The 70,853-nt window shown below is 42.9% G+C and overlaps 5 protein-coding genes and 1 long non-coding RNA gene across 9 annotated transcripts in view; 3 read left to right on the top strand and 3 right to left on the bottom strand.

The window, feature by feature from the left end:
* Positions 1-2,514: 2,514 nt before the first annotated feature.
* On the top strand, positions 2,515-23,350 carry LOC112226570 (B-cell lymphoma 3 protein homolog). Its single transcript, XM_024390977.2, has 9 exons — positions 2,515-3,636; positions 4,116-4,266; positions 14,476-14,584; positions 20,408-20,609; positions 21,183-21,271; positions 21,434-21,511; positions 21,773-21,940; positions 22,306-22,411; positions 22,495-23,350. Exons 1-9 carry the CDS (start codon positions 2,985-2,987, stop codon positions 22,941-22,943), a joined length of 2,004 nt encoding a protein of 667 aa, XP_024246745.2. The 5' UTR covers positions 2,515-2,984; the 3' UTR covers positions 22,944-23,350.
* A 58-nt stretch (positions 23,351-23,408) lies between these two features.
* Positions 23,409-27,284, bottom strand: LOC112226577 (mitochondrial import receptor subunit TOM40 homolog). 2 transcript variants are annotated; one of them, XM_024390991.2, is made up of 10 exons: positions 27,129-27,284; positions 26,405-26,607; positions 25,909-25,976; positions 25,597-25,689; positions 25,390-25,491; positions 25,174-25,279; positions 24,802-24,924; positions 24,618-24,694; positions 24,253-24,355; positions 23,409-24,119 (listed from the first exon to the last, which is right to left on the bottom strand). In XM_024390991.2, the coding sequence occupies exons 2-10, from the start codon at positions 26,604-26,606 to the stop codon at positions 23,980-23,982; spliced, it is 1,014 nt and encodes a 337-aa protein (XP_024246759.1). In that variant the 5' UTR covers position 26,607; positions 27,129-27,284; the 3' UTR covers positions 23,409-23,979. The 2 variants fall into 2 exon arrangements, with proteins under 2 accessions (XP_024246759.1, XP_024246766.1); XM_024390998.2 differs by lacking the exon at positions 27,129-27,284 and adding an exon at positions 26,910-27,101.
* A 1,394-nt stretch (positions 27,285-28,678) lies between these two features.
* Positions 28,679-43,699, bottom strand: LOC112226584 (probable ATP-dependent RNA helicase ddx6). 3 transcript variants are annotated; one of them, XM_024391020.2, is made up of 13 exons: positions 43,581-43,699; positions 41,184-42,222; positions 40,985-41,089; positions 40,737-40,866; positions 39,991-40,137; positions 35,323-35,417; positions 33,623-33,745; positions 33,325-33,453; positions 31,733-31,849; positions 31,545-31,608; positions 31,347-31,448; positions 30,995-31,206; positions 28,679-30,719 (listed from the first exon to the last, which is right to left on the bottom strand). In XM_024391020.2, exons 2-12 carry the CDS (start codon positions 41,421-41,423, stop codon positions 30,998-31,000), a joined length of 1,461 nt encoding a protein of 486 aa, XP_024246788.2. In that variant the 5' UTR covers positions 41,424-42,222; positions 43,581-43,699; the 3' UTR covers positions 28,679-30,719; positions 30,995-30,997. The 3 variants fall into 3 exon arrangements, with proteins under 3 accessions (XP_024246788.2, XP_024246779.2, XP_042165128.1); XM_024391011.2 differs by lacking the exon at positions 43,581-43,699 and adding an exon at positions 43,118-43,570; XM_042309194.1 differs by lacking the exons at positions 28,679-30,719; positions 43,581-43,699 and adding an exon at positions 43,118-43,571 and having other exon boundaries at positions 30,994-31,206.
* A 20,823-nt stretch (positions 43,700-64,522) lies between these two features.
* Positions 64,523-66,306, bottom strand: LOC112226597 (apolipoprotein A-I). The gene is made up of 4 exons (XM_024391033.2): positions 66,245-66,306; positions 66,082-66,135; positions 65,727-65,877; positions 64,523-65,368 (listed from the first exon to the last, which is right to left on the bottom strand). The coding sequence occupies exons 2-4, from the start codon at positions 66,119-66,121 to the stop codon at positions 64,792-64,794; spliced, it is 768 nt and encodes a 255-aa protein (XP_024246801.1). The 5' UTR covers positions 66,122-66,135; positions 66,245-66,306; the 3' UTR covers positions 64,523-64,791.
* A 2,544-nt stretch (positions 66,307-68,850) lies between these two features.
* The window catches only part of LOC112226604 (apolipoprotein A-IV-like), a 2,012-nt gene continuing 9 nt past the window's right edge, over positions 68,851-70,853 (top strand). Inside the window, exons 1-4 of the mRNA XM_024391045.2 lie at positions 68,851-68,950; positions 69,055-69,110; positions 69,732-69,882; positions 70,000-70,853. The exon at positions 70,000-70,853 is cut by the window's right edge and continues 9 nt beyond it. Of these exons, the coding sequence (XP_024246813.1) occupies positions 69,071-69,110; positions 69,732-69,882; positions 70,000-70,576 (768 nt within the window). The 5' untranslated portion in view covers positions 68,851-68,950; positions 69,055-69,070 and the 3' untranslated portion in view covers positions 70,577-70,853. The remainder of the gene's footprint in view (positions 68,951-69,054; positions 69,111-69,731; positions 69,883-69,999) is intronic.
* Positions 69,117-69,528, top strand: LOC121841380. Its single transcript, XR_006080380.1, has 2 exons — positions 69,117-69,275; positions 69,352-69,528. It is a non-coding gene; the product is annotated as an uncharacterized LOC121841380 (long non-coding RNA).

Raw genomic sequence — 70,853 nt, forward strand, 5'->3', positions numbered from 1 at the left:
TGGCAGTGTGGTAATGGTATGGGGAATCCTGGCGCACGTTAGGTCCATTGATACAATTGAGCAACTTTTGAATGACACAGCATATCTGAACATTGTTGTTGAACATGGCTACAGAGGGGTCCAACCCGGTATTAGATGGGTGTACCTAATAAACTGGCCACTGAGTGTATATCTAATGACACTAGGTGGCCATGGCTCCCTTTTATGGCTTCATAATTAATTGAATTCACATCGAAATCGCAATACTGACCTGTGCAATATCCATATAGCAAGAGATCCATATATCATGCAATATTTTGAAACACCAATAAGCTGTGTGTTTGTCGTCTCTCTACCTCTCCTCATGGCTGCTACTCGCTGTTAGATTCACTATAAGTTTGCAAGCTGTTCTGTAAGGTGTAATGCAGTCAACAGATTGTTCCAAACAAGAACAATGTTGTTTTCCACTTTGCTTCTTAATATAAATGATTCTATTTCAAATGGTTCATCCAAGTGTTTTGATCTATATCACAAGTCAAATTGCAATCGCAATAGGGTTTAAAAAAAATTGCTATTCAGTTTTTTGAGCACATTGTGCAGCCCTGCCTCCTTTCACTCTCTCAGGGTGTTCCATCTTGTCTGTCCATTCACTTCTACACCACCACAAAACCATCCTGACAAGGCCCTGTTCTTAACAGAATGCTGCACTTTTCTGCATTTTGACAAGCTTAGTGTAAAGACATAAAATAAGGGTAGAAGTCGCTCATACAGTCATGAAGAGGTGGGTGCTGTATGAGTGTACGGTTGGCCAGGGTAGCTCAAACAGATTAAGATTAGGATCACTTTATTGGTCAATTGCACACAAGGTCCAACCAAAATTTGACATCTGCTTTTAACCCAACCCAACCCAACGACACACATACACACACAGGCTTTTCTTGGAGAGGTGCTCGGGACCGACACACTGGGCACCCAGGGAACTGTTAATGTGCCTTGCTCAAGGGCACAATGTCAAGTAATGGCATCTAGGATTTGATAAGAGCAACCCTCTGGTTTCAGTTCACTTCCCACCAGATTTTTCCCATCGGATCCGGAATTCCAACTGGCAACCCTCCGGTTGCTGGTTCACCTCTCTAACCGCTAGGCTACCTGCCTCCAACAGTTCATGGTGATGACCATCCCACCACATCCCACACAGTACACCTTGACTATCTACTGTATCCAGCAGCTGCACAACGTGTCAGCACAGATTCAGCAGGATGTTTCAGGGACTTTAGACACAAAGCTTGATTTTCCGTTGGCGGTTCCACACTTCGATACATCTGAGGAAAGTCCCAAATTGACCCTGGTAACTAAAGAATCAGCTGGGGGCGGGCACCGACAAGGTTGGCTGAGAAGTGTGTGTGTGTATTGCGGGGAGGTGTGGTGTTTGATGGAGTGAGATGTGCAATAACACAGAGGCCCAGATCAGAAGGCTATTTAAGATTAGGATCCCTTTATTGGTCAATTGTACATAAGGTCACACTGAAATTTGACCTCTGCTTTATCTCAACCCCTCCAAAAGACACACATACATATACAGTTTGGAGGAGGGGGCTGCCACATTGTGCGCCCGTGGAGGAGGAGTTGTGGGGGGTTAAGTGCCTTGCTTAAGGGCACAATGCCTTGACCATCAGATTTCCCCTGTCTGACCCGGGATTTGAACTGGCAAACCTCCGGGTGGCTCACCGCCCAGAAGGTTATTTTCTCCAATGATAGAGGTCAGATGGTCAGACAGAGAGTCCTCCAGTCAATGCTCTATCCAGTTACTGCTACAGGATATGAGTTTATCCCCAATAGGCCTATCAACTGTGGGGAGATCCCACTGAATTGGTAAACCCTGGGAAACTACAGTGGAATGACACTGACAACACCATATGATCAACCGATTAGATCACAGGTGTCAAACTCATTCCATGGAGGGCCGAGTGGCTGAGGGTTTTCTCTCTATTGTACTTGATTGTTGGATCAAGGACACTATTTAGTAAGGAACTGCCAACACCTGGTTGTCTATTGCTTAATTTAAAGGAAAAAACTGCAGACACTAGACCCCCCATGAAATGAGTTTGAGACCCCTAGATTAGATCACATGCAAACCATTTTTCCTCACAACTTCCTGGTGCCAAAATGCTCTCTATGCAGAATTCGAGCATTGCGTGCCATTTTGCCATCTCTAGCAGCGTTTGTGCTAGTCCTAAATTAAAATCAGAAAAAACATTTGGCATCGTTGACATACTAGATTAATCCATAGCCTAAACCGGGGTAAAACAGGAATTCTAACATTTAAGTGAATTAAATCAATCATATAAGCCTTAATTAACATTGAACACTTCAGTTACGTAGGCTACACTAAACCTTTAATATCTTAAAGGTGTTGGTTAAAAAAAAGTAGACCGTCAGAACGCATTGTTTCAGTTTGCAAACAGGAAGGTAAAGAGTTAATTCTTATACGAAAGGGAAAGCCCCAGTTTCGCGGATTTGGTTAAGTGAATGAGAGAGAGAGAGAGAGAGAGAGAGAGAGAGAGAGTTTACGGACTAGTTGATTCGTTGCAATAAAAGGAACATAATAGCCTAATGATTTTCTTCAATTGCCCACTACCTGCAGTTATATTGCAGGTGTGTTGCCGTCAGGTTATTTAAAAGTCTTATATTTATCATTCTGAACATTTACTATAAGTCAGTTGTGTGATTTAATTAATTGAAGAAACTTAAATTAGTATCAGTTTACACTAATTTTCTCAAAATTAACATTTATGGATTTGGAGAATAGCCTCGAGCCATTCTTGTATTGGCTTGGCAAATTACATTATTAAACTCCCAAATCAAAACAACATTTGGATATTTTCGTGGAGAAGGAGACTGTGCCTAGGCTATAGAAAACATAAATTGAATTGACATTTGAATCACTGCTATGTTTTGAGACGACAAACACCCGAGGCTGATTCCAGGATACTTGATCCGTGTTCATGCCGAGGACCATGACCATGAACGGTCACCAGACTCAAACCACAGTGCCGCTGGATCTGAGCACCACAACGAGGGAGCGTGGGAGCGGAGCCGACAGGACTCCCACCAGCAAAGGTCGCTCCGCCAGAGTAAGAATGCAGTATCCCGCTGCCCCCCTCACGGAGGATGACGGTCCAAACGGAAATCCCAGACACACTGTGGAGCCGCTGGAGCATCGTTGTGGAGTATCGTTGATAAAACCTCCTGTGAAAACGGGAAACCCGGCTTTTCTGGAGAAAAAACACTCACCAGCTGCAACTTCTCACACGCCATTCACTCCGAACCCTGGTGAGAGCAGCAAAACAGACACACGAACACAGAACATATCTTCCTCTTGGCTTCCTTTTAGGAAACGTCCATTTCCTTCTGAATGGGAGACGCCGGAACAGTCACGTACCCCACCCGGGAGAGAGGAGCGCTTATCCCCTTACAAAAACAAAGACTTGTGCTGCAGACCGAGTCCTCCAAAGATTTTATTAAAGAGCTACGACGATGAGAGCATTGGTACCCTGGCATCGGTCTCACACAGACAATTGTCCGCCGCCAGCGGTTTTGACAATGAACACCAAAGCATCGATCCGGTTCGTTCAATGCAGGCACCCCGTCCTTACTGTAAGTTAGTCGCCCTGGCAAAAGACAAGTGAAAAAATATTAAAATGAAAGTGTACAGGCTTTTATTATTCAGAGTTTATCCTATCGCATTTTCATAGTTTTGTTCTCCTAATAGAGCAAAACAAAATGCGTAATCCTATCAGACAGTCGTGTTATAACTGTATTAATTTGATCATAATCAAAGTTATTGGTTTGAAAGAGAATATACTGCGGAATCAGTTAGTGGTCATTTGCCTTTGAGTCAGAAACGGATTTTCTCTGTGTAATGTTCCTTCATAGATCGTGTGTCATTGTGCAGTGATGGTTAGTCCTGCTTTGGAACTCCAGTCATTGAGAATCCGTTTTGCCAGACATTCCAGCGATAAATGATTGAACTGATTAAAAACATGTCAATGGGTCACCTGTAATTTCCTTATTTCATGGCATTGTACCAAACAATCTGCCCCCTCCCTCCCTCCCTCCCTCCCTCTGTCAACCAGATCCCTATCCAGGGCATCCATTCTACTCCTGGCCCAGCAGGTCACCGCTGGTTGTGAACGTGCCTGTCTCTCACCTCCAGTCCTCTCTTTACCCGGGACACCTGCTGGCAGATGTTGCCCTGGCGACTCGCCAAGACAACGATGGCGACACGTATGTTTGTTTTTGAAAACCCTACATGCATTGAACTTCAGTTAGTCTCATGTAGCAGATGGGGCCTAGAGTAGTGCTGTTGCCCTATGAGGGTTCCTTGCTAACCCTGACTTCCTGCTAGGAGCTATGGACTGGGTCGAGTTCAGTAAGTCATTTTTGTTTTCCATTTCAACATATTTTACATATGACCCTGATCAGTTAGGTATGTGTTGGGAGGGAGAGGAGATGTCACACAGTCTTGTTTGTTTGTTTTGGTCTATGATTCACTTGGCTGTGAGGGGTGTTGGTGGTGAGAGAGGAGTGTGCTGTGTGTACCCTTACCCCACCACATTCTTTACCTTTATTTCACTTCCTGTCTCTGTAATGATTAATGGAGTCAATTCTCTGCTCTGCTTCTCAGTGAAAGTGTCACTGGGTGAGGGGGATTCTGGGATGGAACTTGACCTCTGTGATCTGTACTTTGTGTGTGTGTGTCATGTTTTGTGTCTGTTTGCATTGTTTGTGTGAGTATTCATATGAGACACAGGCTTGCCTCTGGGAGGCTGGGATGACTATTAGAGTAAGGTGACCAGATAACAACACACAACAAAAAATAGAGTAAGGTGACCAGATAACAACACACAACAAAAAATAACTAAGAAAGAAGATTAAAATATCCCATGGAATTATAATTTTTTGTAAAAAATAAAATATTTATATATATACCCCCTTTTCTCCCCAATTGGTAGTTGGGTTGGTAGTTTCTCCCCAACAGTCCTGCCCCATCGCTGCAACTCCCGTACGGACTCGGGAAAGGCAAAGGTCAAGAGCTGTGCGTCCTCCGAAACACAACCCAACCAAGCCCCACTGCTTCTTGACACAATGCCCGCTTCACCAGGAAGCCAGCCACACCAATGTGTCTGAAGAAACACCGTACACCTGGCGACGATGTCAGCAGGCATTGCGCCCGGCCCACCACAGAAGTCTCTAGCGCGCGATGGGACTGGAACATCCTTGCCGGCCAAACCCTCCCCTCACCCGGACGATGCTGGGCTAATTGTGCACCGCCCCATCAGTCTCTCTGTCATGGCTGGCTGCGACAGAGCCTGGACTCGAACCAGGTTCCTTAGTGGCACAGCTAGCACCGCAATGCAGTGCCTCAGACCACTGCACCACTCGGGAGGCCGCCCATGGAACTATTTTTAACTATACATTTCCGGTAGTCCTTTCAAATACTTTAATTATTCATAACACAGAAATTGATTAACCACTCAAATGTTTCTTAATTTTAGTCTACCTTGGTCATTTTTAAATCACCCCAGTTTGGTAGCTTATGCTGTTGGAAAGGTTTTCTGGCTATGGGCATGGTTGTTCATGCAGTTGTTACAATGTATCACTGACCAAATGTTCTCATAGAAGGGAGCAAACAAGTTTGATACAAGTGGTGAGACAAATTTTACATTGAAATCCGATTGCATACAGCTTTTGATTACTGAAATATCAGCCTCAATTTAACTTCAGAGTTGCTTTTCTTTCTGGGGGATAATCAGGGACATTTCCGGTACTAGCCGGGGACAGGCCACCAAAATCGGGGACTGTCCCCGGGATATCGGGGATGTCTGGTCACCTTATGTTTGAGGTTAAGGAGTGGGTGGGGTACATTCAATCACATGTTAATAACAACCTCACGCACCGATGCCCTCTCTGACCTTCAACACCTGAGCACTCACCCATTCACTGACAGACATGCGAGGACGATACAAAAACACTCATGTGACTGAAATCATAAGTCCATCCAAGAATGGCATTGCAAAGTCATGTTCCTGTAGTTTAAGTGCTGTGTGTCACTCATTTGCATCCCATCACAACAAACACATGATCGAGAAAGAGCAGACCTGGCTGTGGGTTTCGAGACACAGCAGTTCCGCTTGGGATGATTTCATGTGATGTAGAGCCCAGGGACCAGCACTGAAATCAATCAGGAAGAAAACACCTTGCCATCTGATCACAAGATGTTTAAGAAAATGTATCCGTATAAAAGTTCATTTGCATTTCAGTGCTCGTTTTTTTTGTGTGGCTTTAAAAAAATATATATATATATATATATATATATATTTTTTTTTTAAATCAAACCGTACCTTGGTGGTTGCGCTGGGGCTTTTGGGTGCTGTTCTCATGTTTGGGTGCTGTTCTTATGAAGTCAAACTACTTGATGAAGTGGTAGACTGTAAAGAAGTACATTACCCTGGCTGGTACCTACTTGTATTGTGGTCTGTCTGATGAAAAGTTAGATTTCAGCAGAAAGACAGTGCTGCTTCTCAGCTCCCCACCATCCCCAAGTGTGTCTGTGTGTGTGTGTGTGTGTGCTTACGTCAATGGGGTGTTAATCCTCAGTTCTCATCGCCTCTGAGCCCCTCAGTTTCGGGAAAACCTCTGAGCGTGCGCCTCTCAATGTGTGACTGCGGTTTTCTCAGGTCTTTCTGTATCTCTCTGTTTTCATTTCTCTGTGTTTTTAAATGAATGAGCTCAAAAACCCAAACATCCGCTCCTCACTTCCTCATTTACCGCTTTTTCTCTCTCTCCCTCTCTCTCTTTCTCTCTCTCTCTCTTTATTTCTCTCGCTTTTTCTTTTGATCTCTTCCCCGCTTATCTCTCATTGACATTCTCTCACCCCTCTGTCACACGCTCCCCTGTTTCTCTCACCCCTGTCTCATTCTCCCTTGTTCATTGTCCATCTATCTGCTTGAATGAGAGACAGCTGTGCAGTCAGTGCAGTAACGTGGGGACAGTACATCATGTATTTGTGATGGTTATTGTCATGCTTATAGAATACAGGTGGGGATGACGTTTGTTCAGCAGTTTCTTGCAAACCACACGTATAGTACCCAACAACTTTAGCTCACCGCTGTGCTTGGCCAGGGATCTGCTTCCAACCTATGCAGACATGTAGGTAGGGGAGGGGTCAATATACTGGAGAAAGTAGCTTTAGTGCTGCCATGGCAAAAATCAAATCACACTTTATTTATATACCACATTTCTTAGAGGATACATTTGCATTTCAAAGTGCTTAACAAATAAAATAGTAAAACAATAATAAAATAAGTGGACATGAGACTAATTGATTAAAATAAATGTAGAATTGTGTACCATTTCTTTTTTTTTTTAATTGTATGACTAAAAGCACCTTAACCTTTTTAGCCTTGCTTTTACTTATGTCTTAAGATTTTTCTTTAAAATGTCTCCAGTTTCTGAGGCCTGCCCTCAGATCTTCCGGCAGTCTGTTCCAAAGGCCAGGACCAAACGTTTTGGTTCTGGCCTTTGGAACAACTAAAAGACCAGTGCTTTAAAGCTCAATAAACATCTAAAACTAACAGGCAACCATAAAGGCTATGTCAGGCTCCAGTCTCAGGGTGTCCCATGTGGCTCAGTTGGTAGAGCTTGGTGCTTGCAATGTCAGACTGTCAGAGTTGGTTCAATTCCCACGGGTCCAGTTTTCAAAAAGTAAGAAATGCATGCATTCTGGCTACCAACACCTACTAATGACTCAAATGGTTTCTGAAAAGGATGTATTGTAAGTTGGACTGTGGTGTGTTTCTGGTTCCCTTCTGTTTAATACACCTGTCTTAAAGTCATCGCTCTCTCAGGTGGTCTGCTGGCCACAGCAACCCGTATTCCCTCACCTCCCCCCAAACAGGATACCGCATGTATGCCACTGTCAGTGTGTGTTTGAGTGCAGCCCAGCGCTCCAGCATCAGTGTGCTTTGGGTTATCTGGGGCTGTGGTCTGCCCCACTTCCAGGAACAGGAGAGAGAGCAGTTTCATCTTGAGAGAAAGAGAGAGAGAGATTAACCTTGTTCAATTGTGTGATAATCTCACCATTGCACTGAATGGAGACACCTGTTACTAGGTCAGTTGGGTGTTGATAGCTTTTTGAGGAATGCTAGGAGAGGCACCTCGCATATACTCATCTGGGGACTGTTTTTAATCAGAACTGATGCCATTACTGTTGTCATCCTCATTGTGCTGCAATAATGCATGTTTGTCATCTACTCACATACTCCACAAATACATTATTACTACGTGACGAAAAGACTGCTGCAGATTCATTAATTCTGCTTCCTCACTGCATGGGAGAACCCAGCAGTATTCAGGTACGCTTATTTTATGATGTTCCAACGGATCAGAGCATGACATTTTTTCCCCCTTTCATGCAGAGTGGTTATCGAAAAATAGGCTACGTTGAGGATGACCTTGGCATTATCTCTTTTTTTTTTTTTTTTAAAAAAAAAAATTGCCCCTTTTTTCTCCCCAATTTCATGGTATCCAATTGTTAGTAGCAACTATCTTATCTCATCGCTACAACTCCCGTACGGGAGAGACGAAGGTTGAAAGTCATGCGTCCTCCGATACACAACCCAACCAAGCCGCACTGCTTCTTAACACAGCGTGCATCCAACCCGGAAGCCAGCCACACCAATGTGTCGGAGGAAACACAGTGCACCTGGCAACCTTGTTTAGCATGCACTGCGCCCGGCCCGCCACAGGAGTCACTGGTGCGCGATGAGACAAGGATACCCCTACCGGCCAATCCCTCCCTAACCCGGACGACGCTATGCCAATTGTGCATCGCCCCACGGACCTCCCGGTCACGGCAGGTTACGACAGAGCCTGGATGCGAATCCAGAGTCTCTGGTGGCACAGCTGCCACCAGCAGCGCCCTTAACCACTGTGCCACCCGGGACGCCGACCTTGACATTCTCAATGAATGTAAAAACAGACTTAGTTTACTCACTGTTTGAGGTGAAGAAAAAAAGACTTTCAGAAGTTCCACAGTGGTGGTGAGTTAAGACAGAAATACTATCAGATCCCCAAATGGGCACATTTATAGCCTACATTTGTGCGCAGACCAGGTAGCCTAGGCCTACTTCTATGTATAGTCAGGTGCTCGTCCTTACTCAATATTGACAGAAGCGCTACAAATTGCAATGAGGAAATTGACAACTCCTAAATGGAATGAAATAAACCAAAACATGTTCTTCAGAAGTGTAGCCTAGGTTGTGCGGTCCTCAAACAACGTGTCCACTCTGACAATGAGAATGGTAAGACTGTAGTAATAATAATAATCTATTGAATGCATTAAACAAAAATAATGTACTACTGGTGATACTAATGAGCAATCCTCCTCAATGGTCCACTGAGACAAATGTGAATCCGACAAGTCTCTTTTGCCATAACATTTTTTTATATTGCTCAACTAAACAAATGTTGGTCGACCAACAGCCTATCGACCAAACAATCGACAAGTTGACAAAATGGGGTCAGCCCTACAACGGATACACTTGTGAACGTGGTCAGGGGTGGTTCTCACTTTTACCAGAAAGGGGAGCTTTTTAGGAAAGAACCGACATATGCGGCCAAACACAAGTTCTGCTTTTCACACTGATCAGACGGCTGAGTGGCTTCACTGTGCTGTATGGCCATTAGTCAGGTCAGATTGCGAGAGAGGGGCGTCAACACTGTCAAACGTTTTACTGTTATGAGACTGTCTTGTGGTCATCTTCAGTTGCATCAGTCACCACAGTGCCGGTTAGAACTACACTTGTATGGAGATGGGTTTCAATTACAAAGACAAACTGTCATCCCTATTGTGTCTTTCTCTATGTGAAAGACTTGTTTACTCAAGTTGAACAAGAAATGCGGAAAGCAAGGTTGTATTGGCTATGGTTTGTTGACATGTTTTGGTCTGTGTTACACTAGCTACACGGATGAGATGGCTGGTTGTGATTGGTTAGACCTGCCTTCTGCATTGACATCAGTCAAACACCCGCCTCCAAACCTCAGGCTCTGTATAATGTTACCACATATCTCCACCACCTGTGCTATGCATTGTACGTGTTGTGTTGTGATTGTGTTGTGAAAGATGCATCCACCCAGCCACTCTGTTTGAATATGAAGGTCTACGGTGACACAGGTTGATCAGAGATGAGCAATGTCTCAATGATCGGTCTGTATTAGTAACATACTGCCCTGTATAACACAATATACTCCTAATGCATAATGCTAGGTTTAATTACTCATAAGTGCAGGTAGGCACGCACCTGTCTTCAAGAGAGGCAGTTATGAGATCCACCCAAGGCCATATGCTGATAAGTGTTCTGTTAGGACTTGCCTTAATCAAGCTCCGAAAGAATGTAATGTTTCGGCTTGGCACCCAAATATTACATTAGCTGTCAAGTCAGTCTCTCTCTGCCTGGTAAAACAGAGCTAAGCTGTATGACCTCTCCCTATCTCACACACGAGCCCTCCAACATAAGTTGTGAAATCTTTTTTATTTTTTTATTTAAAAAAAAATCTGTTTAATTTGTTGATGCTAAGGGCATTGTTGGCTCAAGCTATGGACTAGTACTACAATTTGTACTGAACAAAAATACAAAAACGCAACAATTTCAAATATTTTACTAAGTTACAGTTCATATAAGGAAATCAGTCAATTGAAATAAATGTATTAGGCCCTAATCTATGAATTTCACATGACTGGGAATACAGATACGCATCTGTTGGTCACAGATACCTTCAAGGTGGAAGCCTGGATCAGAACACCAGTCAGTATCTGGTGTGACTACAATTTGCCTCGTGCAGCACAACACATCTCCTTCAGAGTTGATCAGGCTGTTGACTGTGGCCTGTGGAATGTTGTCCCACTCCTCTTCAATTCCTGTGCGAAGTTACTGGATATTGGCGAGAACTGGGACACAATTGTATTTTTTATTTGACCTTTATTTAACCAGGTAGGCTAGTTGAGAACAAGTTCTCATTTACAACTGCGACCTGGCCAAGATAAAGCAAGGCAGTGCAACACAAACAACAACACAGAGTAACACATGGAATAAACAAACATAAGGTCAATAATACAATAGAAAAAGTATATATACAGTGTGTGCAAAGGAGGTATGATAAGGGAGGTAAGGCAATAAATAGGCCATAGTGGCTAAATAATTACAATATAGCAATTAAACACTGGAGTGATGGATGCACAGAAGATGAGTGTGCAAGTAGAGATACTGGGGTGCAAAGGAGCAAAAATAAATCAAATAACAGTATCGGGATGAGGTAGTTGGATGAGCTATTTACAGACGGGCTATGTACAGGTGCAGTGATCTGTGAGCTGCTCTGACAGCTGGTGCTTAAAGTGAGTGAGGGAGATATGAGTCTCCAGCTTCAGTGATTTTTGCAGTTCGTTCCAGTCATTGGCAGCAGAGAACTGGAAGGAGAGGCGGCCAAAGGAGGAATTGGCTTTAGGGTTGACCAGTAAAATATACCTGCTGGTGCGCGTGCTATGGGTGGGTGCTGCTATGGTGACCAGTGAGCTGAGATTTACCTAGCAAAGACTTCTAGATGACCTGGAGCCAGTGGGTTTGGTGATGAATATGAAGCGAGGGCCAGCCAAGGAGAGCTATCAGATCACAGTGGTGGGTAGTATATGGGGCTTTGGTGACAAAACAGACGATGTCGTACACATAGATCCAGAGCATCCCAAACATGCTCTATGTGTGACATGTCTGGTGAGTATGCAGGCCATGGAAGAACTGGGACATTTTTAGCTTCCAGGAATTGTATACAGATCTTTGCGACATGGGGCATTATCATGCTGAAACATGAGGTGATGGTGGCAGATAAATGGCACGACAATGGGACTCAGGATCATGTCACGGTATCTCTGAGTATTCAAATTGCCATTGATAAAATTAAATTGTTTGTTGTCCTTAGCTTATGCCTGCCCATACCGGGGAGGCGGGTAGCCTAGTGGTTAGATTGTTGGACTAGTAACCGAAAGGTTGCAAGATTGAATCCCCGAGCTGACAAGGTAAACATTTGTCATTCTGCTCCTGAACAAGGCAGGTAACCCACTGTTCCTAGCCCGTCATTGTAAATATGAATTTGTTCTTAACTGACTTGCCTAGTTAAATAAAGATTAATTTAAAAAATACCATATCCCCACTGTCACTCCATTTACAACATTGACATCAGTAAACCACTCGCCCACAGAACACCATACACATTGTGAGGTTGGTTGGACATACGACCAAATTTTCTAAAATTATGTTGGAGGTGGCTTATGGTAGAGAAATTAACATTCAATTCTCTGGCAAAAGCTCTGGTGAACATTCCTGCAGTCAGCATACCAGTTGCATGCTCCCTCAAAATTTGAGACACCGTGGCACTGTGTTGTGACAAAACTGCACATTTTAGTCGCCTTATTGTCCCCAGCAAAACGTGCACATTTCAAATGAAATCTAATTTTATTTATTTGTGAAATGCTTACTTACAAGCCCATAACCAACGGTACAGTTCAAGAAAGAGTTCAAATATTTACTAAATCAAAATAAAGTAAAAATAAAGTTACCCAGCTGAATTACATAAAAATAACGAGGCTGTATACAGGGGGCTCTGGTGCTGAGTAAATATGCGGGGGTAGCAGCAGTGTAAAAACAAAGAGTGGTGTCAATGTAAATTGTCCGGGAGGCCATTTGATAAATTGTTCAGCAGTCTTATTGCTTGGGGGTAGAAGCTGTTAACGAGCCACTTGGACCTAGACTTGGCGCTCCGGTACCGCTTGCCATGCAGTAGCAGAGAGAACAGTCTACGACTAGTGTGACTTGAGTTTTTGACGTATATAGGTCCTGGATGGCAGGAAGCTTGGCCCAAGTGATGTACTGGGCCGTACGTAGTACCCTATGTAGCGCCTTACGGTCAGATACTGATCATCCTGTTTAATCAATCCCACACTTGTCACGTGGATGGAATATCTTGGCAAAGAAGAAATGCTCACTGACAGGGAGGGAAACAAATGTGTAAAACATTAGAGAAATAAGCTTTTGGAACATTTCTGAGATTTTTTTATTTCAGCTCATGGAACATGGGACCAACACTTCACATGTTGTGTTTATATTTCTGTTCAGTGTAGTTATGTGGAGGAATGTATGACATAACTCACGCCTCTCTGAAAGAGGATGACAAATGTTTTGTCTCAGGACATACCATTTGTATTGTGTAGGCCTGCAGCACGTACCATCAGTGACCAGTGTTAAAAAGCCAACAAGGTAGATGCTGGAGATTAAAAAGGTTTTGTATAAGAGCTGTCAGAGTTGTCTTTGAGCAATGTTCTCTGTGTGTGTGTAGGCCTACGTATTTTCTTTATCTTCCATTTCCTCTTTGCAGTATGCAAATATGTTGTTACTCATCTCCTCAGACTTCAGTTGTATGTGCAGTAGGTAGACATGCCGAACACCAATATGTGTTTTAGTCTGTTGTAACTCTGTTTAATGGACAACAGATCAGGAAGTAGACAAAAAAAACTGACATTACCGTAAATTTGTGCTAACCCCAAATTCTCAGTGAAGGTACTTTTAAATCATTCTCTCAAAATGTCCCTACCCAATTTCCTGTCATAACCTTTCTTCTCTTGTTCTGCATTTACGATTGATATTCATTGGAGGAAGCTGAAAGACATGAAAACACACAGAAAGCCCCTAATAGAGACCGTAGTTCTAATGGTTTAATGGTGATTATCTCCCCCAATACAGAGAGCTGTGCCATTGTCACACAACAGGAAGTTACACCAAACCAAACGAGTTTACTGAAATTCACTTCTGATAATATTTTTTTCCCCCAGGAACTCTTGTCATTCTTCCTTATTCTTATGTTTGACCTCTGTTCTTTCACTTTACATACTATATAAATATCAGTTTCCTAGTCACCTTGATCAGTTTTCTACAGGCTTTGTAATGAGTCACCCACCACACTGCTCTCCTCTCAGCCTAACTGTCAGTTGTGGAGAATCAGGTCATAGGTCAAGTGAAGTTGGCCAGTACTCGGTCATTCAGTAATATATAGGTTATGGGTTAGCCTGAATTTGTCAAAACATATTGTAGGCTTGTGTAAACTTTCTACTGCAATTGTGTAACAGTTTTACACCCATCACATGCCAGTTAGTGTGTCATTCAGTTTGTAGTCCATAGGATTTCTCTGGCTTAAAGGTTAGTCAGGGTGTTTCTGTGTCAGGATGTATCAGCAGCCACTTTACAATCATGCTGGAGTTGTGTGAAAAGGATGTGTGTCAATTAATTTTGTGCATTTATTGGTTTAAATCAGAATTTGTGTGTGGAAGAATGTGTACCTGTTTTATTTTTGTGTGTAGTTTTGACTTGGGTGTGTGTGTGTGTGTTACAGGGCTCTTCACATAGCAGTGGTGCAGGGGCAGGAAGCTCAGATCCAAAGAATGATCCTTCTCCTGGAACTGGTTCACACAGACCTGGACATCTACAACAACCTGAGACAGGTGAGATACATGCACGAGCACACACAGCTGTGTTTTCAGAAATGTCAGGAGTTATTGAAGTGTAAAAATCATATTTTCCTTAACCCCAAAACCCTTAAGCTTAAAATAGAATTTGTTTTCCTACCTTTTCAGGACATTACAGTGAAATATTAGGACATTGGAGTCCTGATAATATAGGAAAACATGTACACACACACACACCTGCCACTCACTGCAGACTTCAGAGCACAATAAGGAAAGGTGTGAAAGAGGAAGTCCTTGATTTCCTCCTCGCCCAGCCTCTTTACCGTACACAGACCGACACCTCTCGGCTGCCGGTTATCAGAAGAAATGTACAGTTTCTGGTTACCTGTGCTTAATGCAGGCCAAGGTCACATGCACAAGCCTATTGCTTGGAAGGATGTGCTATGATTGGTATCCTTTGTTCAGGGCTGTGTGTTCTGAAGTGATGTTCTCTTTTCTGTTGGGTTCCATCTTCTGCACCTTTCCCAGTCCATCAATGCCCCATGGCCTTTTCCCATCACTTTCAAATGAGTCCACTTCCTCCCTCCAGCGTGCCACCACACCCTGTCAATGCCACATTCCCTCTGCAGCTCTGTTAGTCTGCTTAATCACCCCAGAGAAATCACCCTGAACCCTTCATACGCACATCTGGGGTTTCAGACAACACATTGCTCACTTACCAGAAATAACGTAGGTACCATTTGTTGTGTTTTGTCACCGTTGAGGTGAGACTGAGGCATTTACAGTGATATCCTGTCTGTAGTGCATAGTCTAGCAGACAGGCTGTATACATTCGTGTGAGGGGCCAGGGGGAGATTTCAGTCCAGGCTGAGAGACATGATGCTCGCCACGATGTGACTACCAGATACAGACCTATTGCCAACCCTGAGAACCCATTTTCTAATTGTTTATTAGATTTGTCAGTTATAATCACAAGTAAATGACTATATAGGATAGTCTGTAACTCCAAATAAAAATCTTAAAACACACTCCACAATACTTTTACATAAAGCCTGCCAAGCTCTTTTGGCAATGCCAGATAATCATACTATGTCAGCAAAAAAACCAACTTTCTCTAGCAGTTCAACATGTGTTGTGCAGTCCAAACAATACTTCAGTGGTCAATTTTACTCAACGGTTTGACAGAGTTAATATCAGTACTGAGTTGCATGTGCACATTGTGCGACTACCAGATCAGCTGCAGCACTGGTGCTATGAAACAGCTGTTTGATACTCCCACACTGTCACTACTACTAACCAAACACTGTCACTACTACTAACCAAACACTGTCACTACTACTAACCAAACACTGTCACTACTACTAACCAAACACTGTCATCTACTACTAACCAAACACTGTCATCTACTACTAACCAAACACTGTCACTACTACTAACCAAACACTGTCATCTACTACTAACCAAACACTGTCACTACTACTAACCAAACACTGTCACTACTACTAACCAAACACTGTCACTACTACTAACCAAACACTGTCACTACTACTAACCAAACACTGTCATCTACTACTAACCAAACACTGTCACTACTACTAACCAAACACTGTCATCTACTACTAACCAAACACTGTCACTACTACTAACCAAACACTGTCACTACTACTAACCAAACACTGTCACTACTACTAACCAAACACTGTCACTACTACTAACCAAACACTGTCACTACTACTAACCAAACACTACTACTAACTAAACACTGTCACTACTACTAACTAAACACTGTCACTACTACTAACCAAACACTGTCACTACTACTAACCAAACACTGTCACCACTACTAACTAAACACTGTCACTACTACTAACCAAACACTGTCACTACTACTAACCAAACACTGTCACTACTACTAACCAAACACTGTCACTACTACTAACCAAACACTGTCACTACTACTAACCAAACACTGTCACTACTACTAACTAAACACTGTCACTACTACTAACTAAACACTGTCACTACTACTAACCAAACACTGTCACTACTACTAACCAAACACTGTCACTACTACTAACCAAACACTGTCACTACTACTAACCAAACACTGTCACTACTACTAACTAAACACTGTCACTACTACTAACCAAACACTGTCACTACTACTAACCAAACACTGTCACTACTACTAACCAAACACTGTCACTACTACTAACCAAACACTGTCACTACTACTAACCAAACACTGTCACTACTACTAACTAAACACTGTCACTACTACTAACCAAACACTGTCATCTACTACTAACCAAACACTGTCACTACTACTAACTAAACACTGTCACTACTACTAACCAAACACTGTCACTACTACTAACCAAACACTGTCACTACTACTAACTAAACCCTGTCACTACTACTAACCAAACACTGTCATCTACTACTAACCAAACACTGTCATCTACTACTAACCAAACACTGTCATCTACTACTAACCAAACACTGTCACTACTACTAACTAAACACTGTCACTACTACTAACCAAACACTGTCACTACTACTAACCAAACACTGTCACTACTACTAACCAAACACTGTCATCTACTACTAACCAAACACTGTCATCTACTACTAACCAAACACTGTCATCTACTACTAACCAAACACTGTCATCTACTACTAACCAAACACTGTCATCTACTACTAACCAAACACTGTCATCTACTACTAACCAAACACTGTCATCTACTTCTAACCAAACACTGTCATCTACTACTAACCAAACACTGTCACTACTACTAACCAAACACTGTCATCTACTTCTAACCAAACACTGTCATCTACTACTAACCAAACACTGTCACTACTACTAACCAAACACTGTCATCTACTACTAAGCAAACACTGTCATCTACTACTAACCAAACACTGTCATCTACTTCTAACCAAACACTGTCATCTACTACTAACCAAACACTGTCATCTACTACTAACCAAACACTGTCATCTACTAGCTGGTGCACTTCCCAATTCTCTGGCCAATGTTACTCCCATGTTATGTTATTCAAGTTCCCTGGAAACTGTTCAGATATTGCAAATGAATAATCATGTCCTTAACGCTGCTGTTGCCACTTTGTACATTATGCTTTGTCTGTCTGTGTGGGTGTGCTTGTGGCATGCAGTGTATTGTGTGAGGCTTCTACAGTGCATGTGTATGTGCACTTAGTATCCTCATTCTGAGAAGTCACATGACCCCCCCCCCCTGCTCTGCTCTGTTTCTCAACATACCTTGTTGCTGAGGTTTAGAGGGTAGAATCCGGGACTTTCCCTTTCTGCGCTAGTCTCCATCTCTCTGGCAGTCTCTCTCTCTCTGATCGTCTCTCTCTCTGATTTTATCTCAGTACATTGTGAGTTGACCCCTCCTTTAACTGCATAAATTATACAAATTATTGAAACTTGTAAAGAACTAGTAAAATAAGCTCTTCCATGGTATGGTAAGGGACTTTGTTAGTCTTTCCTGGGAAGTTGCACAACTAGAACATTAACAGGAAGTACACCCTATGCACACCTCTAATTTCTCTTTGTTTTTACCTTCTCCCCCCTGTTCTTTGTATCCTTATCTTTGTCTGGCACACAACCACCCTTTCAAGGCTTTTCCTCATACCTAGAACTCTCCCCTCCACTCCTCTGTTCTTCTGGTTTATCTGCTCATTTCATTGGAATGTAACTCTGTGGACACACAGCCAGCAGGGGAGAGGGAAGGGATTTTCCCTCTTATCCTGTCTTTCCCCTTGCCTCCACTCTATACCGCTTCCAGCTATTCCTCTCCTTGGCTTTCTTACCCTATGCTCCCCCTTCTCTCCCTCCCCACTCTCTGCCCCTCTTATCCTGTCTTTCCCCTTGCCTCCACTCTATACCGCTTCCAGCTATTCCTCTCCCTGGCTTTCTTACCCTATGCTCCCCCTTCTCTCCCTCCCCACTCTCTGCCCCTCTTATCCTGTCTTTCCCCTTGCCTCCACTCTATACCGCTTCCAGCTATTCCTCTCCCTGGCTTTCTTACCCTATGCTCCCCCTTCTCTCCCTCCCCACTCTCTGCCCCTCTTATTTGTGCTGTTTTTGTTTGTCATTCTGGAATGGTTTACAGGAAGCTAGAACTAAACTCAATGAACTTTGGAATGTTTTTGGACCACCATAAAAGCCTTTATTTGACCTGTGCCTTTGATTAAGTATTGTGACATGTTGCCGGTTATGTCCTTTACGGCTTCATGTTCAGGGACATTCTAGGAAGCACAAGATGACTGAGTCAGACTGTTGGTAGTTCATGGGAGGTCAAACACTAGGGTGTGTGATCAGTCATGACTAACTGACGATTCAGGGAAATAGGAGTGTTTTCTCAGGAAGTGAAGGCCACTGGCATTGAGACATTGGAGGCATTTCACCAGTGTTTTCTCCCGCCGGCGCTTTGGTATTTTACTGCTGTTCTTTACTGGAACATAGCCACACACACACGCGCACACGCACACGCACACGCACACGCACACGCTCACACACACACACTGTAAGTACGTGCTTTTCCTGAATCAAAAGTGAAACTAAATTATCATCCTGACCACTGAGATTGTTCAGTATGATTAATGATAGATTCCAGATCAAGTGACTTCCCTAAACCCTTTCTGCATGTCTCTGGACAGTGGACCACTGACAAAGTTAACATTTTTCAAATCAGGTTTTATGAATGAATGAATCATTGGCGATCATCTCTGGAAGATCCTGGATTGCTCCAGTGCTTTCAGTAAACCTGTGTTGGAATCTGCAATCCCCTGCAGTGGCATGTCTCTGGAATTCAACCTGGCTCGAAACCGCATCACATTCGACCTGGCTCGAAACAGCATTAGTTCTTTCAAATACTTTAGGTGCACATAATTTTGAAATGAGAAAAAAAATGTATGGGGCTGTATCTTCATCTCCTAGCTGATTTGTATTTTGGACTTTGATGGTGTGTTTACCATCCTGTGTGGCGTTTATCTTTGTCTGCCGATGTCCAATGCTGATGAAGCCAGAAAGCCCTCTGTGCCCTGATTGGGCGGCTCTGGTTCGTTTGGGGACTTATGCCCAACCTTATCTAGCCCACCGTTTATAAACTCTTGTGACCTTCCCCCTGCAGAACTGGATGGAGATGAAACGATGCGATTCCATTAACAGGAGTAATACACTATTCTTCCTCATCTCTTCTTCCTCTGCTCTTGGTTTAAAAAAAATGGTTTACCTCATTTATAAACCGTGCGAATGTACAAAATATACCCCCAAACATGTGTTCACGCAAAAGTTGGCATTTCTCATTTATGACTCTGCAAAATTTAGACCATGTGTGTACATTTTCTAGTGGTTGAAGTATTGCATTGCAAGCAGGAAGGAGATTAGTATTTTGTGCAAATAGGGGATATGATGGACACGCTTATTCATAACAATAAACAAGGTAATAACAAGATGCAATCATTTGCCTTTAGTGAGAATCTATTTAATTTATCTTTGCATTTTAAAATAATTAGAAACAGGCATCTAATTCCTGGGCTATTATTTTTCATTTCCATGATCATTGCATAAAAAATGCCTCACCTTTTCTGTGATGGTTTAATACCCACGAGGAGAAAGAGTAAAGGGACACACAACCGGGAAACATGCGTGTGTATGGCGTGCGCCAAGTTTAGAAATCTCAATATGTTTGTGCGTGTGCAGTCTTTTCAGAAATAGTGACCGCAGATATTTAGTGTGAAATATACAGTTATGACGCCCCTGGTTTTCATTTGTTCTTGTTTAATGATTGTCTAAAGATGAATTTTCTGTCTCCCTCTTTCTCAGACCCCTCTTCATCTGGCTGTGATTACCCATCAGGCCCACATGGTGGGGGCGTTGTTACGTGCGGGTGCTGACCCGGGGGCTCTGGACCGTAACGGTCAGACAACGGTCCACCTCTGCTGTGAACACGGCCAGCAGGCCTGCCTCTCTGTCGTCCTTTCCCACCCCTCCATCTTGACTTGCCTGGAGGTCAGGAACTATGAGGGTAAGTTACTACTGCTACTAAGTTGCCCTCAATTCTGTTTCAATTGAGACAATGCAGGGGATTAATTTAAATTCAATTCATAAATTCTAAATTCCTCTTAACTTTCCAATGTAACCTAATTGACAGTCCATAGAAGAAACAGACAGCTCCTTTATGGTAGTCATATGCCAGACATGACTAAAACAATAATAGATCTAGGATGTATGCTACTACCCCAAATAAAGCCAGTAACCCCCCCACAATGTTTACAACATTCATGCCTAATGTACAGGAATTCCCATATTGTGGGAATATTTCTGAGTTACGACACATACTAACATTATATATAGCACACATTATCCCCCCTGTTTGACTCATGCTGTGGGTCCCATGGTGGTGGGCGTATGAGGCAGAGAGGGGAATAGGGCATTTCCTGCTGTTGTGGTCTGTATGCCAGTGTGACAAGTCTGGGCACAGCATGGTTTGCCTTGTACTCAAAACAGCAGAAAACCCCTAGAATACACATGGGCTCTGGAGCGTGTGATTCTCTCCCTAACGGCTTATCACCCCCTCCCCCCCTCTCTCTCTCTCCAGGCCTCACCCCTCTCCACCTAGCTGTACAGGGTGGACACAAGGAGCTGGTCAGAATGCTGCTGGATGCTGGGGCAGACATCAATGCTATGGTCAGTCACCTTCCTCCCCCACCTAACTCTCCATCTCTCCCCTTAATGCTGGACCATTTCAAATGGGCTTTGAGTTATTCTGGCACACTGAATCATCCAGTTACTCAATACCAGGTAATACCAGTTCCACTTTAGAGTCCCCATTCTCCTCTCTCTAAGCAGGACATCAAGAGTGGCCACAGTCCTCTCATACACGCAGTAGAGAACCACAATATGGACATGGTGCACTTCCTCATAGAGGTAAGGCTACGTGTGTTGTATGTGACTCCAGCTGTTCCAGCTGTTCTACTGAAGTCAGCTCCTCTATATTTAAAATGGTCTGTAGATCCTCCCCTGTTCCCCTTTTAGGTTTATCTTTCCTTTCTGGGAAAATGATTTACAAGAAATGTTCAAAGTGATTCTGTTTAGTTACACATCGCCATCCAAGACTAACCGTGTTACTTATTTTGACATCTTCTCAACAATCTCCTGCTTCCTCTCTCCCTGCCCCCTCCTCATCAGAATGACTGTAATGTGAATGGCCAGTCGTACAGTGGGAACACGGCCCTGCACAGTGCCTGTGGGCGAGGCCAGGTAGACACAGCCAGGCTCCTACTGAAGAACAGAGCCGACAGCAGTGTGAAGAACTACCACAATGACACCCCCGCGATGGTGGCCAAGAACAAGAAGGTGAGAGAGAAGAAAATGAATGCACTGGATCTATGGAAGAGGGTCTTTTCCCCCCTCTGTTTCACACCAATCAATAGCTTTACACATGTGTAGGAGAATAAAAACTGAAGTTAGTGGGTTAAATGAACAATAGTGTGGACATAGGACTGAACTAATCCTTGTGGGTGCTTCCCTCTAGTGGCTGTACCTAAACAATTTTCTTGTCATCACAACAACAAACTGTACCAACAATAAAACACAAATAATCTAAGGAATACGATCACTCAGTAGCAGGCCCCACAGATGCAGTGAACTCACTAGTTGTCATTGCAGGACTGTTAATGTGTGTCCTCTCAGGTAACCTAACCCTTTAGATCTGTCCTCAGGTAACAGATGTACTACGAGGGAAGGGCTCCAGAAACCAGCAGCCCAAAGCTCAGCAGTGTGTACCAGCCTCACCACACAGGAGCACACCCCAGTCACAGATTAGAGGTAATGGTGAGACGAGCACGTATTTTGATGTGCATCATGCATTCGGGCACAGTAAACTCATCACATCCCTCCTCTGTCCCCAGGTTCTCCATCTCCCAGCCTTTCACCATTGGCCACTCCCACAGCTTCGCCTCTTCACCGCAGCTCGTCCCATTCCCCCAAGGCACCTCCCACTCCCTCTCCTCACAGCCAATCAGCAGAGAGCCTGTCAGGCCGTCAGTCTCCATTGAAGATCCGGGAGAGCGAGCAGCTGCCGGTGAGGCTTGACTCCGATAGGATGACTGCAGTGGACATCAGCCTGACCCAGGGAAGGACCTACAGCTACCCTCCAGCAATGCACCACCAGTCCCCCATCACTGATGCTCAAATAGGGCATTTACTAGCCTATTACTCCCCTGGAGTCCAGAGACCTCTTTATCCAGAGCCTCCCTTTATCCTCCTCCACACCAATATCCCTTCCCCAGCCACTGTCTCTACTGCCTCCCAATCAGATGTCTCCATCATGTGTCAGCAGCAGCATGGGCAAAGGTAACAGTTGACAGAGATGCACTTTCAGTGTTGCTGCAAAGTTAGGTTCCACCACTGTTTGAGTTATTGGTTGGTAACAAGATAGTTTGTTTACTGTTGGACTATAGAGCCTATGCCAGTATGATTATGTACCTCTAGATCTCAGCTGGATGCATTTGTCATGTGACTGCATTAGTCTCCTTGCAATGACACCTACACTGGAAGAATGAATGTTACTGCAGTTTCCTGAATAGACTTCATTCAGAACTGTTATCACCGTGTGTGTGATGGGCTGTTTGGAAACTGGTGCTCCACCAGGAGGTCTTGAATGCTGCCACCTTACTTGAAATTCGTGATTATTTTTTAGCTTTTTCTTTTCTGGTTTACTTTGAATAATATATTGTATAATTGATAAATATTTTTCTACATCAAGTTATTTTTCTATGCACTGTTATTTATTCACGTTCATAGCACCACACGGACACAGAACCAGTCCTTAATGGTCTTTAACATCAAAAACCAAAGATACAAAAGTTATTTATGATTCTAAATGCATTTCAGAATATTGTCACGGTCTGGTGAGGACTTCAACTCCATTTCTGCCCATTTCTATTACATATATTGAAAGCAGTAAGTGTACTCTGAACATTTCATGACTCTAGGACCAAGAAAATGTATTCAAAATACTTCTGAAGTTCAGTAATTGTATATTCGTTAACAGTAAAATATAGCCCTATTTTCCTTTCCTATAGCTTCTGTATTGTTTGGAAATTGCCAATATTGTAGATGCAGTTATCAGACAGCGACAATATTAGTCTAATCACATGTTGGACTGCATCACCTGATGCTCTCTATTCGTTGGGTATCACATATATACCAGAAGGAAATAGACTTGTGCTACAATATGTAGGCCTGGCTCCATGGTATAGAGTAACCCCCTCGCTCACTCTGCCCCACAATTCACAGTATAGGAGAGTCTCTGAATCCAGTAGATACATGACAAGCCCAGGACTGTGTGTTTCTGTGCTGGTCCCAGTGTGTCTGAGGCGGCTGGAGGTCATCTAGCCAACGGTGACGTTGAAGCCACACTGGAACTTGTTCTTCTTTTGGTTAAGGAAGGCTCCCAGGGCCAAGGAGAGAGGCAGGGGCAGCAGCTTCTTCTCCAGGACCGCCCCCACCACCCAGTTACTGTCTACCGAACCTGGAGACAGGGATGGACTGATCAGGAAATAATTCAGACCTGGGACAATCATTGACAAATGGCTCAATTCACTCAATTAACCCTAGAGGTCTGACTGAATAGCTGTGCTGTCGAGGGACAGAGAGTGGCTTACCTTTAAAGAGCAGGTTGGCTTTAGGGAGGTCCAGCTGATACCCAAACGATACTGCAGTCTCCTGCGTCCGCATGCTGCCCTCAAACTCCACCCCCAGCTGCAGCTGAGTTGGTAGAACGACAACAAGATGGTCTCACAAACAGACCTAGCACTGTGCTGCTACATAGCCTCAAGTATTTCAGTGGGCTAACACCTCCATGTCAGAAAAGGCATGGTCCATTAGCATGGTCATGAGATGGTAGGATACCAGTGGATTCCCAACTATTTTGCACAGTGATACACACTAAAGTTTGAGGAGTTTTGTGGTCTAGACTGAGGGCAAGGTAGACTGGGGGCAAGGTGATAGGATAGCTTAGTTTGGGTACCTGGTCATTGGCTCTGTGGTAGTATGTTGCATGAGCACCAGCACCTCCTAGAGTCAATGTGGCAACATAATTATTGCCTGGAGTAAAAACAAGAAGAAAATTAATCTCAGTGACCTGACCAGTAAAAAGCTCCTGGCTCTAACAGAAGGTGAGGTGGTGCGGTGTGGGTCAGAGAGGGTCTCACCTGTGTATCTGCCCATTAGCGAGGTGACTGCTCCCTCCTCCCCAGGCCTCCGGTGGTAGACCAGCTCTCCTCCCAACGCCAGGGCTGGACTGATGGACTGAAGGTAGTGAGCCACGATAATACCTGAGGACAGCAACATCGTCATCATAGATGTTACAATAGAGCACAAGAATAAAGGACTCATGTCTGAATAATAACCAGCCTATTCACTCTGTAAACAGAGGCCATCATAACATGTGATCAAAAGGCTGGGTAACAAGAACATTATTGCTTTAAGTGATGAAGCTTCCACACAAATGTGCTTGTAGGAGAGATGGGTCGTTTTGCAGCATCATGGACCACCAGTGAAGTCTGATGAGAAAACAATCCTACCAGAGCCGAGGAGGACGTCTGGGTTGCCCAGGGTAACAGCAGAGGTGAAGTCATCACCACGATACTCCATGTCACACTGCCAGTTCACAAACTTGTGCTGCTGAGTCTGTTGAAATAACAAAGGCATTATTGGAACTGGACAGATGAATAAACAGTAAGTTTAATATACAAACTTCCTGATCCTGGTGTTGCGTTCCACTCTTCACAGTGACGTACCTGGATGGCTATTTTAGAGCGCACGGCGCTGGTGAGCTGGTGGATAACCTGGGCGTTCAGACTACCGGTGTTGTCCATGTCTCCCACCATGACTGGGAAGGACTTGGGGGGGGTTCAACACATACATTAACAACTCTATTAGAATATAATACTATTAGGGTAAAGTGGCTGAGAGACATTTTCCAGACCAGTCAAATGACAGTTTACCTCAGCAGGTCCTGTCTGTTGAGTGCCCACGTAGGTGGCACCAAACCGGTAGCCAGATTCAGCCAAGGTGCTGAGAGTAACTGTATGACTGACCTGTAGAACAGATACAGCAGACATCCAATAAAGAGGCAAACAATATAGTATTCTGATCCATATGAAATAGGACAATCACCACCTTGAGCTTTACAGCCTTGAGGGTTAGATAGTTCCTTTTCATTGTATAATAGCTTGCACAGAATGCATACTAACGCTGACTTTAACTTACCGACTGGCTGCATCTAGAATATATATTCCTCTAGCTCCACAACTGACCTGGAAGTGATTACTCAGGCCCTTGTTGACCACCAGTCGCACTCCTTCCATCTGGATGGGGAACACCTCTGAAATGACGTTAGAACCATAGAGATATGGAATGTTTGCTATGGAATGTTTGCTCACAAGTATAATTCATGGGCTGATCCCTCCTGATGACCTGGAAGGAATTATGTGATCCTTCCTTAACCAATAGCCCCACCCAGTTGATTTCAAAATGATGAAAGTCAATGGTGCTGCCCTTGCTAAACCTGACCTTTGGACACTAGAGTTGTCCAAGTCTATGGACAAAACAAACTATTTAATGCAAACAATTTTAACATTTAATACAATCTAAAATATGGGACAGAAAACATTTTTATGTCAGAGGAAAAACACCTCTCAAATAAATATGAGCATAAAATCTGCAGCGTCATTGCCCAGTCTATTCGAACAGGAAAGATGCACCTGTACAACGCTGATGACATACCGCATGACATGACTGTATGATTCTTACCTTTGCACTTGCGATGACACTCCTCATAGGTACCAGGGTTGGGGAGGGGGCTCCCTGTCTCACCCGCTGGCTGTCCCGGGACAGAGGGGGGAGGGACAGAGGGCATGGAGAACCCTGGGGGGACTGACACCAAACCAGGGGCCCCCTGGACAACGCCACTGCCTGGGGGAGGGGGGGAGCTGGCAGCCAACACACTGCCCATGCTGAAGCAGGATGAGAGAGAGACACAAAGAGAGAGAAGGGGTGAGATACTTGATGTTAATGTTAATAGTTCTAGTGGCTAGCTATCCAACTCTATGCATTAACTGGGACAAAGACTAACACAGCTAGGTCAAGGCCAAAGGGTATTTAAGCCAAACACGTAACGTTAGCAAGGTAGCAAATGCCCACCCATACCAACCACAATCCCCTTTCGTTGTGGCCTTAAGTAACCATCGGTGTTATGCAACCATACCAAACGTAAGATACTGTATCATACATAATGGAGTGTCTCGGATTTACGTACAGAAGAATACGAAATGCTCTGAGACCTGGTCGACTTGACTGACGGTCACTGACTGAGCTAACGTTAGCTTGCTAATGTTGCTAGCGATAACAATTGCAGCACTGTACATGCTTCTGACAACAAAACTGTAACACCATCAGCTATCTGTAATAAAGACATCGGTCTTAGAGTTGTCTGTTTCATGCAACTGTCCTTCAAATGTGTTAGCGAGCTACTCACGTTGACTGTTTGTGCGTGTCCGGCGGTAATTCTAGCTACACACCGGCAAAGTTCAACCACAACCTTCCGGTGCATGTTTAGGCCCGCCCTCCGTCCCCTATAACCTCATAGATTGGGTAGTGTACCTACAAACTCAACCACCATTGGCCAGCACATCCAACTACTAGGAAAATCCTAAATATTGCGTGTTGTGCTGGGTTCATGACCTATTCGGGAACTCTGAAATGACTGATCTACTATCTAGTTGAACACTAAGTCGCTGAACCACTGGGGAATGGGTTGAATGCAACACGTGTATAACTACAGCCAGTAAGCAAGTCCAACATTTACGAGTTTCCTACTTCCGACTAGCACCTGAATACGACATTAATAGGCTTATTTTGCGCCTTCCAATCGGTTGCTTCATTCATTCCCATGAAGCAAGACATTCCCAGGGTAATCTTCCTATACAGTGCTCGTCTTCCTGTGATTCTTTCTACATGTAGAATGTACAGTACCAGTCAAAAGTTTGAACACACCTACTCATTCTAAGTTAAAAAAATGATAATTCTACACTGGAATAATGAAGACATAAAAAATATTAAATAAAATATGGAATCATGTAGTAACCAAAAAAGGACACCAAGAAATAGAGACTTGCCTGGGCCAAGAAACAAGCAATGGACAGTGGAAATCTATCCTTTGGTCTGATGAGTCCAAAGTTGAGATTTTCAAACCGCAGAGTAGGTGAACGGTTGATCACAGTATGTGTGGTTCCCACCATGAAGCATGGAGGTGGTGTGATGGTGCTTTGCTGGTGATACTGATTTCAAATTCAAGGCACAGTTAATCAGCATAGCTACCACAGCATTCTGCAGCAATACACCATCCCATCTGGTTTGCGCTTAGTGGGACTATCATTTGTTTTTTCAACAGGACAATGACCCAACACATCTCCAGGCTGTGTAAGGGCTATTTGACCAAGGAGGAGAGTGATGGATTGCTGCATCAGATAACTAAGGCCTCCACAAAAAAACCAACCTTAACCCTATTGAAATGAGTTGGACCACAGAGTGAAGGAAAAGCTGCCAACAAGTGATCCGCATGTAGAAACTGCTTAAAGACCATCTCATTAAGCTGGTTGAGAGAATGCCAAGAGTGTACAAAGCAGTCAAGGCAAAGGGTGGCTACTTTGAAGAATCTAAAATATTTAGGTTTGTTTACACTTCACTGGTTGCTACATGATTGTGTTTTATTTCATAGTTGTCTATTCTACAAATGTAGGAATAAAAAAATTAATCTAGATATACTCATTCAAGAGTTTGTGTCCAAACTTTTGACCGGTACTGTATATTATGGTATCTTGAATGTTTTCCCAATTTGTCATTAACACCACATCTGCCCTAGCAAATTAAAATGTACACATATAGCTAGTTTCATGACAGGCCTATGCCAAATAGGTTATGCATACTTTCCACAATGTTAGCTGACCACTGATACAATGTGTAACTTGACACAAACAACATTCAGTGTGATGAACCAAGACACACAAAAACTTAAGTCACAGGGGATGGAGAATCAGCAGGCCTTTATTTGATTCCTTCAAAAGGTGCTGGCATTGACACAATTGGCACGAGAATAAACTTTGCTTAGCCATCCTCCTACCACTTTAACTCAGCAGGTGACCACTGCCAAAAAGACAACAGGAGCATTACTCAAACCAAATAAGTTGGATAGAAAAAAAAAAAAAGGTCAACCATAGTCAGCCCTGGAGTACCCCTGGCAAATGTTGCTTCTCTTGCCCATTTTATAGCCTTGTCCCAAAGCTATCGCTTGTTGCTGTGGGCGGCTGGTGTCCCGAGATAAAACATTATTAATTGGTTAAACAGACACTTAACAATGCTCAAATCATAAGTCCCATTTCAGTGCTCAAGTGCCTCAATTGAGGATAATTGACAATGGAATAAGTTAAATAAACTCCAGTATTTACAGGGATACTCCAGAGCAAGATGTGGGGAAACAGTGCTCAGTATTGTAGGCTGTTTAAATAATGCATGACAATGGTCCTTGTTTGGTTCTGCTGGTGCTAAACTCAATGCGGAGGCCAGCCATCTGCTACATCTCTAATGTTGAAGATTGTAGGATCTGTTAGGGTTGTCACTATAAGATTGTATTTGGCAATATTTTATCCTTTTAAAAGTAGATCTGTACTGTAGCCAATGACAGTACTGCTACAATCTTCCCTCAACACAACCATTCCTCTGTCAGACTACCCAATATAGCTGTACGAAAGAGGAAAAATATATTGCATAACAATTGTGAGAAAATATGACTGAAATGCTATGATTCCTCAATGACAATTGCCAGTAGTGTAACAAATCCCTTCTTGAGTTAGAGATTAGGTTCCCCCACCCTGTGTGACCATTTCTGCTCCCTGGTGTCTCTGAAAAGCTACAGATAGATCCAGGGTCAGGTTTTCATCCCCAAAAATCTAATATTAACCACTAGGATAGGGGATGCAAAATTGACCTTAGATCAGTTTCAACAACTCCACATATTAGAAACACTTAGGGGAGTTCTGGGAAGCTGAGAAAACAAGCACTGACTTGAGGTGAGAGCTAAAGAACACATTACCAGAAGCTCTTTTTAGAACAGAACTTTCAAGCCACTTCCTGGAGCTCTGGTTCACAGACAGATCCATTCAGACGTACAGTATGAACACTGAGCGGAGGTTAGATTAAGGCACGCGAGTGAGTTAAGAGTGCGAGAGATGAACAGAAGAGTCAGAGAGCAATAGAATAAGATGACTGGCTTCAGCATGTCTAAAGAAATAATAAAAACACTTTTTTGGGGGGGGTTCAGTAAGTCAGTGTATCTAAATAAAATGTTTGCCCTGTATCAATGCCCTCTTCGTGTCAGGTTCTATTGCCATCATCTCCTTGTCCAAGGGATTTGTTGCCCAAAGAGTTACGAGTCTGTCTGGTGCCATAGCCCACTAAGGAGGCTGTAAAATATAAACAAACAATAAGTAAACTAATCAATACTCAGTGTGCGTCTGCGACAAACTATTCATGTCTTTCATGTATGACTAAAGTCACAGCACGAACACTTAAAAACAAAGAAACTTTTAAAATGTAGTTCTATTCGTATTTCCACCGTATAGCACCATGATAGCATTCCCCAGACAGCTGTTAAAGCAGAGGGGGTCCTTTTGGTTTTTTGAGTAAATCCATTATTCCCTATCAACATGTTCAGCTTTGGTTTCCTCGACAGTCATCTGCTCAGAAATAAGTCTATAGGAAGTGAACCTGACAAGCGAGGAGGGCCTTTTCAACAGGAAATGATGAAATGTGACTGTATAAGAAGCCACTACAGTGATACACTGACAATACAGAAAGTCAGCAGACTTAGAAAATTGACAGTTGGATACATATCATGTTGTTTAAAAAACAGCTGTAAACTGTGACAAAACAAACTGACCACTGCTGTAAACTTTGCCCCGCCGAAAAAGAAAAAGTATCCTGTAGAATTTAAATATTCAGTCAGAAACTAAACTTAATGTCTGTGCGCAGCAGGGGATGGTGTGATGAATGCCAGACGCCTCTTGTTCTCCTGGAAAAGAGAGAAGGCTCCAGTTAGGAACCAATGTTATCAAATTGCTGAAGCAAAGCCTATTCAACAATCCTATCCACCGAGAAACTTTTATCAGGCTGAACATGAGAACCGTTTCTCAGTTCAGGCCCTAATGCCCAAAATGATTTTGTTGTATGACCACTGACCAGCAAGGATCCAAAGGACTCAACAGATGAAATAAACAAAAGGTGAAATAACTACCGAGTGCTTTCTATAATGGGAGACTCATCTCTGCATACATGGTCAAACCTTACCATTTATGCTGCGCTTAACTCGCCGTCCTTGCCTCTGATCTCGTCTTCTGCGTCTGGGTCGGCAGAGTGGAACTCCGCCACGTACAGACCCTTGTCGATGCTGCCGGGGATGGGCTTAATGTCAGTCACCAGCTGGTCCTCGATGGACTTCAGGTTGAAACGGTCCTCAGAGGTGATCAGGTTGATGGCCAGACCCAGGTGACCAAACCTCCCTGGAAAAGGTATTAAAAATAAACAGGCTTATATTTGACACTATTTACCCAGGAGAAAAGCAGATGGTAGCTGGAGAAGACCATGATGTTCCAGTAGGTCTGATTTGTCAGCGTGATGAAAATGCAGTGGATGGTCTCACCTGATCTGCCGATGCGATGCAGGTACGTCTCAGCGTTCTTGGGGAAGTCAAAGTTGATCACTACGTTCACAGCTTGAATGTCAATTCCCCTGGTGAACAGATCTAAGCAGGGAGGCAAGAGAATTTGACAATCAGTCTATCAGTTATAAAAATAAATTTAATCAAGCAATCATTCAACTCAAGAGTAAAATACGTTACCCGTGCAGACCAAGTTCCTGCAGAGTCCGTTTCTGAAGTCATGGAATACACGGTTTCTATACTCCTGTTTCAAAGGCAAAACCAGTGCAAGGGTTAGCAAAACATGGCTACACAGATCTACACACAGTCTAATGTGAAGGTATTCCATGCGGTCTACATCTAAAGTGCAAGTGGCAGGGCCAGCTGACCTGCATCATCTTGGCGTGGATGTAGAAGCAGGAGTAGCCCAGCTGGGTTATCTTCTTGGCCAGCAGCTCAACCCGCTGGGTGGAGTTACAGAAGATAATGGACTGGTTGATCTGGAGCTGTTGGAGAACAAGACACATTGATGAGACAATGTACTCATTATGAATTGATGGATGACCCAGATGAATGAAACATGGCTTCCTGCTCTCCCATTAGTCAATATCTCTAGGACTGAAAGAATTAGCTTTTCTGACTGTGTATGTAAAGGACCAGTTACGGAACACATTTCCAACCCACCTTGAGTTAGTATCTAGCAAAACATGAGGCAATATCTCTGGGACCTAAGGTTCCTTCAAGGTTGCTCATCAAGCAGTTAGTGCATTCAAAGTATTTAGACATCGTGAATTTTTTCCACACTGTTACATTACAGCCATATTCTAAAATTGAATAAAATTGACCAGCTCTGGCTGGGCCACTCAAGGACATTCAGAGACTTGTCCCGAAGCCACTCCTGTGTTGTCTTGGCTGTGTTCGCAGGGTCATTGTCCTCTTGGAATGTTGTCCTGAGTGCTCTGGAGCAGGTTGTCAGACCGGGGTGAAGTTTTTTTTTTTACCAAGGATCTCTTTACTTTGCTCCGTTCATCTTTCCCTTCAATCCTGGCTAGTCTCCCAGTCCCTGCCTCTGGAAAAACATCCCCACAGCATGGTACTGCCACCACCATGCTTATCTGGAGGAAACCTGCCACCATCCGTACAGTTGTGACGCTTGGCATTCAGGCCAAAATAGTTCAATCTTCGTTTCACCAGACCAGAGAATCTAGTTTCTCATGGTCTGAGTCTTTAGGTGCATTTTGGCAAACTCCAAGCGGGCTGTCATGTGCCTTTTACAGAGGAGTGGCTTCCGTCTGGCCACTAACATAAAGGCCTGATTGGTGGAATGCTGCAGAGATGCTTCCTTCTGGAAGGTTCTCCCATCTCCACAGAGGAACTCTGGAGCTCTGTCAGATTGACCATTAGGTTCTTGGTCACCTCTCTGACCAAAGCCCTTCACCCCAGATTGCCATTTGGCCGTGAGGCTAGCGCTAGGAAGAGTCTACCATTAAGAATGATGGAGGCCACTGTTCTTGGGGACCTTCAATGCTGTAGACATTTTTGGTACCCTTCCCCAGATCTGTCTTGACACAATCCAGGCTCAACGGACAATTCTAGACAGGTGTGTTCCTTTCCAATTCATGTCCAATCAATTAAATTTACAGCAAGTGGACTCCAATCAAGTTTTTTATACATCAAGGATGATCAATGAAAACAGGATGCACCCGAGCTCAATTTTGAGTCTCCCATCAAAGGGTCTGAATACGTATGTTTTTTAATTAAAAAAAAAAATACATTTGCAAAAATTTATAAAAACCTGTTTCTGCTTTGTCATTATGGGGTAGTGCGTGTAGATTAATGAGGGGGAAAAAATAATGTAATCCATTTTAGAATGAGGCTGTAAAGTAACAAACAAAATGTGAAAAATGTCAAGGGTTCTGAATACTTTCCGAATGCACTGTATGTAGCTCAACAAACTACCTCCACAGCTTGACACACTCACCCTGGAGAAGAGGGTGTTGAGGCAGTGGACTTTCTGCCTCTCAGTGACGTAGGCGTAGTACTGGGTGATGCCCTTCAGGGTCAGCTCATCCATCAGGTTGATCTCATAGGGCTTTGAAAGGTGCTTCGCCTGGAGAGGGGGAAAGGGGTAAACATATTGCAATTGAAAGTAAAGACAATTCAGTTGTCAACTTTTAATTCAGACTAATTTCTCATTGAATCTCCATGCACATCTTCCCCTTGGTCTCCCCCTGTTCTCGTACTCTCTAGCCCCCAGTTATCAAGGAAAGTCCTCTCACCATGAACTTCTGCACACTGATGGGGAAGGTGGCAGAGTAGAGTAGGATCTGACGACCCTTAGCCAGGAAGCTAATGATGTCTTCGATCAGGACCACAAAGTCCTGAGACAGCAGCTTGTCTGCCTAGAGAGAGTCAGGACACATTTGTTGATGACCCAGTTGAGTGCAGCCTCAGCACATTAACATAACTGAGCAAAAAATATGTTCTCTCACTGTCAACTGTGTTTATTTTAAGCAAACTTAACATGTGTAAATATTTGTATGACCATAAGATTCAACAACTGAGACAAACTGAACAAGTTCCACTGTCATGTGACTAACAGAAATGGAATAATGTGTCCCTGAACAAAGGGGAGGTCAAAATCAAGTCAGTCAATGCAGCTGGTGGGCACACCAGATACTAAGTACAGCAGTGCATCTCCTCATTGACTGCACCAGATTTGCCAGTTCTTCCTGTGATATGTTACCCCACTCTTCCACCAAATGCACCTGCAAGTTCCCAGACGTGCTCAATGGGATTGAGATCCAGACTCTTCGCTGGCCATGGCAGAACACTGACATTCCTGTCTTGTAGGAAATCACGCACAGAAAGAGCAGTATGGCATTGTCATGCTGGAGGGTCATGTCAGGAAGAGCCTGCAGGAAGGGTACCACATGAGGGAGGTCATCTTCCCTGTAACACATAGCGTTGAGATTGCCTGCAATGACAACATCATGCTGCGACACACCGCCCCAGACCATGACAGACCCTCCACCTCGACCCCGCTCCAGAGCACACATTTCTTCCAACGATAAATGCGAATCCGACCATCACCCCTGGTGAGACAAAACCGCAACTCGTCAGTGAAGAGCACTTTTTTCCAGTCCTGTCTGTTCCAGTGACAGGGGGTTTGTGCCCATAGGCGCCGTTGTTGCCAGGGATGTCTGGTGAGGACCTGCCTCACTACAAGCCCTCAGTCCAGCCTCTCTCAGCCTATTGCGGACAGTCTGAGCACTGATGAAGGGATTTTGCGTTCCTGGTGTAACTCGGGCAGTTGTTGCCATCCTGTACCTGTCCCGCAGGTGTGATGTTCAGATTTCCCGATCCGGTGCAGGCATTGTTACACGTGGTCTGCCACAGAGGACGATCAGCTGTCCGTCCTGTCTCCCTGTAGCGCAGTCTTAGGAGTCTCAGTACGGACATTGCAATTTATTGCCTTGGCCACATCTGCAGTCCTCATGCCTCCTTGCAGCATGCCTAAGGCATGTTCACGCAGATGAGAAGAAACCCTGGGCATCTTTCTTTTGGTGTTTTTCCAGAGTCAGTAGAAAGCCTCCTTTAGTGTCCTAAGTTTTCAGAATTGCCTACCGTCTGTAAGCTGTCAGTGTCTTAACCTTTCCACAGGTGCATGTTCATTAATTGTTTACGGTTCGTTGAACAAGCATGGGAAACAGTGTTTAAACCCTTCACAATGAAGATCTGTGACGTTCTTTGAAAGACAGGGTCCTGAAAAAAGGGACATTTCTTTTTTTTGCTGAGTTTATGTTCAAAGAGAGTAGGTGGCAAAGTGGGGCTACTTTCACTTGGCTTATTAAACCAATACTATTCCTGTAGAAAAACAAAACGTGCAACTACGGAGTGTTCCACAAAAATATATATATATACACTTTCCAGATTTCATAACATATGCCGCTTTAATAAAACAACCAACGACGCTCACCTCATCCATCACCATCATCTGGACTTTATCCACTTTGGCCACTCCCTTCTTTATCAGGTCCAGGATCCTGCCTGGTGTGGCTATCACCACATGCACTGAGACAAGGGACGAGATAAAGAAAATGAAAATAAACATCAAGTACTAGGGATGTGCATCTTTCCCCTTTAAGACGATTTGACAAATTGTCTCCGATACAGGTACGATACGTTTTAGTTTGAAACGATTCAGTGTGACTCGGTTTGATTAGAGCAGGGGTGGGCAACTCCAGTCCTCAAGGGCCTGATTGGAGAAAAAGTGTGACACCATCCCTAGAAAACACAGCTGATTAATCAAATTGCATTCTAAACTGAAGATTAGGGTCCAGATTCACAAAACATGAAAAAACATAAGTTTAAGGGGGAAAAAATGTTAAGTTCATAAGATAGTTCATAAATGCAAATCCTCAAAATGTTCTTAGGAACTTTGTAAATATGTGGCATTGACAGGCTTATTTATTTGTTTCAAGCACATGTGACAGGGATGATCGGATTTGGTTATTTTTCTTCACACATTATAGCCATCAGACTAGCTATATCAAAATCAAAAACGGATAACCAAGAAAAGAGATGAAATGGGGGAAAGAGCAGCCAGGAAATGGTTGCTGTTGGGGAGACTTGATAACTGCGGGGTCACTGCAGAGACCAAAAATAAAGGATGGGCTTGAGTGGCCGAGTGTCTGTGCCGTCGGGGGTATGGCAAGGGACAGTGACGCCGTAAAAAAGCAGGGAGCTGAGAGACCATTCATGTGGACCAGCTGGAGGAGAAGGTATAGGTGGTAGAGGAACTGCGTGACCGGTAAGTTAGCTAGCTAACATAGCTAAAGTGTAAAGACATTATAGCCAACATGGCTATTGACGTTAACATTAGCCATGTTCTTTGCAAATTGACGAGATAGCGCTAGCCATTTAACACTTCTAGATTATTGTAATATATTGCTAATTGCTTCCTAGCTAGCTAATGAGTGTTTCATTTGTATTAAAAATATCCAGTAGCCAACTGTCTGTGGCGCAAGAAAACATTAATGGCTACAAAAGTATCCATGTCTCGAGACAAGAGTTTAGCCGTGCTAAAGTTTAGGATTCCTTCTTGGAAATGTACTTAAGCATTATTTTCAAGAATCACATTTCTTCACTTTTTTTCTTAGGAAAAACCTTAACATTTCCAATAATGTAATTGAGGAATAGCAACTTTGCTTAACTTTCTTAAGTCTACAGTTACCGAAAAAATGGCCGTTAAGACATTTAAGGTTTTGTGAATCCGGACCAAGGTGACTATTGGAGTAAGGCGTGTTAACTGGTGTAAAACTGACATCAGGCCCTTCGATGACTGGAATTGCCCACCCCTGGATTAGAGGAACATATCGATGCGATGCACTAACATCTGTTGCATACACACATTCATTTTCCATTCTAAATTCAAATCTGCTGAAGATGGAGCTCATGAGCTTTTTTTAATTTTATTTAAAACCTCTTAGGGCTAGGGGGCAGTGTTCGGGAGTTCGGATAAATGACTTGCCCAAAGTAAACTGCATGTTACTCAGGTTCAGAAGCTAAGATATGCATATAATTGGTAGCATTGGATAGAAAACACCAAAGATTATAAAACTTTAAATAAATAATGTCTGTTTAACAGAACTGATATTGCAGATTTCCCGAGGGAAATCCATCCAGGTAAAAAAAAAATTGAAGTCACTGTCCATTGCAACAATTGTCTACATGATAAACAAATAAATAGCCCCCAGGTTGCAGTTCCTATGCCTTCCAATAGATGTCAATAGTCTGACTAGTCTTGTGGCGCGCGTGGATGAGGGCGCGCACCCCGTTATTTATCTCCGGTATTGAACATACATGCCTTCTTAAATTTTATCGTTTATTTACATATTAGGGTACCCGAGGATTGATTAGAAACGTTGTTTGACTTGTTTGGACAAAGATTATTGATACATTTTGGGATTCCATTGTATGCATGTTGAACTTGTGGAACAAGTGGATTACTGAATCAAACGCGCCAACTAAAAACTGACTTTTTGGGGATATAAAGGACCGTATCGAGAGAAAAAAAACATTTGTTGTGTAGCTGGGACCCTTGGGATTGCAAACAGAGGAAGATCCTTAAAGTTAAGCAATTTATTGTATTGTTATTTCTAATGCCTTTGCTGGTTTGGAAAATGTTAATGCTTTTGTATGCGGGGCGCTGTCCTCTGATAATCGCACGGTATGCTTTCGCCGTAGAGCCTTTTTGAAATTTGACAGCGCGGTTGGATTAACAAGAATTTAAGCTTTTAAATGATGTATAACACTTGTATGTTCATGAATGTTTAATATTACGATTTTCTCATTTGAATTTGGCTCGCTCAAACTTCCCCGCACGTTGTCGATTTTGATCACGTAATCGGGATCCGTGCGCTAAGAGGTTAACTGACTTGCCTAGTTAAAGGTTAATAAATTCTTATTGACAATGACGGCCTACCAGGGAAGTGCCATGTTCAGGGGCAGAACGACAGATTTTGACCATGTTAGCTCGGGGATTCGATCCAGCCAACGCTCTAACCACTAGGCTTTGTGTAAATGATGCTTGTAGGCATCTGATCTGAGCCACAAGGAAAATCACCCACTAATGAATGTCATTTTTGCTGATTAAGTGTTAGAGGAACTAGTAATGTATAAATATCTATATTTTTAAAAATCTTGCTATGACATAGCCAATGAATATATAACACAACTTTGTATTTCACCAGTCTCATAATCAGCCGGTTCAGATTCCTGAAACGTAACTCTGGACCCCGAAGTCCGTTCCACTGCATTTGATTCATTATTCATTCTAAATCAGGGACTGATTTAGACCTGCGACACCAGGCGTGTGCGATTAATGATCAGGTAGAACAGAAAACCAACAGGCTCCGGACCTCGTATGGTGAGAGTTGAATACCCCTGGTTTAGACCGTTTGGAGGTATACAGACTGAGTGAGCTTGTATTCTTCTCTAGCTTCGACCATGTAGTACGGGTAGAAAAAGTGATTGCTGTCCCCGTTATGAAATTACCAACTTCACCATATACACCTAAAAATGACTATACAGACTGCTGATAGTGAACTTGAACAATCCAAATCAAATGTATGCCCTGATCAGCATGTAGCCTACCTAAGTGCATTTGACTTTAAAAAAAACTAGAAAATGTTATTTGTTGTCACTCAACTAATAAAGGCTAATAGAGCAAGCCATTTTAAACATTTGAATGCGGAGGGTGAGTCGCAGATATACCAGAACAGGAATAGACCTACCCGTCGTTGGTCAGCGTGCGAAGCTGAACACAGGACGCAGTTTGACAAGGCTACTGATATTGACTGGGGTTGTTGGGCATGCAAAATTACTTCTAGATCAATGACTGTCAACATAATTAAATGCTTAGTTCAACACTGAAGGAGACAACACGGTTGCCATAAAATATTTGGTATTTTCAGAATTAAATATTATTTTCAGAAGTAATTTGAGCAACAAAAAAAAAGTTTTCCGGCAATTCGTAACGTTTGAATAGATTTTCTGGCAATGCATGCTACATTTGGATCTGTTTGGGGTCCCACGGATCAATGCACTCATACCTTCAACATTTGAATCAGGGACCTATCGTTACAGCAGACCAAACAACTCACACTATATATACACAAAAGTATGTGGACCCCTCTTCAAATGAGTGGATTTGGCCATTTCAACCACACCCGTTGCAGACCGGTGTATAAAAACAGCCATGCAATCTCCATAGACAAACAGTAACAGTAGAATGGCCTTACTAAAGAGCTCAGTGACTTTCAATGTGGCACCGTCACAGGATGCCATCTTTCCAACAAGTCAGTTCATCAAATGTCTGCCTCGCTAGAGCTGCCCCGGTCAACTGTTTCTGCTGTTATTGTGAAGCGTAAACATGTAGGAGCAATAATGGCTCAGAAATGAAGTGGTAGTGCTGAAGTTGCAACACTCATTGTGGAGTTCCAAACTACCCTGAAGCAACGTCAGCACAAGAACTGTTCGTCGGGAGATTCTTTAAATGGGTTTCCATGGCCGAGCAGCCGCACACAACCCTAAAATCACCATGCGCAATGCCAAGCGTCAGCTGGAGTGGCGTTATAAAGCTCGACGCCATTGGATTCTGGAGCAGTGGAAATGCATTCTCTAGAGTGATTAATCAAGCTTCACCATCTGGCAGTCCTGAGGACTAATCTGGGTTTGGCATATACCAGGAGAATGCCAACTGCCCCAAGGGAGGACTAATATTAATGCCAATGATTTTGGAATGAGATGTTCGACATGCAGGTGTCCACATCCTTTTGGTCATGTAGTGTATCAAACATTTGAATCGGGGACTGATCATTACAGCCCTAGTAAGGACAGTATATAAAGGCACATAATGAGGAGTTGCACAATGTGCTGTTGTGTAACATGGGCAAGTATCTTGATCAACAGCCAAACTAGATGTAAAGTTAAAGTAACACAGTTCAGTGTCAGTCACACAAGGAAACAATATCCATAGTATCTGTAGAACTATGATCAGCTGCAGTTCTTCACACATTGGTTATGGCACTACACTACAGCCACTCTATAACCCTTTCGACTGCCTGTCCCCAGTAGCAGTTACCAGTCTCGTCCAGACGCATGATGTCGTCCCTCAGGTTGGTGCCTCCTGTGGTGGCCATGACCTTGACCCCACCCATGTGCTTGCTCACCTGGATGCTGATCTGGCTCACCTGCAGGGCTAACTCTCGAGTAGGAACCATCACCATGGCTGCAGAGAGGAGAGGAAGGGGAGAGAGAGAAAGACATTTAAGGACAGAGGAGAGAAAAAGGGGTTTGGGGAATGAGGGACAAGAGAAAAACAATCTCCACAAATCAATTGGAATAAATAACCTATAACCGGAGACCGTTAAAAAAAAGCCCAATTTCCCTGACAGAGCTCAGGCACTGGCTTAACTGAATGTAATTTATCCAACTCACTAAACTCAAGTGGCCTTGACATTATGAATCTGTGGCATACTGTTCCCTTGTGTTCAAGCTCTATTACAGCACACTGTGTGTGGGCGTTAGGTTTGTGACAGTGGGTCTGTCCATATGTCAGAGATTCCGTGTCCCACAAGGCGTACTCAGCCGTAGCAATGCCCTCTCCATACACTGAATGTGTGCTTACTTGTGCATCAATCTAGTGAATTGTTCAGGCAACTACATAGGGGTATTCACCAGTGATTACATAATAGGACAAATTAATCATAAAACATTAAGGGCAGATTTCATAGACAGACTTTGTACCAACATTGATTAAAACAAGCAAATGAGATCACATGGATTGATGTTGAAACGGTATTGAGTAGCAGCTGGTGCAGTTCTCACCCTGTATGTGGTCCTTCTTCAGGTCTATCCTCTCCAGGAGAGGAATGAGGTAGGCTCCGCTTTTCCCGGTGCCGTTCTTAGCCCGGGCAAGGATGTCCCTTCCTGACAGAGCAATGGGGATGCTCTCCTCCTGGGGACAGGCAGACATAGGTTGGTGAGAGAGACTCTTCCACAAACATGAGCAAACACTAACACACATTCAACAAAGTTCCAAAATCTTCATGGACAGAGAAGCAGAGGGAAGTCACCTGTACAGGAGATGGTTTCTCCCAGCCCATCTCAAAGATCCCCATCAGTAGCTCCCGCTTCAGGCAGTAGTCCTCAAACTCATTCCCCTTGGTCGATGTCACATCCTGGGGAAAGAGTAGATGGTCAAGGTTGAAGCTAGGGTCATTATTGATTGATGGGCTTGCTTTGTTAAACTGTGAATGTGTCACTAGGACTTACTGATGTTCTAAATCTGCAGTCTTTCTGTGGAAGCTGCAGGCACTTCTTCCAGTCATCACCAAACCGGATACCCCCACTGCCCTGGGGAATGTTCCCTCCCTTCTGTTGGGCATCTGGTTGTGGGGCAGTTGCCAGGGATCCTGATGTTAGTCCAACTGGCTTGAGTGGTCCTCTAAACTGCCCATTGGGCTTGTTCAGTCCCATGATGGATGTTGGGTTCTCCGTTCTTGCTGTAGACATGGCTTAGAGAGCTTTTCCTTCAGTCTGTCAATTCCTTAGTCACTCAGCTAAACGTTTTTTGTTCAATATTTCCTTAGATTGTTTTTCTACTCGTGGAACTAATGTCCTTGTGTTATTTAGCTCACAAAAAAAAACTAAAACCTTGTTTTCAGGATTTCTAATTTAAAGAATTTATGTATACACTTATACGTACAGACCTCTTGAAAAGAAGAGTCTGGCATACGAAAATGGTATATTTACAAGACGCTCCCCAAAAAGGGAGAAATTAGCATTTATATGAATAAATTGATCATATATCCGCTCAAAATCAAGCCTATGTGAACGTGTTTCAGAATTCAAACATCTAAAGTAAATTATCCTGAAGCAGTCTTATTCCTGGTGAAAAATGCCTTTTCTGAAGTTCTGTGTACAACAACCTGTTAAGTTTTTAATATGGTTTCTATGTTCAAACCTTCTAAGCTTTTTTCCTGGACTGAAGTGGTCGTACGTTTCTTTGTTAGAGTCTCAAGTGCTTTTAGTCTTTTACATTCAAACAAACCTGTACTGTCCTCTGATTCACATGGACTATTCCTATGTTTCTGAGTCTTTCAACTTGGTGTGTTTTTTGGTGTATTATGAGGCAATTTTGCTATTGGCAACCTCAAAATGACCTATACAAAACACTGAGGGTAATAGTCCCAACCCTTTGTGTTGTTCACTTGGACAGTCACAATGTGTGTTCTGCTGTTGTGCTCTTCTTTTGCTGTGGTAGATGTGGAGCTGACACCCTTAGTTGCATTTGCATTCAACTCCAGGTTACCTGCACGAAACCAACAAAACAGCACAAGGACAAAAACACCAATGTTACATGTCTAAATTATTAATGAAACCAAGTCTCAACTTTTAAACAAAAACAACCACTAACTAGGACTGTACTTTAAATGATTACGTGGAAAAAATGGTCGATATAATAAGTGTAGTTAGCTAGTTGCCAAGTGCAGTGGTCTGGGGCAACAGGAAAACTTTTAACAAGATCCAAAACCTAAGAAGTTACGAGCACACATTAGTTACACACAAGTTGGCTGTGATAAAACACTATATTAGCAAATTAGGACTGAGCCCAGCAAAATAGTTCAGTTAGCTCCGAGTTGGTGCTTAGTGTACTCGTGAGACAATGAATAAATTGAACAGCCAACATAGACCCACATTTGGTTTACTAGTAAACGTTAGATGGCTAACTAATGATTGTTTGTGTGACCACAGTAACGTTAACGGTAGGCACACTTTACGTGGATACTAACTAGCTACCTAGTGGCATTTAATGCCCGGTAAAGTAGATTAGCTAAGCTAACGTACCAAGCTATAGCTGTGAAGTTAGCTAGTCAACTACCGTTAGCTAGCTAGCTGTGATAACGTGTTAATCGAAGTTTATGGGCTGAGTTAGTTTAACTGACAACTTTGAGGCTAACAGTAACTTCACGACACAAGTCCGAGTTGAGGCTGGCGATTTAGATAGTCAGTCGACAGATTTTATAAAGTAAAAAAATAATAACTAGCGAGCACGTTTGCTTTGCAAACATTGGTTAGTTAGCTAACTATAATAAATAACGTTAAGCGTAGCCTGACTGGTCGATTCTACTTCTTCAAATATACTAGCCTAGGCAGTCGAGTAGCGCCCATGCACTCAGCTACTTCAAACAAATACAATATGTTACCTTAATGTTCATCGGACGTCTTCTCTCGTTAACTTAATTAAAGCAAATGTTCCAAGTATTAAGATACTGTTTGTGTTTCGTGGAAACCACCGACTTGTCTCTCTTTTGTCTCTTCTTTAAAAAAAAAAAAGACAATTCAACATGGCCGCGCGCTCGCCTTTAGCTTGTTGTCTCTTTCGCTTTCCTACTGTCGTCACTAGTTACCACAGCCACAAAGTCACAAACCCCGCCCATTTATACAATTTATCTTCTTAAAATGTGATTTTAACCTGATAACCGTATGCCTGACAATATAAACCTATTTTTAAGCATGTTTATGATATAACCAATGTTGACTTTGCGGCTGCGGTAACTAATAGAACCTTCGTTCGTCTGGCTGCGCAGGTACATTAACTGAATAGCATGTCCTGTTTCGAACTCAAATTGGTTAGCGCTATCTGCTTCCAGTTTTCGTGAAACCCACCGACTTGTCTCTCTTTTGAGGGTCTCTCTTTTGTCTCTTTGAAAACAAAATTACAATTCAACATGGCCGCACGCTCGCCTTCAGCTGGTTGTCTCTTTCGCTTTCCTACTGGGTCGTCACTAGTTGCCACAGCCACAAAGTAATAAGCCCCACCCATTTATCTTCTTCAAATGTGATTTTAACCTGTTAAACCGTATTGCCTAACCTTAAAAATCTTTTTTTATTTTTTTATTAATTTTTACGATATAACCACGTTTAACTTTGTGGCTGTGGTAACTAATGGAACCCTTCGTTCGTCTGGCTGCGCAGGTACATCCAATATCCAATCAACGTGTCCTGTTTCGAACTCAAAATGAATAGCGCTATATGGGTTCCTTGGGACGTCCCTACGGTAAAACACTTGCTTCCCAGACGAAACAGTTCGGTAGAGTTCGTGCACATATTATGACGACATTTGTGTTAGTTTTGGACTTCTGTGAGGGTTTTTTCGGCTGTTCGGGCACATTACATTTTTTTCTGGAGGAAAGCCGAAGTTCGGTGCCGATGTCTACGCCCCTTCGTCGGTGATTGGTCAACAGTAGGGATTCCTCAATATGGTCTTTGTTGTTATTCAACCAGAGACAACTCGTTTTCATGCTATTTTTTTAATTGACAAATACTGCACACACAATCTTAGTCAGATGTACAATTGCGCGTCTAAGATCTATTCGGTAAAAACGTCAAAATTAATGACATATTTATTGGGATATCTTTGATAAATTCGGACTATTTTGAGGAACTGTAACTGGCTACGGCGTCTTAAAATGGACAAACAGTACTATTGACATTTCCCCCCCTCGTTTTCAAGCGTAGGTCGAAGTAGCACACTCGGTTCGGAAAGTCGAATTCGGCTAGGCGCCAGCATGTTGCCTCTTTTAACACCTATAATAACCATAACCCTTTGCTTAACCATTTTACATTTAAACTTCCAATGGGTAGTACGTCCAAGGATTCTGCATAGCACAGACCATTCAACTAATAAAGATCGGTAAGGCAACCACATGTCACACTCATTGCAAGTAAAACGTAATACAAACAAACAAACAGCTACATCAATACAAGTAATAAAAGACGCAGGTTAGTGCAAGAATGGTGGGGGTTGCTAAGAAAGAGGTTTTATTTTAAGGATGATATGTTCCAGAAATATTAGGATATGATATCAGACAATATGTGAAACCATCAATATAATATCATACAATATGTGAAACCATCCATATCATACATGCCATAGCAGATGCTATTGTCCAAAGCAACTTCCAGTTGTGTGCATACATTATTAGTATGGGTGGGCCCAGCGGGAACACATTAGGTCATCACACATTAGACCTACTGCAAAAAGTTTACAAAAGCATTTTTCACTGCCCACCAACCTTGTCTTCAGTTCTCCAACCATCATCTGACAATATGAGGGTGAGTAACTTCATAAAAGAGGGGAATAGTTGAGTACCTGTTGTCTTCCTCAGTTACTATTGGCAGAGTGGGAGTGTCCTCAATCGTTGGCGGAGGGAGAGTGGCAGTCCTCAATCGTTGGCAGAGGGAGAGTGGCAGTCTCTGCATTTGTTGGCAGAGGGAGAGTGGCGGTGTCCTCAATCATGTTTGCGGAGGGAGAGTGGCAGTGTCCTCAGTCATTGGCGGAGGGAGAGTGGTAGTTTGTTTATTTATTTATTTGGATCCTCATTAGCTTGAATCCGATCATACATCTAGGGAGAGGCCTGAAAATAGCTGTGCAGCGACGTTCCCTGTCCAACCTGACAGAGCTACATCTAGGGAGAGGATCTGTAGAGAAGAATGGGAGAAACTCCCCAAATACACAGGTGCCAGGCTTGTAGCGTCATACCCAAGAAGACTCAAGGCTGTAATCGCTGCCAAAGGTGCTTCAACAAAGTACTGAGTAAAGGGTCTGAATATTTATGTAAACATTTCTACAAACCTGTTTTTGTGTTGTCATTATGGGGTATTGTGTGTAGATTTCCCTCAATCCATTTTTTAAAATCCATTTTAGAATAAGGCTGTACCGTAACAAAAAAGTAGTTAAGGGGTCTGAATACTTTCTGAATTCACTGTAAGGGTTAAGGTTTGGGATACAGGACTACCTGGCATGATGACTCCTTGCTGTCCCCAGTCCACCTGGCTGTGCTGCTGCTCCAGTTTCAACTGTTCTGCCTGTGATTATTATTATTTGACCATGCTGGTCATTTATGAACATCTTGGCCATGTTCTGTTATAATCTCCACCCGGCACAGCCAGAAGAGGACTGGCCACCCCTCATAGCCTGGTTCCTCTCTAGGTTTCTTCCTAGGTTTTGGCCTTTCTAGGGAGTTTTTCCTAGCCACCGTGCTTCTACACCTGCATTGCTTGCTGTTTGGGGTTTTAGGCTGGGTTTCTGTACAGCACTTTGAGATATGAAAAAAAAAATAGAAAAATGCATCAATAGTACTGTTTTTACATTTTTAGACATCGTAGCCAGTATATACTTTCTCAAAATAGTCAATCTAAGAAACAATAGTCAATCTAAGTCGCACAATTTGACATCTATTTAAGATATTTGGTGCAGTATTTGTCAATGAAATGTGTGTGAAAATAAGTCATCTCTCGTTGAATGACAACAAAGACTTTATTGAAGAATCCTTACTGTTGACCAATCACTGATGAAGGGGCGTAGACTTCGGCTTGCCGAACAGGTGAAAAACAAAGAAAAATCATTTTAAAAACCTACCGAAGTCCAAAACGAACAAAATGTCATCATAATATATGCACAAACTCTTCCTAACTGTTTCGGCTGGGAAGGATGCGGACGCCTTTACGCCGATCTGCCATCCCCGCCCACAACGCCTTAGCCAAACTGAAACCTACTTGAAGGTAACAGCGCTTGCTTTTCCCCTAGTGGCCGGTTTCCACGTCATCTCGTGACGCCCTTAGGCATGGGTGGATGTCGAATGGTGACCTGGCTGGGTTCTCAACCTTGTTTGGTTACTCTACCACAAGTACAATTTTCTCTGCCTGGAGTACCCCTGAAGTACCCCCTCATGTACATTTTTACCAGTAAGGCTATGGTCGCATGAGTCTTCTCAAGTAGCCTCTGTGGATAGGTGCTAGTACACCTGGTTGAAAACCACTTAGGTCTACCAATTGGTTGGGTTTTTACATGTAGTGTCATTCTGAAAGTACAGGTTTTCAACGTTCTCTGTCACACCACATCTCCATCAGTAGAAAGGGGTTGAAGTTCTCACATGGAAAAATGTACTGCTGCATGTCATCTGTTGGACAACTACATTACTTTGAGGTTTGATTATTGTTGACATGTCTTGAATGAGTTGTTTGTGAGAGCAGTTTGTTCCAAGTGTCAGAAAAAGTACTGAACAGTAAGAGATCATGTTGAGTGACATCTACATCAGCACACAATGATTTGGACGGGGAGAGAGGAAAGCATGTCACGTAAATCTCCCTCAAGCCTAATATATTATGATTATTTCCTTCATTTAATTAGATGTTGTGGTTAGCCACATAGCTGATTACTTCCACAATTGCCACTCATTTTCTGAACAATTTTGCATCAGGCTCATAAAGGCTGTCACATTATAGTGCTTTATTTGGATTTTGTCATATCAGAACCATGTCAACACTCGGGGAGTTATATTGAATAAAAACAAATCATGATGTTGGAGCTCAAATTCAAAGATAGGATGACACCTGTTCCAATTGATTTCATTGGTTGTAATCATACCCATATATGTTTGCATCACTTTTTAAAATAAGAACGAAAGCATTGTCATTTGAATGTGTCTTTCATATGTATTCTAAGGTGATCAATTGTATATTGTACTGAATTCAGTTAATTAAGAGTGGTTTTGTAAATCTAGCTTCGGGGTTTTCCCATCAGATCTTCATATCTTTGCTCTCAAACAGAATGTTAATCACTGTGTCCAGGTGATCACAGAGCCGGTTAGTTCAGTCTTTCTCTGCTGTGTGAGACGAACTTAAATGTCAGAATACAAACAGTACTTTACATTCTGTTCTCTACAATGGTGCAGTGATACATATAATTGTGAAATGAAAAAGGTACATATAAAGAGGCTAGATTCTCAACCAACTATGGACTCACAATTATCTGCAGCAAGAAAATCAATCACATCAGGTCTTTATAACATTCACGTCTGTATTCTTTTTTTAATAGTGTCTACTTGATTAAATTCTATCTCGTTTTTCAAGGGTTCTATAAAGCAACATTATTGCTGCACTGTGTGATAAACTTCAGGTAAGTTTTGATGATTTGTAATATGGATCTACTTCGTGATGGAGGTGATCAAACAAGTTCAGATTCCACCACTCATCTTAATCTTACATTGTCATGCCAACCTTGGCCTTTTCACTGGAAATCATCCCCATCAAGTCAGAAGACAGGAGATCACTCATGATGATTATACCTGCATGTACAAACACATGACGCAAAGGCGCAGCTGCTTGCGGAATAAACGAGAATCAAAGTTAAACCCGAAGGGTACAAATAAGTCGGAGCCAAAGGCATAACATTATGAAAGAATATTTCATAAATCTGTTTATTTGAATATTAAAATGTGACAGATTAGATATATGCAGATAAATGGGACAAACCTAAAGTTTTTACTGGACTAATGATCTATACTGAGGATATTAGAATATACAGTGTCATAGGGGAACTATACAAATCACCCAATTTGTAGCTTTTTCAATCTCAGAAAATATACCACCAGTATTATGCAAAGTGTGTGTTTTAGGACAGAATTACAGTCAGTGGTTCGTTATGATTATAAATAAACATAGGACATGTTATCACATACTGAAGCAGGATGAGGAGAGTGTGGTCAAAGGTTACTAGATGTAATGCTTGCTATCAATACTGGCCTATCGTCGTAATAAATTATAATAGGCATAATCTGTCTCAGGATGGCATTTAGGTGGGCAAGATGTTTACCATAAATATAGAACATAATACAATTAAATTAACCTATATAACATAATGACCATGGACATACTGATTTTAAATAAAATAAATACATACAATATTTACCTAAGCACAAATATTGGAATTGATTAAATATATGCTAATCTGTCCTTGATCTGATCTTTCTTACGCTGTGGCGCATGGGCCTTCATCACGGTTGTTTGGGTTTGAAATTAAGTTCTGTAGTGACCATTTGGGACAGGGCAGGGAGTTGGTAAAACGCAGACTTGGAGATATCTGGAGAAAATAAATATGATCAGCATTATAAGTGGTGTGTAGGAAAAAACTGGACGGAAACTTAAATAATGTATCTGATTCAACTTAATGAAATTAAATGTTATCTAATGTTGATTAAAAAAAATATTTTAAAAAATCACATATGGATTTGATGGCTCACCTTGCACGGTGATGAGAAGAAAATGTTACCTCCCTTAAGGAATTCTCTATGCTTCTGCTGCGTCAAGGTTAGGAATTTTAATTAGCCATCTGCAGGGTTTACGTAGAAGGACTCATCACCTGTTTTCTAGCATTCCGACTTCACAGGGATTGTTCCAGGAATCATGGTCTGCAAAATGGAGGAATACCTAGCGTCATACTGATAATGGAACTTATATGTTTAAAGTAATGATTAGAATATTCCACCCTGAAACCATATTATTGTATGAAATTGATTAGAATCATACAGTTACTAGTAATGAGGTGTATAGGTTTAGTCAGTAAAATTATATCTCTGTACAAAATGTCTGATTATAGCCAATCAGCATGCTTATCGCAAAAACCATTCCACTACCACTGCATTGGTTGACATGACTGACCAGTGGCTCAATGCTATGGATAATGGCAAGTTTGTGGGTGTACTATTTTTAGATTTCAGTGCAGCATTTGATTTAGTGGATCATGAAATAATTTTGACCAAATTAATGCATTATGGTTTTAAGGAGGTAGCATTGAATTGGGTACAGTCATATCTAACTGACAAGAAACAGTCCAGCTATATCAATGGTTAATTTTCTTCCCCTCATGTGTTAAACTGTGGAATACCGCAGGGCAGCTGCCTTGGGCCACTTCTCTATTTAATATATACCAACAACCTTCCCTATGCCTTAGCCGAAGCTCAAGCTACTATATTTGCAGATGATAATTCAATTTATGCAGCAAGACAATCGGTTCAACAGATACAGCAAGCTTTACAAGGAGATTTGGAGAATATTAGGGAGTGGGTTTGCCAAAACAAGCTTGTTTTAAACACCAAGAAAACCAAAGTTATGTTGGTCTGTTCCACTGGGAAAAGGCCAAAACAGCATGGGATACAATTAAGTATGGGAGGAGTACAAATTGAAGAAGTGGCAGAAACCAAACTATTGGGAGTGCAGCTAGACAACTGCTTTTCATGGTCGTCTCAAATAACTAATCTATATAAGAAAATTATTAAAACAGCATGCGTAATCAGAAGGATAGCTAAATATTTACCAGTAAAAATTATTCAGCAAATAACACAAGCATTAATTGAGAGTCAGGTGAACTACTGTTCTGTGGTCTGGGGAAATGCATCATCAATTGAAGTTAGGAGGCTGCAGAATGCACAGAACAAAGCAGCAAGGATTGTTTTAAGGTGGAGATATGGTTCTTCTGTTGCAGTCATGCACAATGTTCTTGGTTGGTCATCAATCGACAAGATAATTGAAAAAAACATGCTTATTTTATTTCATAATATACATAATTTAAAACGGCCAAGTTCTATTCACAACGGTATTCAGTTGGTAAGAGACAGACATTCTGTAAATACTAGGAATAGATTGTCCACCACCTATGCGTTGTCCAGACAGAAAAGAGAAGTAGGCAAAATAACATTTTGATTTAGAGCAATAAAGAAATGGAATAAATTGACTGAGAGAACTAGAAACCTTTCAATATATAAATTTAAACATTATTTTAAAACAATTTAGATATAATACATAGAAATGTTGTGGGACTATAGTAGATGAAGAATTAATCTTTTTTAGATTGAGTATTTATTGGGTCATTATGTTAGTATATTATGTATGTTTGTAATAGTGTGTTATATGTGAAAGTGTGTTTGTATTATAAATTGTATTTTAATGTTTAGGGACTCTTCAAAGATTAGTCCAAATGGGGACTAAAAGAAATCCAAATAAAATAAATAAATAGTATCTTAAACACAGTCTGTCTGAGCAAAATTCAGTGCCGACCTAGCTAGGGGCCTCTGAGAGATTTGAGGGAGGACAGGGAGTGCTTCTCCCTAATCTTTGCTGGCTGGGTAGTGATACAGTATGTGCGTAGGAAACCTGTTTGTGTTTGAAAGTATGTGCATAAGGAGCCAGTATAAAATTTATGGTTTTGTACAACGAACTAGCGCTCTCGTGAATAAACATTTTGACTATCATAGCTGGGCCTCCGTCTGTTTCATTCAACCAGTATCTTACAAATTCTGGGTTGCAGACCGAGTAGTTTAATTGAATTGTGTTATGAACATTGAGAACATAATTCTCATACACATGCAAGGAGATGGTGGCTGTCTCATAATACATCCAAGAGGGCGGCACAGTAAGATATGTTTGTTTTTGTCCCATGTAAATATTGTCTTTTTGGGGTGGGTTTTGTATACATTTCATTATATTTCAATGTCTTTTTTTCAATTTTCGGATTAAATATACGCGCTTGCAATCCGCCTCACCCAATGTGGTACGTATCTGCAATTTTTTGGGGGACCTTATAACTGGAACCTCCATCAGAAGCTAGCCAGCTAATTAGCTACTAACTTTTTAGTCATTGTTAGCCACTGCTAGCGGTCTTCACCTTTAGCTCGGACTCCAGTCGCTTTAGCCCGGATAGCCCGGGTAATACCTGCCAGTCTGCATAGCACGATATCAGCCCTGAGCATATTGGACTGCTCCCCCCCCCCCACACACTACATCACCAGATTCCTGCCGCAAGCTCTGGACCATTACACCGGATCTTCGCAGCTAGCTAGTTGCTACCGAGTAGCTATTGTGGCTAACACCCTTGTCCAGAAGCATGCACCAGATAGCTTCGAGCTAGGCGAATTTCCCAGTTAGCAAACAAAGTACACCAACTACAATACCTCTCTTACCAATTGGCCTGGACACTTTGTTGACACAGAGCCCCGCCGATCCATCATGACTGGTCTGCTGATGTAATTCCGCCAATGTGCTCTCAACCGGCCTCTGCATCGTGGATGTCGGTGTTGATCCATCTACTAGCCCTGCACTGCTAGCTTCCTGAACGCCGTGTCTCCCGTTTGCCTTGCGTAGTAATCGACTACCGAACGGCTCCCTGTTTTGTCTTTGCTGCTCATTGGACCCTATGATCACTCGGCTACACAGCTGATGCCTGCTGGACTGTTCATTAACACAGTACTTCATTTTGTTTATATGTCAGCCCCAGCCTCGTACTCAGGCCCTGTGTGTAGCTAACTGACCCTTTCTGCCCATTCATTGTCATTTACATGTTGTTGTTGTCCTAGCTGTTTACCCGTTGTTGTCTTAGCTCGCCCAATCAACACCTGTGTTTGCTTTATGCCTTTCTCTATTATCAATATGCCATGTATACTGTTGTTTAGGGCAGTTCTCATTGGTTTATTTTACTGCGGAGACCCTAGTCCTGCTCAACATGCCTCAGATAGCCCCCTTGTCCCACCCCCCACACATGCAGAGACCACACCTAGCTTAACTAGCGTCTCCAGATATGAAACCTCTCTCATCGTCACTCGTTGCCTAGGTTTACCCCCACTGTACTCACACCCTACCATGCCCTTGTCTGTACACCATGCCCTGAATCTATTCTACCACGCCCAGAAATCTGCTCCTTTTATTCTCTGTTCCCAAAGCACTAGACGACCAGCTCTTATAGCCTTTAGCCATACCCTCATCCTACTACTCCTCTGCTCCTCTGGTGATGTAGAGGTTAACCCAGGCCCTGTGTGTCCCCAGGTGCTCTGATTTGTTGACCTCTGCAACCGTAAAAGCCTTGGGTTTAGTTCTGTCATACTATCCAGGTATATGCCCAAACATTTTGAGCTTCTACTTTTAAAGATCCATCTCTCCAGAAATAAGTCCCTCACTGTTGCCGCTTGTTATAGACCCGCCTCAGCTCCCAGCTGTGCCCTGGACACCATATGTGAATTGATTGCCCTCCATCTATCGTCAGAGTTCGTACTGCTAGGTGACCTAAATTGGGATATGCTTAACACCCCGGCCGTCCTACAATCTAAGCTAGATGCCCTCAATCTCACACAAATTATCAAGGAACCTACCAGGTACAATCCCAAATCCGTAAACATGGGCTTCCTCATAGATATCATCCTAACCAACTTGCCCTCTAAATACACCTCTGCTGTTTTCAACCAGGATCTCATTGCCTGCGTCCGTTATGGGTCCGCGGTCAAACGACCACCCCTCATCACTGTCAAGCACTCCCTAAAACACTTCTGCGAGCATGCCTTTCTAACCGACCTGGCCGGGGTATCCGACAATGCCTGGTTGTTCTTTAAAAGTGCTTTCCTCACCATCTTAAATAAGCATGCCCCTTTCAGAAAATGTAGAACTAAGAACTGATATAGCACTTGGTTCACTCCAGACTTGACTACCCTTGACCAGCACAAAAACACACTGTGGTGTACTGCACTAGCTTCGAATAGTCCCCGCGAAAATCAACTTTTAAGGGAAGTCAGGAACCAATACACACAGTCAGTTAGGAAAACAAAGGCTAGCTTTTTTAAATCCATGATAATCGAGAATTTCAATAAGCATTTCTCTACGGCTGGCCATGCTTTCCACCTGGCAACCCCAACCCCGGCCAACAGCTCTGCAGACCCCGCAGCAACTGGCCCAAGCCGTCGCCCCCCCCGCTTCTCCTTCACCCAAATCCAGACAGCTGATGTTCTGAAAGAGCTGTAAAATCTGGATCCCTACAAATCAGCTGGGCTAGACAATCTGGACCCTCTCTTCCTAAAATTATCCGCCGCCATTGTTGCAACCTCTATTACTAGTCTGTTCAACCTCTCTTTTATATCGTCTGAGATTCCTAAAGTTTGGAAAGGGGCCACGGTCATACCCCTCTTCAAAGGGGGAGACACTCTAGACTCAAACTGTTACAGACCTATATCCATCCTGCCCTGCCTTTCTAAAGTCTTTGAAAGCCTAGTGAACAAACAGATCACCAACCATTTTGAATGGTACCTTCTTCTTGAATGGTACCCACCGTACCTTCTCCGCTATGCAATCTGGTTTCCGAGCTGGTCACGAGTGCCCCTTAGCCACACTCAAGGTCCTAAACGATATCATAACCGCCATCGATAAAAGACAGTACTGTGCAGCCGTCTTCATTGATCTGGCCAAGGCCTTCGTCTCTATCAATCATCGTATTCTTATCGGCAGACTCAACAGCCTTGATTTCTGTAATGACTGCCTTGCCTGGTTCACTAACTACTTCTCAGACAGAGTTCAGTGTGTCAAATCGGAGGGCCTGTTCTCCGGACCTCTGGCAGTCTCTATGGGGGTGCCACAGGGTTCAATTCTCAGGCCGCTCTTTTCTCTGTATATATCAATGATGTCGTTCTTGCTGCGGGTGATTCTTTGATCCACCTCTACGCAGACGACACCATTCTGTATACATCTGGCCCTTCTTTGGACACTGTGTTAACAAACCTCCAAACGAGCTTCAACGCCATACAACACTCCTTCCGTGGCCTCCAACTGCTCTTATATGCTAAAAAAACTAAATGCATGCTCTTCAACCGATCGCTGCCCGCACCTGCCTGCCCGACTAGCATCACTGCTCTGGACAGTTCTGAATATGTGGACAACTATAAATACCTAGGTGTCTGGCTAGACTGTAATCTCTCCTTCCAGACTCACATTAAGCATCTCCAATCCAAAGTTAAATCTAGAATTTGCTTCCTATTTCGCAAAACAAAGCCTCCTTCACTCATGCTGCCAAACATACCCTCGTAAAACTGACTAACCTACCGATCCTTGACTTTGGTGATGTCATTTACAAAACAGCCTCCAACACTCTACTCAGCAAATTGGATGCAGTCTATCACCGTGCCGTCCATTTTGTCACCAAAGCCCTATATACAGCGGGGCAAAACGGTATTTAGTCAGCCACCAATTGTGCAAGTTCTCCCACTTAAAAAGATGAGAAAGGCCTGTAATTTTCATCATAGGTACACTTCAACTATGACAGACAAAATGAGAAAAAAATCCAGAAAATCACATTGTGGGATTTTTAATGAATTTATTTGCAAATTATGGTGGAAAGTAAGTATAAGTATATCAGTAGGAAAGATTTGTTTCTCTTTTGATCGATACAACAACAGAGCGATACGAACCTTATGTCATGCCTTATTGGAACGGATTTATTGATCATATCTGTTGGAAAAAAGTTTGGATGTTGCCACAAACATACCTACTTGTTTAACAAAATTAAGGAAGTGTCCTTTAAAATTGTTCATAAATATTATCTTGCCAACCACCATATGAAGAAGTTTAAGGAAAACATCAGCTCAAATTGTTCCTTTTGTAATGACCACCCAGAAACACTGTTGCATCTTTTTTGGCATTGTATTTATGTAAGGAAACTGTGGCAAGACATCAGTAGATTTATAATTGAACACATTTATGAAGATTTCACACTATTGTGGAGAGATGAACTGCTTGGATTCTTTACCTACGATAGAAATAAGCTGAAACAATTTTATGTAATTAATTTCGTTATTCTTTTGGCCAAATTTCATGTTCACAAATGTAAATTTACAAACAAATCACCACTTTCTTACCTTACAAAAAGAAATTGAACTATATTTTAAGACAATTAAATACTCTTCAAACAAAAAAGCTGTTACACTTATAATTCTGTGTTTGTCCCTTCAGGTCCTTGTGTAATGTTATGTTGTAACCCCCTAGCCCAATTGTCCATTGTATATTATTCATATATACTTGTGTTCCCACATTTACATTCTGTATTGATTTGTTGTTAATAAAAACATGTATAAAAAATAAATAAAAGTATGGAATCCTTTGTGCTGTGGGAACAGTATAACAATAGCTAGTTGGCACGAGATGCAACAACTAACAAAGGAATAGCAGCCATTTTGTTTTCCTGTATCACTGCTAAACCCTTCTGTCTTGGGCGATGGAAGAGTTCCGTCATTGTACTTCCCTTCGAGTTCAACATTGTGCAATCAGTGACCCCTGGTGGTGAAGAATCGTCCATACAAGTTCTTTAAAAATAATTAGTTAGGTGACACCCAAAAGTGGATCACATTTTAAAAAGTGGTTACTTATGATATCCAAGCTCAAGGTCCTTGAGACAGTACTGTGCAGCCATATTCATTGACCTGGCCAAGGCTTTCGACTCTGTTGTGTCTTTGGCTATGCTGGATTAAGTGATATGACATGCTATTCTATAAAACAATTTATCTGTAATTAATATGACCTGATTAAGCTAATCAGGTGAATGTAATTAACTAGAAAGTCAGGGCACCATGAAATACTGTTTATAGAGCTGTTATCTTCCGAATAAACTCTTAAAGACCTAGTCATATTTTGTATCAATAGCAGTCAATATTTAATCGGCACTTTATTCAGTCTCCTCTGAAAGTTGTAAATCTTCACGAACCCTGGCTAACAAGTTGAATCAACAATTTAAAATTTGGTTTAATTATTTATTTACTAAATACCTAAATAATCACATAGAATGGATCATACATTGATTCCAAATTATGTCATAAAGAAAACGTTCCTGGTAGACGAAACAGATACGACGGCTGGTTACACAAAGTGAGGGGGTTGGGTTTGAGTGAAAGAGCGGGAAGACTGAGTAACAAAAGGAGAAGTTATGCTATCGTAAATACAGAATCTTATGCATTCTAAATAACCGCCCATTTGAAAAAGGAGAATGCAATAAATATTTACTCTGAGCTGCGCTTCAGTAGATGGGGCAGCAGGGTAGCCTAGTGTTTAGAGCATTGGACTAGTAACCGAAAGGTTGCAAGTTCAAATCCCCGAGCTGACAAGGTACAAAATCTGTCGTTCTGCCCCTGAACAGGCAGTTAACCCACTGTTCCTAGGCCGTCATTGAAAATAAGAATTTCTTCTTAAAACTGACTTGCCTAGTAAAATAAAGGTAAAATAAAAAATAAATTTAAAAAAAGATTGGTCGTCGATGGAAGGCCGGTTTGTCCTTTATGGTTCTCTGGCCCTCTGAAGAATGTCTAGTGGTGAACTGGAGCGTGGTAGAATGGATACTCTGTCCGTCCTCTCCAAGCCCACGTTTAGTGACTGCTGCTAACTCAACGGCTAGGAGGTATCACTTCTGGAGTGAATAAGAGTTCAACGTTCATACCAAGTTGCCATACTTTTAAGCTCATGCTATATTCTGGCTGGTGTAGTCAAAATTCATCCTTCATCCTTTGTCACCTTCACATTGAAATTCGATGCTAATTTCGTTAGGTTCTCTAAGGTTGGCTTAGTTCGGTAGGTGGTCTTTGTCCTTTCAAGTCCACACGTCCTTGGAACAGCTTATTATCTGAGCCCTTTTAACGTAGGACTGTCGCCCTAACATCCTCGGAACAGAAAGTTACATTTTCGTCAAGGGCTTTATATAGGAGGGGAGAGAAGGGCGTGTTTCATAGTTTATAACCAATGTCTGTTCACATGGGCAGGGCCACTGAGTTGAGCATAGTTCACTCATGAAACCCCAATTCTCTAATTTGGAAGCTAAAATTATATTGAATCTTTTCACAAATAGTTTCATATTTAAACATTTAAATTGCACAACAATTACATGTGAATCTGATAACTACAATGTATAGACTTTCCAAGATACAGTTTATGTCGTCCTATCATCAGTAATAATGTCTCAGACGCCAACTGATCTGGCATCATATTCATTTAGTACCAACGCATATTTTCAGCTGGTTGAAAATATGATTAATACTGGTTTTACGCTACACTTGAATGAACGGACAAACATTGCGTGACAAAGGTCACTTGAGTTCCCTGAACTCCTTTACCAGGCTGGACTCTTTTTAGGCCCGAGGTACAGGACATTTCTGGAGGAACCAGAACTCATTGTGTTATATTATATGTGTGTGTGTAATCCTTTATGTTGGTAATACAACCCACGCAAAAGAATATAGTTGTTTTTGAAGTTCTTTCCAATGTTTTAAGGGTTTATGAAAAGTGTAGCGTAAACCCAGTATTAATCATACAATCAATATAACAATTATTTTACCACACAACTATAAAGCGTATAAACGTTTACTAAGTCCTCAACTACAACTAACTACACAAATCATCAGAGTATACATCACATCAAAACATATGAAATACCATAAACAAAAAGGTTGTAGTCAGTCAGACAATCCAATCCGCCAACAGATCTCCAGCAGAGAAAGGCCACGAATAACAGAGAGGTGTAGTCCACGGACGCAAAGATCCTGGGTAAACTCTATTAGGGTACAAAACACACGTTTAACGGCAACAAAACAAACGGAATAGAGAAGTTTCGGAACTGAGGATTGTACACATCCTCATTCACGTCTCCATCACAACCCCACTTTTGCGCAGCTGATGCTGGCTATTTAATTGGGAATTAAAGGGAAAGCGCCCTATTGGAAGGAGAAGCACTGAGACGGTTCAGAAAAATTCAGGGCCGTCACAATATGCTTCTGTTTCAATACTACTACACTTTACACCTCTGTCACTGTGGCTGAGCCCAGAAGGGCAATTGGCTGCACTTCAGTCAGGTATACTTTTGATAAAGTTGATTTGTGAAGACAAACCCACTGACTGGGTAAATAACAATAGTTTCAGCCTGGTCTCATTAGCTAGGTCGCTATGTTAGGGATTGGGATTAAGGTTAGGGTTAGGAGTTAGGTTAAAGGGTTGAGGTTGGTGCTAGGAGAAGGTTTAGCTAACATGCTAAGTAGTTGCAAAGTAACTAAAAAGTAGTAAGTAGTTGCAAAGTAGCTAAAATTATAAAGTTGTCCGTGATGAGATTCGAACATGCAGCCTTTGGGTTGCAACACGGTCATGTTATACATCTACTCACCCTCCTTGACAAACATACATTATTCTTTTTGCCTTAAGTAACCATACCAAACGTAACATACTAATTTCACTCTCCCAGGTTTCAATTTACTATGTTACGTCCAGTCTAAGCTAACAGCCACAACAAGTCGTAATTCGTAACATATCATGAGATTTGAACATTTGCAAACATATTGTACAAATTGCAGTTCGTAACATATCATACAAATTGTAATTCGGAATATACTTTATCATCAGTGGTGGAAAAAGTACTAAATTCTCATAAACATAACTTTAATAGAAAATGACTCAAGTAAAAGTGAGTCACCAAGTAAAATACTACTTGAGTAAAAGTCTAAAAGTATTTGGTTTTAAATATACTTAAGTATCAAAAGTAAATGTAGTTGCTAAATATATACTTAAGTATCAGTAGTAAAAGTATGAATAGTAAATGTATGAATAATTTAAAATTCCTAAAACCAGATGGCACATTTTTATTTATTTTATTTTATTTACGGATAGCCAGGGTCACACTCTAACACTCAGACATCATTTAAAAACAAAGCGTTTGTGTTTGGGTGAGTCCGCCAAATCAGAGGCAGTAGGGATGACCAGGGATGTGATCTTGATAAGTGTGTGAATTGGAAAATTTTCTGTCCTGCTAAGCATTCAAAATGTAACGAGTACTTCTGGGTTTCTGAGTAAAAAGTACATAATTTTTTTTTAGGAATGTAGCGAAGTAAAAGTTGTCAAAATATAAATAGTAAAGTACAGACACCCCAAAAAACTCCTTAAGTAGTATTTTAAAGTATTTTTACTTAAGTACTTAACACCACTGTGTATCATACGAAATGGATGATGGACATTCACAAATTAATACATACTATACGAAACATAACATGTCTCGGATTTACCTTTACTATGTTATGTCTACCCCTGAGTCCAGGTTGATAGTTAAGTGCATGGGGACTGCTGTTTTATGGGGTTTGTGTGTATGGGGTCTGTGTGTTCTGTGCATAGTTGGCATCAGTTCAGTTCATACAGGTAATTATTATTTAAGCACACAGAAAGGAAAACACACTGTGTGCTCAAGAGGCAATGTTACAGACGTTTCACTTCCTGATCTGTCTAATGTCTCTTTTCCATGTCCTCTTACTCTCCTGTATCTCTCCCAAGTTCTCTACCTCTGATCCAAACACACATCCATGCATACTGTACATCTTTCCTTGTCACTCTCTCTACACTCTCAACTATCTTCCCTTTCCAACATATTGTCTTATCTCGCTTTCTCTTTCTCTCTTTCTCGCTCGCTCTCTCTCCCTCAATTCAATTCAAAGGGCTTTATTGGCATGGGAAACATATGTTTACCATATTTACTATATTGCCAAAGCAAGTGAAATAGATAATAAACAAAAGTGAAATAAACAATACAAAATGAACAGTAAACAATACACTTTTCAAAAGTTCCAAAGGAATAGAGACATTTCAAATGTAATGTTATGGCTGTATATAGTGTTGTAATGATGTAGATCTCTCTCTCTCTCTCTCTCTCACTCTATCTCTCTTGCAGTATCACAGCTTTGCCAACAGGTGGCAGGAACGTCTAACCTACTGTTGCTCTTGGCACTTCCACTCATTTTTTATTTTACCTATATTTAACTAGGCAAGTCAGTTAAGAACAAATTATTATTATTATTAAAGAAGCAGTGCGGCTTGGTTGGGTTGTGTATCGGAGGATGCATGACTTTCAACCTTCGTCTCTCCCGAGCCCGTACGGGAGTTGTAGCGATGAGACAAGATAGTAGCTACTAAACAATTGGATACCACGAAATTGGGGAGAAAAAGGGGTAAAAATGTTTGTTTTTTTAAGAAAAAAAAGAACAAATTATTATTTTCAATTATGGCCTAGTGGGTTAACTGCCTTGTTCAGGGGCAGAACGACAGATTTGTACCCTGTCAGCTTGGGGATTCAATCTTGCAACCTTTCGGTTACTAGTCCAACGCTCTAACCACTAGGAGGACCACTAGAAGGAAATCCCAGATAGCCCTGAAAGTTGAAGTCAGACTGCAGAGTTTAATCAGATAAAAATTTGTTTGTATTGCCCTCATATCACAACAGCTGGTTAGCACACACATTTATGGAGAGGGAAATGCCTCACAAACAGCACCCATATAAATGGAGGGATTAAAAAAGACACCAGCTATGTGGATGTTGTTGTACAGGGCCCTTATATTACAAACAATCTGGTCTGATCCAAGTCATATCAAAGGGCATGCTGGGGTAAAACAACACATTGAAACACTGCCTTCAGGGTTGGATATTTACAATGACTCATCTATATGTGCTTGTTATCCACAGTATCTCCTCATCTCCACTTCTTCTGATGCCAGAACCAAACCATCCCTGACTACCGCCATTCCTTCTGGAACAACCTCTTATCTGCATCAAAACAATGTCTAATCTTCTTCTGTGCGTCACCACCATAGTGGGATAATATGCAAGATGCAGCTTGTTCAAAGAGACTCCCGTCCTTTGTCTTTCCACTGATTGACTACCTCTCGATGTCTTCCCAGTTCCCATCATATGGTTCAATAGGCCATCATGTCTTCCTCAATAGACAGTCAATGAGATGAGGGAGATACTGTATAGTACTCTAAACTACGCTCCTCTGTTGGGATGAGGAAGGCCATTTGATCAGGGTTTAACGATGCCTTTTGGCTCTGTGGTGGTGTGTTCTCCTGTGTGATGGGCATGTGTGAACAGACAGATCCCCCCTCGGTGCCTATATTGGCATCAATATGGAGGAGACAGATGGGCTCAAGAGAGGGTGTCATCTGAAATCAGCATTTCTTTCTCTGCCGTACCCTCATCCTGAATCAGGGAGCTTCGACTTTCCAGAGATCATGTGGGATCATATATTCAAGGAAAGGTTGCCTCTATGCTTAGCAAAGAAGTTGGGTAGTTTAAAAAAAATAGATTACCAAAAAATTAAGACAGGCACTAAGCAGGTTTGTCTAAGATCAAATCAAATCAAATCAAATTTATTTATATAGCCCTTCGTACATCAGCTGATATCTCAAAGTGCTGTACAGAAGATGGCTTCATATTAGCAGAGTACACTGTCCGAACCTGATATGACTCATTATAATTGTCAGTGCTGTGATTTCTCCTCCATATGTGCCCCTCACATGTCTGTTTGTCCTCCACAGTGTGTTTGTGTACTGTCTGCTTGATGTTTGAGTGAGTTGTTTCTCAGTATCGGGGGAATGACTGTGAAGTCCACGTGTCCTGTTGTCATTGGACTCTGTCCCTCCACGTTGGATGGAGAAGAGGATGTGAACATGGAGGTGTGACGTGTGTGTGTGTGTGTACATGAGCGTGTGTGTCCTCAGACAGACACTCATAAACAGTGGAGACCCAGCCAGAGGGAGGAGTAATACACACCTGTCTGTAGCCTGTGGCACATTCCAAAGTGGAACACTGAACATCTTACCCAGCCAAAATGCCCACATTGGCTAAAATATTGGCCCTGTGTAGGCTGCCCACATTGGCTAAAATATTGGCCCCGTGTAGGCTGCCCACATTGGCTAAAATATTGGCCCCTGTGTAGGCTGCCCACATTGGCTAAAATATTGGCCCCTGGAGGCTGCCCACATTGGCTAAAGTATTGGCCCCAAGTAGGATGCCCACATTGGCTGATGTGCCTTCGCTCATCGTCTCCACGTTGGCCCCCAAGGCATTTGCCCAGTGTTGCCCAGTGTGGGCAGCTCATATCTGGTGAGGGCAGCCCTCACTTGGCCTGAAATTAACCCATCTTTTCCCAGCAACATGCCCACATGGCACGAAGAGCATTTGGCATTTAATAGGAATCTATTTCTGTATTTAATTAATACAATTTAATTTAATGCATAAATTGCATGTTTTTAAAGCCTATTTAGGAAGCGTGATACATTGTATCAGAAAGACAACCAAGTTGTTACTATCATACATAATGTTTTACAAGAGAAACCTACCTTTCTCATGTCACATGCACGTATTTAAGTGTTTTTAAAAAAGTTCTTCATTGGTAGTGTACAAGTTGTAAAACAAATTGGCATCACACAACAGAAGACTTAAACCAGAACAACACTCGCGGTAACGGTTGCACAAAATACAAACAAAATGCAAACCACGCCCCCAAATATTTGGATGAGCCCCTGCCTTTATCTGAATTTGGTGTGGGCTTGCCTGTGCTGGGCTTGGTGTGGGCTAGCTTGTGCTGGGCTTGGTGTGGGCTCGCCTGTGCTGGACTTGGTGTGGGCTAGCCTGTGCTGGGGTTGGTGTGGGCTAGCCTGTGCTGGGCTTGGTGTGGGCTAGCCTGTGCTGGGCTTGGTGTGAGCTAGCCTGTGCTGGGGTTGGTGTGGGCTAGCCTGTGCTGGGGTTGGTGTGGGCTAGCCTGTGCTGGACTTGGTGTGGGCTAGCCTGTGCTGGGCTTGGTGTGGGCTAGCCTGTGCTGGGCTTGGTGTGGGCTAGCCTGTGCTGGGGTTGGTGTGGGCTAGCCTGTGCTGGACTTGGTGTGGGCTAGCCTGTGCTGGGCTTGGTGTGGGCTAGCCTGTGCTGGGGTTGGTGTGAGCTAGCCTGTGCTGGGGTTGGTGTGGGCTAGCCTGTGCTGGACTTGGTGTGGGCTAGCCTGTGCTGGGGTTGGTGTGGGCTAGCCTGTGCTGGGCTTGGTGTGGGCTAGCCTGTGCTGGGCTTGGTGTGAGCTAGCCTGTGCTGGGCTTGGTGTGGGCTAGCCTGTGCTGGGCTTGGTGTGGGCTAGCCTGTGCTGGGCTTGGTGTGGGCTAGCCTGTGCTGGGCTTGGTGTGAGCTAGCCTGTGCTGGGCTTGGTGTGGGCTAGCCTGTGCTGGGCTTGGTGTGGCCTAGCCTGTGCTGGGCTTGGTGTGGCCTAGCCCGTGCTGGGCTTGGTGTGGGCTAGCCCATGCTGGACTTGGTGTGGGCTAGCCTGTGCTGGGCTTGGTGAGGGCTAGCCTTAGCTGGGCTTGGTGTGGGCTAGCCTGTGCTGGGCTTGGTGTGGGCTAGCCCATGCCTGGCTTGGTGTGGGCTAGCCTGTGCTGGGCTTGTTGAGGGCTAGCCTTAGCTGGGCTTGGTGTGGGCTAGCCTTAGCTGGGCTTGGTGTGGGCTAGCCCACGCTGGGCTTGGTAAGGAATGGCCCCTGTTGGGCTTGGTTTTGGATGGGCCGTGTTGGGCTTGTGTGGGCTAGCCCGTGCCCACCTTGCCCACCAAATATTTTCATGTTTTCTGGGTATGAATGTTACATTGGCATTTTACCAGCGTTGACATGTAAAAGGACAGAGACTTGGAAAAACCTGTTGCTGACACATGAGCTGGAGATACACATGTCAGCAGGGCCAGTCTGGACTTAGGAGGCCCAGGAAATAACAGTCTCTAATTAAGCAAAGGGATTTCACACACTCAGCACAAGTATTTGTGTTGCTAAAAGAGAGAGAGAGCTAAACACAGAGAGAGACAGTGACACATAGAGACATACAGAGAGACACACACAGAGCAACAGAGAGAGAGAGAGAGAGAGAGAGAGACACACAGAGAGACACAGAGAGAGAGAGAGACACACAGAGAGAGAGAGAGAGACAGAGAAAGAGAGAGAGAGACACAGAGAAAGAGAGAGAGAGAGAGACACAGAGAAAGAGAGAGAGACACAGAGAAAGAGAGAGAGAGACACACACAGAGAGAGGCACACAAAGACAGGGAAGAGACGGGGACAGCCATAGTTGTGACTTATCCTGTGTCCTTAAGTGACATATTGCATGTGTAATTGGAGTGTAATGAATGAGGGAACAATCTTGCATATGTTCATAATTTCAATGTCTTTATTTTTCTTTAAAAAATTATGAAATTATAAAAAGTTGACATTATTCAACAAGGTAAAACAAACACATATAAATATTTGAGTGTGAATGTTTGTTTTACATTTTTCGCCCTGCACTAAATAATAATAAATATGATGCTCTGGATATATGCCCAGTTTAGTTTCCATGTTTTACAGTGCAGTTCAGGGTATGACAGAATCACTCAAAACGTTTCAGAGGGTCAAGAAGTGGTGTAGGTTTGGGCCATTTAGTTGGTGTTGGTGAAGGCCTGGTAGAGGGCGGTGAGCTGGGCCTTCAGGTCCTGGGCGTAGGGGTCCAGCTTGTCCTTCAGGTCCTCAGCATAGGGGGCCAGGCTCTGCTGCACCATCTGAGCTCTGGTGGTCAGCTGGCTCTGGAGGTTCTCGGCCAGGGGGGCCACTCTCTTCTGGAAGTCCTGCAGGTGCAGGTCCACTTTCTGCTTCAGCTCATCTGTGTAGGGACCCAGCTGGGACTGCAGCTCCTTCACACTCTGCTCCAGACTCCCCTTCAGCTCCTCACTCTTCTGGAGCAGGGTGGCCCTCAGGGTCTCGGAGTCCAGGGACTCTGCATAGGGAGCCAGATCCTGTTTCAGCTGCTCCACTCTCTGCTGGACTTGGGTCTTCATCTCCTCTGCGTAGGGCTCCAGTTTCCCCTTGACACTGCCCAGGTCTTGCTCCAGACGCTCTCTCAGCACCTCAGCCTCCTGGGTAATCTTGGTCATCAGGTCCTTGGCTGCAGGAGGAAGCTGCTCCTGAAGGGAGACTGCGTATTGGCTGGCCACGTCAGCGCTCTCTGTGATGCGGTCACTGCAGGAGAGGAGAGGGGTCTGGTCAGGTCAGGATTCTAGTTTTATTTATTGATTTTATTTTACTTACTGTAACTAGGCAAGTCAGTTAAGAACAATTTCGTATTTACAATGACGGCCTACCCCGGGCAAACCCTCCCCTAACCCAGACGACGTGGGCCAATTGTGCACCACCCTATGCAACTCCCAATCACAGCCGGTTGGGATACAGCCCAGGATTGTCTGTAGTGATGCCTCTAGCACTAGAATGCAGTGCCTTAGACCGCTGCGCCACTCAGGTGACTAGTACTCTGAGAGGGCTTCCACTACAGACATTACACACATGTTATGACAACTAGATCACAGGTCAAATGACTTACTTGACATCCTGTCCCAACTGAGACTTCCTGATCATCTGGACGGTGTCATCTGCAGTTTTTGTTGCCTTGGCGACGTAGTCCCAGAAGGCATCTGTCAGCTGCTCCAGCTGTGGCTTGGGCTCATCGGCATAGAATAGGTTAGCATGGCAACCTGTTGGGGCATGGAAGTAGAGTTAGTTCCTGTGAAACTGCTAGTTTAACCTGACCTGCTTTATGACCTTACACTGTTCAAGGAGCTTGAAGTAGGCCAGGTTTAAAATAATAATCATTCTAATAATCTTGTTGCATTCAAAAGGTTTCAATGAATTTTTTTTACAGAGTAGTTATGGTTGTGGTAACATTAGATGTTACTTACCAGAGAGTATAGCAATTGCAAGCACCGCCAACACCTTCATATTTGCGTTTCTCACTGAAACAGAAACATCACTAATCAATTACACTTCAAATACATTTGAATCTTAGAAACCTAAAATCCTAGTTTCTCAACACCTTGTTTTAAATCTCAGCATTGGCCTCACCTGTTTTTTTCTTGGTGTATCTCTGTGTATTCAGTCAGTCTGTGTGTCTATCAGGCCAGTGCCATGCTGTATATATAGTCGAAACCAGAGCTGTAGATGTAAGCCCAAAGTCCAGGAGTCACTGCCATGTCACCTCTCTTCCTGCTTCTGCTACAACTCCTTGCTGGCTGTCATCACATGACTGTGCGGTTACTATATTGACATGCACACACACACACATACAATACATTATTTTGTTACGTTCATATTCATTCTCTGAGCCTGACAGACTGAACATAGACAGACCAGGCTTGATTAACCTGGCTTTGATTTAACTTCAATATGTTTCCTTTGGGAATCTCCCCCACCAACACCATGGTCCTTTTTATTGGTTATAATCTAATTAGACAACTGTGCATGGTCCTTTTTATTGGTTATATTCTAATTAGACAACTGTGCATGGTCATTTTTATTGGTTATATTCTAATTAGACAACTGTGCATGGTCCTTTTAATTGGTTATATTCTAATTAGACAACTGTGCATGGTCCTTTTTATTGGTTATATTCTAATTAGACAACTGTGCATGGACCTGGACCCTTCTACTGAAAGCCTCATTCTAGAGAAGACAAAGTCGGGGATGCAACTTTCACTGGGGACGGAGGACGGGGGGGGACATCTTGACATTTTATTTTTGTCGCCCACAGTTTTATCATTGGAATGTGATACAAAACAGCCAACTGTGTACTTTAGGACCATGCGGACATCTCAGAGCGGTTGGGTAGTCTGTTTGGAGTGTTTATCCGACTGGATAAAAAATATATAAATAATTTTCTAAAATATGCCACCCACTTCTAAAACCCCTGCTTACAGTAATACTAATGAGTAAAGGTATTTCACTGCTGATGGCCAGCAGATAACCTTAAACATGTCCACACCACAGACACTTTGTAATCAGGTCAAGCAATAAGACCACAACCACATATATAACACTAACTAGATTATACGGATGCTGGCATTAGTACATTTCACTTTTCAATTTGGTGCTTTTCGACAAGGACATGATTTCATTCTAGACATCCTGGCGTTTGTTCAGCCATCAACAGTAGCATCCCAACGGTTGTGTCACCTCAACTGCCAACACAAACCTATAGCGCAGTGTCAACCTTCACACATTTTAGACATCACTGGGGTCAGAGGTTATTTGAGGTGTTGAACGTTGCACTGTAGTGCATTTACATAGGGAATAGTAGATTCCAGGCAACACCCTCTCCTTGTTCTACTCTCTATAGAGTGGCACTGTGATGGTTTGTAATAAGGCACAGTGGGCAGATAGGAGGTTTAGAACTCAACTTCTGACTTCAAAACTCCAGATTACCAGGATGTGACATCATGAATAACCCAAGTGATGTAGAATGAGTGCTGTGAAGATTCTCAATCTGGCCATTCTCTGGGTAGATTGATCCACCTTTTTGACATGGTAATGTTGTTCCCAGACACTTCTTTGCGCAATAACCTAGGGGCGAGGTTATGACAAGGTCAATTACCAGTATAGCACAGTAACCCACTATCCATTTAAACAGAATAACTACAGTATGACAAAGGGGGAGCTTTACTTTGAAAAATGGAAGTCTACTGTAACATTTAATTGATTCCAAATAAGTTCCTAGACACCATACATTATCTACTAGCTATTGTGAAATCACATCTAATGAATGGACTGGGCCCATGTGGCCCCTAACATTAGACCCTATCACAGTGTGTATGGGCCAGGGTCAAATGAACTTTGGTCAGACAACTGACACATGGAAGTGCTTGAACACATGACCTCAAAGTTAAACTGAAAACTATATCATAGAATATATTCTGGGAGTCAATGCCAGCTGGCTGGACATCAAACTTAAACTGACTATAAATCAATACCATATCTGATCAGACTGTGATACTTCATGAAGGTTGGGAGGAAGGTGTTGTCTGGACAAAGTGCTATTTATGTCTGAGAAATGGCTGTGATTGGCTCAGAGAATGGCTGATTCGATCTGAGACTTTCTGTGCCATCAAGGAAAAATCCATGAAACCAACCTGGTGTGAACCAGATACTCACTATCAGCATTGTAGAGTTGTAGCATCATATATAAAGACCAAGATACATTATGGTTGAGAGAAAGGAACAGGCTAGTGTATGTAAAAGTGCATAAGCCTCAATACAACACATCTACCCTCAGATGATACTAACAGTAACAGACCTGTATAGCTGCAAGGCAACAAGTGTCCCGCTGCACATGTATCACTACTGCATATCATTGAAAAACTATTGACAAGGGGATTGAATGGAGATGTGTTTATCAGCATGCAGTCCCAGGAGATTGGTCTTCACTGAGTATCTCTGATCACTACTTTATGTTCCAAACTCTGTTTGCGACACTTTACCCAGAGGTGATGATAACGCAGTGCTCTCCTGTGCGCTCTGGGTCCAGGGGTTCATTGGGACAGGTCCAGGGTGAGTTGTAAGGACATAACTGGGCTGGGTCAAGTAGACAGGTGCTGAGTGGTGCACTGCGGTCTGAGGGTTTATGATTTGGAGCACTGCTGACAGCGAGGCACTGGCTCCTGGACTTTGTGTTCCTTACTGTCCTGCTCACTATATATACAGGCCAGGACACGGCTGAAACTACAGTCACTGCAGACTGGACTCAGAGATACACCAACACACTCATACACAAAGACGGTAAGCTGGATTCTACAAGTCCATGGTATTATTTGATAGCATTCCATTATGTTTTTTTTCTGGTGGATTACAATGTTTTAAGTGATTGTTGCTTTATTTCACAGAATCTGATTGAGAGTCATGAAGGTTCTTGTGGTGCTCGCTCTGGCTGTATTCACTGGTGAGTGGGATACAAGAATATTTCAGATTATAAGTGAAATTTATAGAGCTGAAGTACAACAAACTAATACCTTCCATAAATCTACCAAATTCATTTTAAGTCAATAGTCAATAATAACCACGGCAGAGGGAATATACTTTTCTAGTTACCTTAATGCCCCAACAGGTTGCCATGCCTAACCAGTAATGACCCTGAAATATACCATTTCACAACAACTAACTCTTCTGCTACGCCCCAACAGGTTGCCATGCCTAACCAGTAATGACCCTGAAATATACCATTTCACAACAACTAACTCTTCTGCTACGCCCCAACAAGTTGCCATGCCTAACCAGTAATGACCCTGAAATATACCATTTCACAACAACTAACTCTTCTGCTACGCCCCAACAAGTTGCCATGCCTAACCAGTAATGACCCTGAAATATACCATTTCACAACAACTAACTCTTCTGCTACGCCCCAACAAGTTGCCATGCCTAACCAGTAATGACCCTGAAATATACAATTTCACAACAACTAACTCTTCTGCTACGCCCCAACAGGTTGCCATGCCTAACCAGTAATGACCCTGAAATATACAATTTCACAACAACTAACTCTTCTGCTACGCCCCAACAGGCTGCCATGCTAACCTGTTCTACGCTGATGAGCCTAAGCCACAGCTGGAGCAGCTGACAGATGCCTTCTGGGACTACGTTGCCAAGGCAACGCAAACGGCCGAAGACACCGTCCAGATGATCAGGAAGTCTCAGCTGGGACAGGGTGTCAAGTAAGTAATATGATCTGTGATGTAGTTGTCATAACGTGTGGAATGTCTGTAGTCGAATCGCTCAGATTACTAGGATGGGGACCTGAACTGACCCCCCTCTCCTCTCCTCTCCTGCAGTGGCCGCATCACAGAGAGTGCTTATGTGGCCAGCCAATACGCCATCTCCCTGCAGGAGCAGCTCCCTTCTGCAGCCAAGGACCTGATGACCAAGATTACCCAGGAGGCTGAGGTGCTGAGAGAGCGTCTGGAGCAAGACCTGGGCAGTGTCAAGGGGAAACTGGAGCCCTACGCAGAGGAGATGAAGACACAAGTCCAGCAGAGAGTGGAGCAGCTGAAACAGGATCTGGCTCCCTATGCAGAGTCCCTGGACTCCGAGACCCTGAGGGCCACCCTGCTCCAGAAGAGTGAGGAGCTGAAGGGGAGTCTGGAGCAGAGTGTGAAGGAGCTGCAGTCCCAGCTGGGTCCCTACACTGATGAGCTGAAGCAGAAAGTGGACCTGCACCTGCAGGACTTCCAGAAGAGAGTGGCCCCCCTGGCCGAGAACCTCCAGAGCGAGCTGACCACCAGAGCTCAGATGGTGCAGCAGAGCCTGGCCCCCTATGCTGAGGACCTGAAGGACAAGCTGGACCCCTACGCCCAGGACCTGAAGGCCCAGCTCACCGCCCTCTACCAGGCCTTCACCAACACCAACTAAATCACAAACACTTTCCTCCATCTGACTACTCTTGCCCTTTTGAAGACTGTATTCTCCCTTCAAAGTCTTAGAACATACCACCGTTGTCAATAGAATGAGGGCGAGTTTACAAAGATGAACTTGGTAATGCAGAACAGGCCCATTCTGTATTTTGTATAAACTGAATTGGCTCTGATGAGTCAATGACATCTTTGTATTTTGTTTGTTTGTTATCTGAAGGTTGGTCAGTGACTGTGCCATGTTGATGTTGTTAATTTATGGAAATAAAAAGCGAAAC

The sequence above is a fragment of the Oncorhynchus tshawytscha genome, linkage group LG03 (assembly GCF_018296145.1).
Source record: "Oncorhynchus tshawytscha isolate Ot180627B linkage group LG03, Otsh_v2.0, whole genome shotgun sequence".
NCBI lineage: Eukaryota > Metazoa > Chordata > Actinopteri > Salmoniformes > Salmonidae > Oncorhynchus > Oncorhynchus tshawytscha.

Bases quoted from the DNA above. Each gene is read 5' to 3' on its own strand.
- LOC112226597 (XM_024391033.2), bottom strand. From the start codon at position 66,121: ATGAAGGTGTTGGCGGTGCTTGCAATTGCTATACTCTCTG. The intron at 65,878-66,081 runs GTAAGTAACATC...ATGCCCCAACAG, and splicing joins TGCAATTGCTATACTCTCTG to GTTGCCATGCTAACCTATTC. The intron at 65,369-65,726 runs GTAAGTCATTTG...CCTCTCCTGCAG, and splicing joins CAGTTGGGACAGGATGTCAA to TGACCGCATCACAGAGAGCG.
- LOC112226584 (XM_024391020.2), bottom strand. From the start codon at position 41,423: ATGTCTACAGCAAGAACGGAGAACCCAACATCCATCATGGGACTGAAC. The intron at 35,418-39,990 runs GTAACTGCTACT...CCCTTGTCTCAG, and splicing joins CATGCGTCTGGACGAGACTG to TGCATGTGGTGATAGCCACA. The intron at 33,746-35,322 runs GTGAGCGTCGTT...GACTCTCTCTAG, and splicing joins AGATGATGGTGATGGATGAG to GCAGACAAGCTGCTGTCTCA.
- LOC112226570 (XM_024390977.2), top strand. From the start codon at position 2,985: ATGCCGAGGACCATGACCATGAACGGTCACCAGACTCAAACCACAGTG. The intron at 14,585-20,407 runs GTGAGATACATG...CCTCTTTCTCAG, and splicing joins TCTACAACAACCTGAGACAG to ACCCCTCTTCATCTGGCTGT. The intron at 21,941-22,305 runs GTGAGAGAGAAG...ATCTGTCCTCAG, and splicing joins TGGTGGCCAAGAACAAGAAG to GTAACAGATGTACTACGAGG.
- LOC112226577 (XM_024390991.2), bottom strand. From the start codon at position 26,606: ATGGGCAGTGTGTTGGCTGCCAGCTCCCCCCCTCCCCCAGGCAGTGGC. The intron at 25,977-26,404 runs GTAAGAATCATA...ACGTCATTTCAG, and splicing joins GTGTCATCGCAAGTGCAAAG to AGGTGTTCCCCATCCAGATG. The intron at 25,280-25,389 runs GTACGTCACTGT...TTATTTCAACAG, and splicing joins GCTCTAAAATAGCCATCCAG to ACTCAGCAGCACAAGTTTGT.